Here is a 51,162-nt window from a genome sequence, read left to right as displayed (position 1 = left end):
CCTTCCCAGAAGAGTAGTATCGGTAGTCGTTAGATCGTGTGTTGTTTGCTGTGTGCAGGTGTATGGTTTACATCAGTGGTGGGGATGTGACCATAGTAGGTTGTCTGCCTAATCAACTTGAACAGTAAGAGTGTACTCACATCAGATCAGTAGCTAAGTGGGTTAAGGTCTGGCCTTTAGTTCAACCAATCTCATTTTCCTCCTCTACCTGCAACAGATGGTCAACGTCAGGGACAATGGCAGTGGATCAGGATCGTAACAGTTTCATGGAGTAATCCCAAGCAACCCCGTGGACATTTCGCCTCCACCATTCGGGGACCCAACCCTAGCACAAGTGGTGGCTAACCAGACGCAAATACTGGCTATGATAATGCAACAGATGCAACGATAGTATCAGCAACAACAGATGCAAGCTCAGATACAAGCCCAGAGTCTGAATCAGAGCCAAAGTCAGTGTGTTCCAATACAAGCACCTACGCCTCCTACCGATATACTGCTAAGATCCCACCAGACGAATGCATCTCCATCACTCTCATACCGGAAAGAAGCAAATGTTATCTGTGAGGATTGTGAGGAACAAGGTCATCGTGCGACAAATTGTCCCTGGAACGTGTATACCAGGACACCAACTGACGGTAAGGCACAATGCCCAAGAGAAGAGAAACGTCCAAGTCAACTTACCTACAGAAACTATGGTACGCCACCATCAAACTCTAAGAAGAGGAAGACATTAGTATGGAAGATGGACGATGGTAGGAACCTAACCATCACTGGTTCCGAATTTACTCCAGAAGATGCGGCAGAGATACCTAGGCGTCTGAGAGGAAACACCTCCCATGGTGCCCATCAGCTAACTCAACAACTTAGGCTGTATGGTCCGCCTAAGCCCGATAAGGATGGATTCGAAGAAGTGTCCTCTGATGATGACGATGAAGATGATGGTGAGATCCTTAAAGGTGAAAAAGAAATAAAGTTCAAAGCATGTACCAGATGCGGAGAAATTGGACATACTACTCACACATGCTCTTACACTTGCCCCTGTGGTGAAGACACCCACCCGCCAGATGAATGCCCTACGAGGAACATCACATGTTTCTTGTGCGAGGGAACAGATCATGTGCCTAAGAACTGCCAATTGAATGTGGTCCCAGCTAAGACCAAGGAAGATCAAAGGACACCCCTCCAACCTGTTCGTCAACCTATGGCAGTCGCTAGCAACATCACCGCTTCTGATCTCCAATCAGCCCCAATTCCGGTTGAGACTATCAGCAGTAGTATTGATTCCATGCGTGGCCACCCATCAAATTGAAGCATCCTAGAGAGCCGCCGAGGTCGTTTCCCCTTTGTGTTGTCTCTGTGCCGCGCTGCCTTTTTTCACCACCGCATAGCGCCGTCACGCGACCCGCTCTGGTGAGCTCTGCCACCGCCTTCGGTCGCCGTCATTCCTCTCCCAGTAAATCTGAGCCGTTGAATCAACTATCCTTGGTCTCCTCTAGCCGCACGAGCCAGTCGCTACCTTTGGTTCACTGCTGTTCGCCGGCGCTGTTGCATCGCCGTGGGCCGTTCGATCTTCGGTCCGACCCTCTCCCCTCTCGCCTCTGCCAGCATGGCTACCACGTCGGCGCCAGCTCGGCCTGGTGGGACCCGCACACAACCGGTCAACCGTCTCATTGCCCTCGTCGGCCGCTCCACTTCGCCCTCGCTCACGCGCACACGCTATCCCGCTGGGCCATGTAGCCGCGTCGGCCCATGCCTCCCTTGCCTGCGTGCATCGCCCCAACTCCCTGCTCCCAGCTCGGCTGCGCCCTCGCACTGGCCGATTGGGCCATGGCTCACTCTCTTGGACCATTGGGCCAAAGTCTACTTCCCATCCCCCTCTTAATCTGTGGCTATTTCTGTTGAGGCCCGTGAACAGAGTCCTCTTTCACTCCCTCACCCGCGCTAGTTGTCCATGGACCAAGTCCATGGTGCCCCCCGGCCTCTAGCCCATTGACATGTGGACCCCGCATGTCAGTGATTGTGAGAATATTCTTTTCTATAAATTCAATAAATCTTTCCCGTTATTCCAGAAAATTCAACTAAATCTTTCAAAATTCATATCTCTTGTTCCGTACCTCCGTTTGACCCCGTTCCAGTTCCAGTAATTCCGTAAAATTGTGATCTATCTAATGGCACTATTAATTAGTATAAATAGGAGCTTTTCTTTGGTCCTTTGTTTGGGTTTTGTTTGTTTGCGCCTAGTTGCGATTCTCGGATTTTCGTCCAAGCGTGGATTTCTGGAAGATTCATGAATCTCAAGACCTTGAGCAAGGCAAGTCACCTTTGAAAATATTGAGCCTATATTTGAACTTGATTATGTTTCTTGCAAAATATTTATGCATTGTTAGGATTGCACTGGAACTGTTTGCCTCATCTGCAAGGCAGATCGGTGGGCCTACCTAACTTGTTGCATTTGATCCTTCCTTTCTTAATTGTTATCTCATGTTCTCGTGTAACAACTTGTGTGGCACCTCGGTATTCATGCATCTTGTGCGAATATCGAAGGTCGCCTTCAAACTTAAAATCTAAGAATATTTTGGGTAAAACCTGATTTATGAAAGCTTTGGAAAACCCGACGCCTGGGTCGGTGCCTTATGAAAGAAAAATGCTTGTGTGGTCGCTTTTAAGGACCAATTCCTTGGGAATTACATCCGAGCATATAGCAAGTGCGACCACATAGGTGAATGGGACACCCCTAGCTGAGTAATTAGCTAGGCCAGGGAAATTTTGATGCTAAGAGACAAGTGGATTCGTTGGGGTGGTGTCGGGGAGGACCCCTGGGCTTCTAGGCACAGTATGATCTGGGACCTAACCTGGTGTTGGTCTGTGAGACTCCTCCCATTGGCATAAGGTGACCCTGAGTCGGCTTTTGAAATGTCTTGTCATGAAAACCTCGAAGTCACCAGACGTGGTTGCGCTGCACGGGTTGTGTGACCCGGGTTAGTAACGTCGTGTGGGTAAAGTGTACCCCCTCTGCAGAGGTTAACAAACTGTTTGAACAACTATGCCCATGGTCATGGGTGGATATGAGGTGATCTGGTTTGGAAAACCTGATGCTTGGGAAGCAAGTGGCTGTCAGGGAGACAGTGGGACACGGAGTCCCTGGAAGTAATTGGTTGTTTGGGGACCGCATTTATCTGAAAGGTTGGAAAATTGGTTTGGTTTGGGATACCAGCTTTGAGGCCAACTCTGGGAGTTGTGCAAACTTGAAAATAAAATTTGTTACTTCTCACTTCCGGACCAAGCTGAGACTTGTCTCGCTCTGATTGCGGGAAAGCACATACTTAGATTGTTCAAAATTTGAAAACAAAACCGATTGCAAAATAAACAGCCTTCCCTTGCAGCTTGCCTTAACCACCTAAATTCCCCTGGCTTGCTGAGTACGGAAGTACTTACCCTTGCTCTATATAGCCTGTCAGCTCTGAAGGTGAAGTCGAAGTGAAGTGAAGATTAGGGTTTCGTCCTGGTTCCCAGTGTTGCCTATGGTGTTGGGTGTCAGTTCGTTGGTTTTCGCTGCCTCTGCTTCTGCTGTTGCTGCTTCTACGTCGTCTGTTGCGTTCTCGAGCTTCTCTCGAGAGTTGCAACCTAAGTCAAGGTAAATAAGTCCTCTATTTAATTTTAAGGATTGCAATGAATCATAATTGTCACCGTGGGTACCAGCGCTATGTCCTGGGACTGATACCAATATCGCAGTTTCATAGGAAGCGGTTCACGTTGTTTTCCTACGACACGCTCCTATCAGGTGCCGTTATACGATGGTGCCAGATTGGGATGTAACATGAATGGTCAGTCAGTTTATGTGGAGAGCACAGTGGGCCACTTCCCTCCAACCATTACTGGCACAAGTTCAACAACGCCTTTGTGAGGCCGGTGTTTGCGGCCGAGGGTTCATCCAATTCATCCCCAGCACTCCAACTGAAAGGTGTGTGCCATTACTGTAGGGAAATGAGAAGTAGAAAATTTTAACAAAGGAGTGACATTACTCCAGGGAAATGAGAACTAGAAAACTACAACACTAGATGATGCAGCAATGATCATGTAAACACATTTGTTGTAAATCTGAGGTAGCAGAACAATCAATGAGCACAACTTCTGTAAATTAATCCAAGGTAGCAGTGTTCTTGGTAGCTAGTACATGCTTGATGTGTTATGTACTCTACTGGACAACTGATCTTTGCTCGATCGGCAAAAATAACAAATATCTCGGGTGTTTAACGAACCGGTGCTAAAGATGCTTTAGTACCGGTTCTAAAAGTCTAAGTCCCTCGAAACATTTTTAGTCCCGGTTGGTAACACCAACCGAGACTAAAGATTGAGGATTTTTAGTCCAGGTTGGTGTTACCAACCGGGACTAAAAATGTCTCCAGGGTTAATTCAAAAAGAAAACATCTTTATTCAAGTCAGATGTATGTGTGGTAGGTGGGATGGTAATGTGTGTGAGGGTTGAGGGGAGATATTTTGAGTTTGAATCCCATATCGTATACATCTTTTTTGATCTTTACGGTACTAAAGATCTACTAAAGATTGAGATCTTCAGTCCCAATTTGCTAATCACGGTTAACTAAAGATCTACTAAAGATCGAGATCTTTAGTCCTGATTTGCTAATCACGGTTCTATAACCGGTACTAAAGAGGGTTTTCAGCCGGTGTTAAAAATCGTTTCTTCGCTAGTGGCAGGGTAGTTACTGTAACGCCCGTTTTGTCGTGGCGTTAGCGGGAAAAATAATTTCTAAAAACTCTATTTGCGAAAATTTTGTTCTTCAGTTGAGTCTTGTTGTGTGCCTGGATCTCGTGTTTCCCTTCTTGTCTCAATCCCGGAGAAAATCGCGAAATCGGAATTCAAATCCGAACCCTAATCCTTCCAATCCAAATTTTCAGAGAAAGTCTGCTTTACCCCCCTCCTCCTCGGGCCGTTTCCCTCTCGGCCTACTTCCCTCCCCCTTTCTTCCTTCTCGGGCCGCCGTCTGGCCTAGTCGCCCCCTCCTTTCTCACCGGCCCCTTTTTTCTCCCGGGCCGCTCCCGGCCCAGTCCCCTCTCCCCTCTCCTTCGGCCTGCTGTCCCTTCTTCTCCTCCCTCTCGGGCCGCCGCACGGCCCAGCTGCTCGCTTGGCCTCCTTCCTCCCGCTGGGCCGCGCAGCTCGGCCCGGTCCGCGTGGCCCGAGTGCGGGGCGCGCCGTGCACGTGCTCCGCACGCCCGCTCGAGAGAGCGGGCGCTCTCTCTCTCTTCCCCGCGTCGTTCTCCGTCGCCATTTCTTCCTCTCTCTCTCTCCCTCCATCCCGTTTCGCCAGCGTCCGCCGCTCCCAGCCCCGCCGCCCTGCACGCGTGCCGCCAAGGAAGGGAGAGCGCGCGCCCTCCTTTCTCTCCCTGCGCACCCTGCCCGAATCGGCAAGAGGGCCGCGCCCCTTTCCCCTCCCCTTTTTCTCCTTTCCCCTGACCGGCCGACGTCACCGTGCTGCCGCCGCTCGGCCGCTAGCGCGCCGGCCCCCCTCCCCCGCTCTCCACCACCTCTGCCCCTCTCTGTGAACCGCCTCCGCTCGTACCGACCTCGCCTTTTCTTTTTAAACCCTCCCCCTCGGCCGCCATTGCCGTCCGCCGCCGAGCTCCATCCCCTCCAACCCGCCGCGCCGTGCCACCTCCGCTCTTGCCATCCGCCGCTGCAGCCAAGGACGCGAGGAGAGGACCCCGGCCCCGCCTCCTCCTCCTCTCCCTCGGCCCGGAGCCACGCCGATACCACTCCCCACGCCGTCGGCCTTCCCCGGCGAGCTCCCCCTCCTCCGCGGTAACCTCCTTCTCCCCCCGTCTCCCCTTTCTCCTCGGCTTAGGCACCCGGTAGCTCCGAAGAACCCGTCTCCCCGCGCTGCCGTGGACGCTGCCCTCTCCTCTGCCCCCTCCCTGCGCCGCCGTTGCCGCCGCCGCCTCGCGCTGTCGCCGGCCGCCATCACGCCCCTGCGGTCCGATCCGAGCCATTGGCTCGCTTCCCCTCCTCCTCCTCTAGCCACCGGTGCCCGCATTCCCCTCCTTCTCGCCGCCGTTCGCCAGGATAAGCCGCTCGCCGTAGCGCCGCCGAGAGCCGTCCGCTCCCGGGCGGGCTCGTCCCTCTCTCCCCTTTCTCCTCCCCACCGGCCTCCGTGGCAGCCACATAGGCCCCACGCGAGCGCCGACGGCCTCGCCTCTTTCGTGCGCCCGGTTCACGCGCACCGGGTTACTGCCGGGCGGGTCTCGCCCTAGCACCCGCTCGGTGGACCACGGTCCACCGATCCAGCCGTCCACATGGGCCGCGGCTTGCTTAGGCCCACTCGGCCGCCTTCCTCCGGCCCATCGGCCTCCCTCCCCCGATCGGCCTCGGCCTTCGGCCGCTCGGCCCATCGGCCTCCCCACCCATCGGCCGCTCGGCCCATCGGCCTCCCTCGCTCGGCCTTGGGCCATTCCTTCGCGCGCCGGCCCATTAGTTCGGTCGCCCCACGTTAATCCGTTGGGCCACGCCTAGCCGCCCAAAAAAAAGTCCAATTCACGTCCCTCCCTTCTTTTTCTTTTTCAAGGGAATTAATAATTCCTTTTCCTTTAGACAGAAAATCATTTAATCTTCGAAAATTCATATCTTCTCAACCGTTCGTCCGATTGACTTCGTTTAACTTCCAAAATTCCTCAGAAATCGAGATCTATCCAATGGCACGCTTAGTGGTCCTTAATAGGGCTTCTTTTTATCGTTGTTTTGAGTCACCTCGTTTCGCGTGTAGTTTCAGAGCCTGAAGACCCGCAGTGCGCGGATTTTGAAGAAGAAGCTCAAGATCTCGAGCAAGGCAAGTCACCTTTGATCAATTGAACCTATAATTTTGAAATTAAGTATTTTGATTCTGCAACTATGCCTTCCTAGGAGTACACTGGACACTTGGCCTCGGTTTGCAATATAGCTGGCAGGCCTTACCCAATTGCTGCATTTACCTTCTTTGATTATTGAACACGAATACCGAGGCTCCCCTCAAATTTAAAAGTGATCAACTGGGTAAAACTGGAGTTTACAAAATGGTTGGAAAACCCGACACTTGGGTCGGTGCCTTGAAAATTTAAGTGAGTTTCCAAAACTCGCGGTGCGGGAGACGTGCTGGAGGTGCGGTCTTCCCATTCTCGCTCTAAGAACCGATTCCTTGGGAATTACATCCGAGCATATGTCAAGTACGACCACATGGGTGATATGGGACACCCCTGGCTGAGTAACTAGCTAGGCCAGAGAAATCTTGATGCCAAGGGACAAGTGGATTTGCCGGGGTAGTGTCGGGGAGGACCCCTGGGCTTCCTGGCACAATTTGGTCTGGGACCTAACCTGGTGTTTGTCCGTGGGACCCCTCCCGTTGGCATAAGATGACCCTGAGTTGGCTTTCGAAATGCCTTGTCGTGAAAGCCTCAAGGTCACCAGTCGTGGCTGTTCTGCACGGGCTGGGTGACCCGGGTTAGTAACGTCTTGTGGGTAAAGTGTACCCCCTCTGCAGAGGTTATTAACTGTTCAAACAGCCGTGCCCACGGTCATGGGCGGATGTGAGGTGATTCCTTAGCGTAGTTTTACTAATTACTTGGTGAACTGCTGTTGGTGTGAGATCGCTGTTCAGTGTTTGGCGTGTGGCTGTTGGTACAGCCGGTGTTGGTGAGCGATTGGCAGGGAGCCTCTCGCGTGTGGCTGTTGGTACAGCCGGTGTTGGTGAGCGATTGGCAGGGAGCCTCTCGCGTGTGGCTGTTGGTACAGCCGGTGTTGGTGAACGATTGGCAGGGAGCCTCTCGTGCCGGCAAGAATCAATCTATGCAATTTCACTGCTCCGACCGGATGAGACGCACTCTCTCGTCCGTGTCGTTGAGAAGCACTCACTTAGTGGTTTCTGAAAGTCTCAAACTAAAATCGAACGCGAAAAATAACTGGCTCTCCTTCGAAGCTTGCATCAAACACTTAATTCCCTTGACTTGCTGAGTACTTCCGTACTCACCCTTGCTCTATATAAATAACCCCCCCAGTTCTTGAAGACGAGGAGGTGGACCCTGCTGAAGAAGAGTTCTTCCAGGAGCAAGCAGACTTCGAGCTGTAGTAGGGTTTCGGCCTTTCCCCAAGGCTTTTCTTGTGGCTTAAGGCTAGTCTCCGCTTTCCGCTTCCGCCTTTTGTAATGTTGTTGTGAACTCGGGGTCTGTCCGCAGTTCCAACCTTGATTGTAATTCTACTCTTAATAAAGAGACCGCTGTTGTCGTGATATTCTATCTTCCTGTTGTACCAGCTCTGTTTTCTGGGACTGGTACAGGCATACAGGTTAATTTGAATCGCCTTACTCTGGCCGCCGTTCGGGGCTAGTTTGGGGCATGACAGTTACCTGATGTGTACATAGCGTGGCTGTATATAGCCTCTGTAATTTAGCAAGAAATGGTGCTGAAAATTTTGCCACGATTTATACAATATATTCCATTCAAGAGTGAAACTGGATGTCTTTTGTTTTTTTTTGTTTTCGAAAGATTATTTTTGGAGGTGAACATGTGGTTTGCTGTTGATATGCTGCTCGAACCCTTCTCCCAAATAGCGCGATGAAAGGCATGGTGGCGACCTCCCCGGCGGTGGCCTCGCCGTCGTCCCCTGCTGTCCACGGCAGCGCACATGGGGGCGCATTGGCCTCCCCTCCGGTGGCGCGAGAGGGGGCATGGCCATGGTTGCCTCCTCCTCCGCCGCTGACGCCGGTCGCCGGCGCCAATCCGACCCTTTCTGGCGGCGTGAATGGTGGCGCAGCGCCTCCACATCCGCCGCGGCGGCGGCAATGCGTCCTCGCCGGTGGCGCACATGGCTGATTTCCTTGGTTAGGCTCTTTCCCCTCGAATCTGAGCGTAATTTTTTTTTGGTTCAACTTCAAATTTAGTTTGAACATTTGGTTTGAAATCTGAGATAGAAACCGGAAATTTTGTTTTTCTGTTACCCCAAAAAATCCCCCCTTTCAGATAGCTTAATCCCTGCGTGAAACACAATCAGAGCACAAATTTATTTAAAGCACAAATTAGCTAACAAATTAACGAGAGCGAAATGCTGTCGCACAATTATTACATTAAACCACACACTGATGAGAAAATTGCATATCTACCATCGCATAAAATTGGCTTCGCTAGACTACCATCGCTCAAATGGGCTTCGCTGGAATACCACTCCCAAACCATGGGTATTCGCTGCAATGCCATTTTCATGGTTTCTTGCATTTGAAAATTATTTTTCGGCGATTACACATTTTCGTAGACTGTTATGCCCCTAGTTCAACTTGTTTCGCTTCAGAAGAGGTGAAGCGGCGACGCCAGTGTCGCCGACCGGTGCCGAGCTAGCCGCCGCGCCGCCTCTCCTCGCCGACCCACGCGCCGAGCGAGTGGCCGACGAACACGAGCCTGCACCCCGCCAGCCCGACCTCTGCCACCATCCGCCGGATCGCGGTGCCCTCTCGGTCGAGCAGCCACACGGCGGCGCGGAGGAGCCCGCGGTGCTCGTGGCCGCCCGCGAGTGGCTCGGACCCACCGGCGTCGAGGAGCACGCGGTAGTCCTCGAGCCGCGCGAGTCCTAGCCTGCACACGGCGAGCACGACGTCCCCACGCGCGCAGTTGTGGGAGAGGCGGTACGGCGGGCACAGCCATCCCGCATCGTATCGGCCCAGGGGCATCGTATCGGCCGCCATCCCGCATCGCCGTTGCTCGCGTCATCTCGGCCTCGAGCTCCGCCGGCCCACCCCGACTCACCGACCGACGACGACCTCACCTCGACGCCTCGCCTCCGCCGGCGATTGGCACGCCGGTGACGACCTCTCAAGCATGGAGAGGAGGAAAAAAAGGTTGAATTGAGAGAGGAGGAAAAAAAAAGCCCGAGGGCAATTTGGGCACAATAAATCTAAAAAGAGAGCAAAATCTTTTTCATTTACTAAAAGTGATGAAAATGGCAAAGTATCAAACTACACTCAGTTGAAGATGGTATTCCAGCGAAGCCCATTTGAGTGATGGTATTCTAGCGAAGCCAATTTTATACGATGGTAGATATGCAATTTTCTCCACACTGATGGTTCGACAGAGATGCATTACATACATATATGCACAAATCCAATCCACCATGAGCATACGCACACCCATATGCTCAAATCACACACACTGATTAGTGATTACCTCAAGGCACACCTTCAGATGGTTAATTTCAGATGAAACCCACACATCCAACTCGATACACGAGCGCGGCTAGCTGCATCGGTCGGCACAGCTGCAATGCCCAAGCTATCCAGCTACATGTTTGAACTGATCAGATGGCACAGATCATGCATGCGGCTAGCTAGCAGCTGGTAGCTAGCTAGGAATTAATTGATGAATAAACAGACACACACACACACACACACACAAGTATTACAGATTTGCAGAAGGACAACACATGCTAGCATGCAAGTGATCACTAATTAGATGGAAGGATGGAGGATGCTGGCATGGAAACATTTTGTTTCGTCAGTTAACGGACCAATACTTGTTTTTCAACGACAACCAGGAGCATGCTGGAAACTTTAGATCCTCCTCTTCTCCTTGTTCACTTCCATTTTCTTGGTCTTGGTGCTGTGGCAGCTTGTGGTTAAGAACAGGATGCTTTCTATGTGTGTTAATATCTATCTTCACCTGGTCAGGGACAAGGTCACCAATGAACTCGAGCTCCTTCAGTTTGGAGAGATTGTCGATGCCTGAGAGAGAATTCATCTTGGTGAAGGACCAGATGATCTTCTCAAGCATAGGAGCTGCTCCTTCGGTGAAGCTGATGTCGGTGATGGTAGGGCACTCAACAATAAGAAGGTCGAGCTTGGGAAACTCACCTTTGTTGAAGGTAAGCAGGCTATCATCATAAGAATTGCCCAAGAGAATTAGACAGCATATGCTTGGTCTTTTAGCGAAGATTTGTAGGTCAGCATGCTGCATCAAGGTAGAGCGAAGAGTCACCTTGGAAATTTTATTGGCATTTTCAAATGATGAAAGAAGTGGCTTGTTTCCCTTCAACTCGAGCTCCTTAAATTTTGGAAGGCTACTGACCCCAGGATGAGACATTATGTTGGCGAAGGAGTACAAGATGATCTTCTCAAGCTTTGGAGTTGCTCCATCTTCAAAGGTTATGTTTGTCTCAAAGCTCTTGCTGAAGCCCTCAGCAAGTAAGTACTTGAGATGTTGGAATTCATCCTTCTTGAAGGTGAGCATGTATTTCTCAAGAGTTTCTCCCTCTTCAGATAATGAAAGAAGGAACTTGTTTCTCTTCAATTCGAGCTCTTCCAGTTTTGGTAGGTCCCCGACCCCATGAAGAGACTCTATGTTAGTGAAGGACAATACAATCTTCTCGAGCCTTGGAGCTGCTCCTTTCTGAAATTTGATGCCTCTCATGTTGTTGCCCTCGACAAGAAAGTACTTGAGATTTTTGAATTTGTGCTCATTGAAGGTGAGTTTGCCATCTGTGTATCCCTTGTGTCTCAACCTAACATAGCATAAGTTGGGCAGATCACCGAGACCCTCCAGATTTTTCTGTTTCAATGAGGTGCAACTCAAAGTTACCTTGGCAAGCTTAGTAAAACGTTCAACAAATAATATAAGAAGCTGGCCCTTTTGCGTGGTACCCTGGAGGCACAGGCTCTCAAGAAGCTTAGGACGGTATTTCAGGCAATGGGAAATATACTGTGGTAAGTCTCCATTGGATGGAGTGCCCTCTCCTTTTGTACTGGGAAAAATAGTGATAGACAGAGACCGGAGGCACTCACATAGGTCGCTGATTGCTGTAAGCAAATTTTTGAGTATGCTGTCCTTGTCGTCGATAACCACACCAAGCTTCCTCAGCTGCCATAGCTTCCCAATGTCTTTCAACTCTCTGCTAGTCCATGAAGCCTTGACATTGGAAAGTACCTCCATGCTAGACATTTTTTTTATCTTGTGAGGAATTTGGACGCTGGAGGATGATGGTGCCTGATTCCTGAATGAAATGTTGTTTTTAGCATTACTTGAACTGTTTGAATCAATACAGCCAGCCAGCAGACGCTTTAGCTTAAGGAGCAGGATATGTTTTGTTGCATACTCAGGCACCTCAGTTTGCGAAATATCCAGTACCTCCAGCTCATAGAGGTTGTTGATTTCACTAGGTAGCTGTGTAACATCTGTTCTCCTTAGGCTCAAATACTTGAGCAGTAAAATATTGTTGCAAATGTCCTTGAGGTAGTGCTGGTTCCTCTGGAAGCATTGACAACCTTCTAGATCTAACACCTTAAGCATTGACATTTGAGATGTTTCAGGGAGCTTTCTCAAGAACTTGTCTATTCTATCAGAGCCACGGAGTCGGATGTCATTGAAAATTGAGAAATGGCGAGCCAAATGACGTGACAGACGTGCCTCCACAATGTGTTGTTTCTTGGCAATTCTGGTAATAAACTCATGAACAAGATCGCCTACAATGCCGTTCTTTACCTTTCCTGCACCACCAATATCACTTGGATAGACAAGCCACATATCAATGAGTGTATCAAAACATCGTTCAGCATGATGCACTGCACTAGGCCAGTCTTCCTTAGTTATCAGCCCTTCTACAACCCAGCGCCCTACTATGGTTGACCGTCTGACAGGGTAACCTGGAGGGAAGATTGCTAGGTACAGGAAGCATGACTTGTATTCTTTACGGAGATCAGTGTAGGAGAACTTTATCATCTTCTTAGCATTGATGCTGTTAGGATTTACCCAAACGATCGGCGAGCGGGCGAGGAAGAACCAACACACGAACACACGCGAGTACTGTAATCAGACAACACGAGAGAGAGAGCAGAGTTTTGGCGCTGCGTAATCTGCCTATATCTTTTCTGTTTTCTTATCTTATTTGTAGCAAAACAACCATGCAATATGCTACGCCCTAGGAAGCGCATCACTCCCGCGAATTTCTCGCGTCCATCCCCACGATCCGCAGCAGCGCACACGTCCCGTTGCTTTGGCCACGCGCAGGCTATTCTTGCGCCATGACCAGCTAAACAGACTAACCGAAAGAAAATAACATACAAGGATTACAAGAATTATTATCTAACAAATCTCCCCTTAAGCCCTGCATGGAGCTTGTACTTCGACAAGGCCAATTCGAGAACGCAGCTCAATGAACCTGTCTCGTCCGAGAGCCTTCATCAGCATGTCCGCCAATTGCCCGTCAGTGCCGATAAACTCGACCTTCACCCTGCCCTCCTCGATGCATTTTCTGATGTAATGGTATCGGGTGTCTATATGTTTACTGCGATCGTGGAAGACAAGATTCTTACTGAGCATGATTGCGGATTGGTTGTCAATCTTCAGCATGACGGCGTCTGCCTCCTCTCCCCGGAGCTCGGCAAGAAGGCGCGCTAGCCACACACCTTGGCAGGCCGCCGTCGTGGCCGCTATGTACTCCGCCTCACAAGACGATAGTGCCACCACCTTCTGTTTTTGGGACTGCCAAGTGATCAGGTTCTCATCGAGGAAGAAGAAGACACCAGACGTGCTCTTGCGGGTGTCGAGATCGCCGGCGAGGTCGCTGTTGCTGTAGCCGACGAGATGAGCAGCTTCCTTCTTCCTCTTGTAGCAGCAGCCGTAGTTGATGGTGCCGGTGATATAACGCAGCACGCGCTTCATGGTCGCCAAGTGTTCGACAGTGGGCTTCTCCATGAATCTGCTCACGTAGCCCACTGCATATGCCAAATCCGGCCTTGAGTTCACAAGGTAACACAACGATCCCATGATTCGGCGATAATCCGTGGCATCAACCGAAGGAGCAGTACTTGATTTACTCAACTTCAGTCGCGTCTCCATGGGAGTAAAGCTTGGATTACAGCCGATCATGCCAGCCACCTTGAGTATCTTCTATGCATAGGCGCTCTGGCACACCGTGATCCCTTCTTCAGTTTGATTCACCTCCAGGCCGAGATAATACTTCAACAGCCCGAGGTCGCTCATCTGAAAAGTGTTCTTCATTTCCTCCTTGAACTGCTTGAGTTCGCCGGTGTTGCCACCCGTGATGATGAGATCGTCAACGTACACGCCGACCACCAGTCGGTCCATGCCCGTGCCCCGCATGTACACAGCATGTTCAGAACTGCTGCGGTGGAAACCGAGCGTCAGCAAGGACGCGTCGAGCTTGGAGTACCAAGCCCGCGGCGCTTGTCGAAGACCGTAGAGCGCCTTGTCGAGGCGCAACACCTTGTGCTCCTGGCCGTCGATGACGAATCCCGGCGGCTGCACGACATACACCTCCTCGAGGAGCTTACCATTCAAGAACGCGGATTTCACGTCCATGTGGTGCACGGCCCAGCCCTCGCACGCAGCATGTGCCAGCAGCAAGCGCACGGACTCCAACCGCGCCACCGGAGCAAAAACTTCGTCGAAGTCGATGCCCTAGCGCTGCACATATCCCTTGGCGACGAGGCGTGCCTTGTGCTTGGTGATGTTGCCGGCGGCGTCCTTCTTAGTCTTGAAGACCCACTTGAGGCCGATCGGACGTTGCCGGGGAGGAGGATCAACGAGCCGCCACGTCTTGTTCGCCTCGATCGACGCCATCTCCTCGTTCATCGCCTGACGCCAGCACGCCTGCTGCTCTGCGTCGGCGAACGACGCTGGCTCGTCGGCAGTGGCCACGAGCAGTTCTTCTGACATCTCGCGAGTGGTCAACCCTGGTGGTGATGACGGGCACAAGATGTCGTCGATGAGCCGAAACCGTAGTGGCGCGTCATTGTCGTGTTCAGCGTCCATGTCCTTCTCGTTGAACGGCGGTGGAGACACGAACCTGACCCGCGAAGTCGCGGACGAAGGTGAACTCGACGTGGGTGTGCGCGAGGACGGAGCTGACGCAGGCGTGTGCAGGGACGCGGGTGACACCGGCGGGTGGCTGGTGTTCACCGGCTCTTGGCGCGTGGCGTTCTCCACCTGCGGATAACGCACGACGGTGTACTCGACGGTGAAGTCGATGTCGATGTCTGCGTCAGTGACGTCCTCGCCGCTCCAGTTCCACTGCGCCTCCTCGTCCAACACCACATCGCGGGAGACATGGACGCGTCGCGTCGTCGGGTCGTAGACGCGGTAAGCTTTCGACCCAGGCTCATATCCGACGAAGATCATCGGCCGGCTGCGATCATCCAGCTTTTTCACGTTCAGGGTCATTACCTTCACGTGTGCAATGTCACGCCCGGAAATTCACTAGTAATTTCCGAACTTATTTGTGCATAAAATCCTCGTCCAGGAATCAGCCGAGGTACACAAACTGACAATTTAATATACAAATCCATCATAATAATAACGTTACACACTTACAAAAGAAAAGAAAACAGCAGCGGAAAATAAAATCTAGCGAAGCTCCGGCTCCACTCCCACAGGCAGCTCAACTGGGGTATAAGCCAAACGTCTTCTCCTTCTGGATCCTTTTTCTTCAACTGAGGTTGATTGATTATTGCAAGGTGAGCATATGACATACTCAACAAGCCACACAGCAAATATGCAAGTGCACAAGGATACCAAAGGATGGCATAATATAGGCTCATTTGCGAAAGCAGCATTTAGCAAAGAGTTAAGAGTAGTAAAACAGTAGATTAATTAATCAGAAGTTTTAATCAACACTGAACAGCACACCCATGCTGTACAGGCCCAACCATCCTGAACAACCATACCCGGCTGAACAGATCTAACTCCAAACCAGGAGCTAAGCAAATTATTACCAATTATTACATCCAAATTATTGTGAGAAATGTGAGACTAATCACGAAAAACATTGCTCAACCCGCCCATAACCGCGGGCACGGCTATTCGAATAGTTTTACTTTGGCCAGAGGTGTACCACTGTACCCACAAGACACAACCCCACATCATGTCACCATGTGCCTCAATACCACCACGGTACCTCGGAAAGGAGTTGTGACAATACCCCTTGCACAACATAATCCATTACAGCGCACCTTTCCTGGATCATAATCACCCCCTTATAAACAAGGCATGGACTCCCCAGCGACCCCCGTGGACTTCTCGCCACTTCTCAGTCTGGCGCACTATAATGAATCACGCTACACAAAAGATAAAGCCGTTGCCCACGCTGGCTTGTGGTTGGCACGATAAATGTTTCACAACAGTAGCTCGCGAACCGGTCCTTAATTGTCATGAGCACGACTCTCAAAACCATGTGCTCACAACCCACCATTATCAAGTTTTAGTTGGCAAGTAATTAATTAACCAATCACGATTGACCATCGTGAACTATCATTAAGCCATCCTTAAATAATAGTGAGTCATAAGTTATCCCAATAGTGTGCTAATGTTTCTAAGCATGGCTAAGCAATCATAACTAATATCTAGCTGAACCAATATATAAAGCCCAACTAGTCAAGTTATAATAACCCAAGGTATCAAGGAATAAAGTAATCAATGCAAATTGGCCATAACAAAGGAATAAGTTCACACCACCCGGTGACATTCGAAAATAAATGCACAGTTGAAATAAATAGAGAATTTAAATATAGGATCAACATGCTCAAAGGATTGTGTTTAGGATCTGTGTGACTTGCCTTGCAATAATCGATCTTCAATTAATCTTCTTGAATACTTCCGGCGCACTCACAAACCTTCGCAACGACGGAAACGACAAGCTAACACGCAAAACGAAGAAAAAGACTAATAAAAACCAAATAAACAGTACATATAAAGTAAACAAACATGTAGATCATGATTTTAGATGAATTTAGCAACTTGAACCACTCAAAACCGAGTTACGATGATTTAGTTATGAATTTCCGAAGATTTAATCTATTAGAAAAACAGGAAAAAGAAAAACGATGATGACGTCATGATGACCTCATCAATGGCCGGACCAAGATGGCGACCTCGCCGGAGATTGGATGGTCGGCTGCGACTTTGGAGGACATGAACACGTAGAGGACGACGAGACGAACCCAACGGTACTCACCCTCGAACCAAACGACGAACGACGACGGCCGGCGACGAGGTCTATTGGCGGCGCGGCTTCGGTCGGCGGTGGCGACGGGACTCCGGTGACCGGCGACAGCGGGGAGAGAGCGGCCGGGCTTCTCCACCCTCCCGCGCACCTTACGGCGGTGACGGCGACCGGCGGCGACGACGGAGGCGGCGGCGCGACGCGGATGGAGCTCGGCCGGCGACGACGGCGGGGCGGAGCACGTGGCGGCGGCGCTACGAGGCACGGGAGACCACGGGAGAGGGGGCAAACGAAAGAGGAGGACTAGGGGGTCCTATTTATAGCCTTGGATTGAAGAGATCGGACTCCTCCCGCAAGAAATCGATCCGGGAAATCAAAAACTCGGTTTTGGAGATAAACTCGAAAACGAGTTCGATTCGGATAAGATACTCAACGATTAGCTCCGATTTTTGGGGTAAAGATAGAGGAGGATAAGAGGAATATTTCCCCTCAACAAAATTGGAAAAAGGAGCAACGGGGAGGCGAGATTTGGAAGGAAGAGGCGGCGGCACTGTGCACGGCAGGGCTGGCTCGGGCTCTGCCTGAGTTGGAAGATGAACAGTAGCGCAGGGAGGAAAAGTAGACTTTTCCGGCTGGGCTGAGAGGAGAGGAGGCGGCTCAGGTTGGGCCGGCGGAAGAGAGAGGAAGGAAAGGAAGGAATGGGCTGAAAATGGCCCAAGCTGAGGAGGAGGATTTTATTACTTTCCCAATTAAAATAATCACTTAAATGATCTTTGAATTGTTAAAAATACTTCCAATGCTCAAATAATTTCAAGAAAAATCCTGAAAATACTTGGACACTCAAAGTACTTAACAAAATTACAATTAGACCATTTAATGATTAATTTAATATGTGGGTAATTACTGAAATGCTCTTTGTATGATTAAAATTAGGAATTGAGCTCCGAAAAATCCGAGAAAATTCCAGAGAGTATAATTAACCATGGAGAATTTAATAAAAATTAAATCCAACCATGCTTTATATTTAGGAAATTTTATTTCCCACATTTAACTTCACTTGTAAATTAATGAACATTTAATATAAATTCTATTATTAATTTATTAAATAATTTATAAATCCTGAAACGAAAATCAGGATGTGCGCAGGTGGTGGACGGCCGGCGGGACGCCATTCCAGAGCTCGTACGGGGTCTTGCCCCCGATGCTCTTCGACGAGCTACGGTTCAGCAGGTACACGGCGGTGTTCACCGCCTCCCCCCAGAACATGCCCGGGAGGCCCTTCGCCTTCAACATGCTCCGCGCCATGCCCACCACGGACTGATTCCGCCGCTCGACAACGCCATTCTGTTGCGGCGAGTACGGCGCTGTCAGCTCATGCCGCACCCCGAGTTCTTCACAATACTCGGCAAAGTGCTTGGCCGTGAACTCTCCCCCGCGATCAGTGCAGAGAGCTAGCAATTCATGGCCGCTCTTCCGTTCAGCCGCCGCCTGGACACGCTTGATGGCTGCTGGAGCACCATCCTTGGTGGCGAGGAGCACTAGCCACATGTAGCGGCTATAATCGTCGACGAGGAGGAGGAAGTAGCGGTTCCCGCTCGGTGTCGCCGGCGTGATCGGCCCACAAAGATCGCCATGGACCAGTGCGAGTGGCTCGGTGGAGCGGTGTAGCGCTTGGTGCGGGAAAGGTGCTCGACGATGTTTTCCCGCGAGACAAGCCTCGCACACTTGATGAACCTGCGACAGCACTGGCAAACCACGTACCAGTTCATCACGCCCCATCTTGCGCAATGCCGTGAAGTTGATGTGGCCGAAACGTGCGTGCCACCGCCCTGCGTCCTCTCCAGCGCGAGCCACCAAGCACACCGGACGAGCGAGGTCGATGTCCAAGACGTAGAGACGGTCGGGGCTGCGCTTGATCTGGACTAGCAGGCGTCGTTGCTCGTCCCAGATGCGCATGACGCCATCTTCAGCCAGCACCTTGAAGCCGGTCTCGTCTAATTGCCCGACGCTGATGATGTTGGCGGCGAGGCGCGGGAGATAGTACGTGTTGTGGAGCATGCGATGTTCACTGTTTTTACACGCGAACATCACTGTCCCTCGGCCGCCGATGCGCATGATCGAGCCATCCCCGAGCTGCACGTTGCCGGTGATCTTGGAGTCGATGTCGGAGAAGGCAGATCGCAACCCTGTCATGTGATTGGACGCGCCGGAGTCGAGAATCCAGCGCGTGTGGTCGTGGTCCGCTGCGTCGTCCAGCGCGGCGTACACCTTCTTCTCCTCCAGCTCGACGTGGTCGTGGCCTGGCGCGGATTGGTACGGCGGCGGCGCGTGCTCCTGCGCGACCTCATCGACACAGCCCCAGGTCATGAGCATGAGCATGGGCTCGTCGTCCTCCTGGGCCACGTGGGCCTGCTCCTCCCGCTTGGGCTTGCTCTTGCAGTCCTTGGCCCACTGGCCAAGTTTACCGCAGTTGCGGCACTTGTCGGTCCTGCGGGCCGGCCCAGTGCCAGCGTTGTCCGTGTTCCCAGTACCGCCGCTGCCGCCGCCGCCGGTCGTCCTTGTCCGCCGCGACGCTTGCCGCGGCCATTGCCACCACCACTGTTCCTGCGCTCCTGCTCCTTCTTCTTGTGGCGTTCCAGCCATTCCTCCTCAGTGAGGAATAGCTTACCACCGGCACTTGGCGAGGACGACGACGCACTCTGGCCGGAGTCCTCGGCAGCCCTAAGACGGCCGGTGACCTCTTCCAGCGACAGGGTGGAAATGTCGAGTAGTGTTTCAATGGAAAGAATGAGTTGGGAGAACCTGGGTCGCGTGACGCGAAGATACTTCTTGACGACCTTGTCATCCGGCTCGGGGTCGCCCAAGGTCACCAGCTGCGTGACGATGGTGTTCAACCGCATGGCGAAATCCTGCACCGACTCGCCGTCGCGGAACGCCAGCGCCTCGTACTCCGAACGCAGCTTCTGTGTGCTCGCCTTGCGAATGCGGTCGTTGCCGACGCGTAGAGTCCTGATGCACTTCCATGCCGTCTTGGCCGTCACCTTGGTCGCCAACATCGAGATCATCTCGGCGGGGACGGCACTGCAGATGGCGTCCAACGCCATCCTGTCTTCATGGAGCTCGATCCCGGCCCCTCCTGGATCGACGGTGCCCCACAAGAAACGAGCTTGGAGCTTAATCTTCATCAGGAGGGACCATTCGTTGTAGTTCGTCTTCGTGAGCACCGGATAGTTTGCCGAGCCTCCCGCCTCCTTGACCACGTGGTGTATAACCAGCCCGCGGACATTCCCGCCGCTGCCCGAGGCGCGGCGGCCGGAATCTCCTGGAGTGCGCTGCGTCGGTGACGACGAGCGACGGCAAGGCATGAGAACCGATTCGAGAGCACGATCATGATTCCACACCCTGAACCTCGCTCTGATACCAAATGTTAGGATTTACCCAAACGATCGGCGAGCGGGCGAGGAAGAACCAACACACGAACACACGCGAGTACTGTAATCAGATCACGAGAGAGAGAGCAGAGTTTTGGCGCTGCGTAATCTGCCTACAGCTTTTCTGTTTTCTTATCTTATTTGTAGCAAAACAACCATGCAATATGCTATGCCCTAGGAAGCGCATCACTCCCGCGAATTTCTCGCGTCCATCCCCACGATCCGCAGCAGCGCGCACGTCCCGTTGCTTTGGCCACGCGCAGGCTATTCTTGCGCCATGACCAACTAAACAGACTAACCGAAAGAAAATAACATACAAGGATTACAAGGATTATGATCTAACAGATGCCCAGTGATTTATTTGAATCCAGGGAATCAAGCAACTTGCGTAGATCTTCTTTGCTCCTGTTGGGATTGGCGTAGAGGGCATGAGCGAAGATCTTCATGCAGAATTCGCTTGGATAACACTTGTCCAAGATGTCGCGGAAAATCTGGTTTACATCTTTATTCACCCTCTTCCTTGTAAGCTTGAGCAAAGTATCATAGTACAAGCCAGCAATAGAATTGGTTATAGGCTCCTGCTGTGGACAGCAAATTTCTTTGGCCTTCTGAATGTTCGGGGTGGTCACAACCATTGCACTGCCGGAGCTTGACAGCTGATGCAAAGCATTTCTGATCTCCCTCCACTGGGATGCATAATCTTTATCATCTTCAATGATAATCATGGTCTTTTTACCACCCAAAAGTGTTTTGATCTTTGGATTGTCACCTGCTCCATAATTTTTCCTGTGAGTTGTTTGATCTTTTGCTTGGTTTCTTTGATAGCATTGGCATATTCATCCCCACCTGGTTTATGTATGCCTGGCTCCCCCTTGAACGATCTATCTGCTCTGGGAAGATGGGGAGGAGGCTGGTGATGTAGACCCTGTAGGACTTGTTGCTTAACCTTGTGGATGATTTCTTCGATCTGATCCTTGCCCAACGTTGTAGTAGTAGTACTAATAGTAGTAGGCGGCCGAGGAGTCGCAGTAGTAGCTTCATTATTAATCTTGGACTTGATTTTTCCAATGTTTTCCTTGGTTTTGTTGGCAGCAACAGCATGTTTATCCTGAGCTACTGGTGCCTTGTTTTCCTTTGTTTCATCCTTGGCTGCTGGCGGCTTGTTTTCCTTGGCTTCAATGGCAGCAGTAGCATGCTCATCCTAAACTGAGGTTTAGGTTTCGTTACTCCGTTCTCCTCAAGAGATTTGTCAGCTTCTGGTAACTGCTGCTGTAGCTCCTGCAGGATGCATTGCAGGATGTCTTGTTTAGCCTTGTCAATGATTTGTTCTATCTGAACTTTCTCCAATGTAGCAGCAGTAGTCGCTGCAGCGGCGGTGGCGGCGGCTGCAGCGGCAGCAGCAGCAACAACATGGCTACTACTATCACTACTGACAGCAGTAGTACCTTCCTGGACCTTGTGGGGTTTGCTGGTTGCAAGGGGGAACACCTCGCGCAGGATGGATTCATATTTGGCTTGATCAAGATGAATTGGGAACTCGGTTTTGCCTGATTCGATATGCCTCTTAAGCTTATTGGCCGTCTCGGGGAATATGTTTTGTTCGTCCAATGGTTGGTTAGTCCCCAATATTGCAACATTTGACACGGCATAAGGCTGCAGTGCTCTGAAGAGTATGCCCACTGGCTTGGTCTTGGAGATACTATGTAACGCCCGTTTTGTTATGGCGTTAGCGGGAAAACCTAATTCCTAAAAACTCTATTTGCAAAAATTTTGCTCTTCGGTCGTGTCTTGTCGTGTGCCTTGGTCTCGTGTTTCCCCTCTCAGCTCAATCCCGGAGAAAATCGCGAAATCGGATTTTGAATCCGAACCCTAATCCTTCCCTCTCCCTCTCTGCCAAAAGTCTGTTTTGCCTCCCCCTCTCCCGGGCCGGCTTCCCACTCGGCCTGCCCCCTTTTTCCCTCTCCTTCTCGGGCCGCCGCCCGTCCCAGTCGCGCCTCTCCCTCCTTCCCTCGGCCTCCTTCCCTTTCGGGCCACTCGCTCGGCCCACCCCCCTTCCTCCTCCCGCTGCGCCGCGCTCGCACGCCCCGCGCGGGAGAGATCCCCCCTGCTCTCTCTCTCCCTCGCCCGTTTCTTTTTCTCTCTCACTTCGTTTCGACAGCTGCGCCCAGCCACGCCCCGCCCCTCAGCGCCGCTGGTCCCACGTCCGCCGCCGCCGTCACCCGGGGTCCCCTCTGCACTGCTGCCCCCGCGCCGCGCCAAGCGCCGGCGTTACTCCCGGCCCCGCCGCTCGCACGCGCGCGTGCCGCCTCGGGGGAGAGCGCGCTCTCTGCCCCTCTCCCCGCGTGCCCCTGCCCGTTTTGGCAAGGGGGCCGCACCCCTTTCTCCCTCTCTCTTTTTCTTTTTCCCGACCGCCGCCGACGTCACCCGGCAGCTGCCGTTCGGCTGCTAGCGCGTGCCAGTCCCCTCACCGACCTCGCCCCCCAACCGCCTCTCCGCCCAACCACCTTTGCGCCCCTTTTAAACCCGTGTTCCCCTCCCTCTCGGCCGCGCCCTACCGCCGTCGAACACCCTCCGTCCGCCGTTCGCCACCGCCCCGCCGAGCCGAGCCGTTGCTCTTGCCGTTCGCCGTCGCCGCTGAGGACGCCCGAAGGAGACTCCGGGCGCCTCCTTCCCCTCTCCCTCAGCCCGGAGCCATGCCGCACCGCCCGCGCGTCGTCGTCCCCGCGATCCCCGGCGAGCCCGTCCCCTTCTGCGGTAACTCGTCCTTTTCCCCCATCTCCCTTCTTTTCTCCTCGGCTTAGGGAGCTCGGTAGCACCGTAGACCTCCCTCCGGGCGCCGCCGTGGTCGCCGCCCTCTCCTCCGCTCCCTCCCCGCGCCACCATTGCCGCCACCGCCTCACGCCGTCGCCGGCCGCCGTCGCACCCTCGCGCTCCGATCCGAGCCGTTGGCTCGCTTCCCCTCTCTCCCCTCTCCGCTCCGGTGTCACCCCCTTCGCCGGGCTCGCACCGCGCCGCCCTGAGCCTCTTCGCCGCTGCCCGCCGGCCTCCGTGGCAGCCATGTCGGCGCCACACGAGCGCCGACGGCCTCTCTCCCTCCGTGCGCCCAATCCGTGTGGACCGCGCCGCTGACGGGCGGGTCCCGCCCTAGTGCCACGCGGTGGACCTCGGTCCACTGGTCCGGCCGCCCGCGTGGGCTACACCACCTCGGCCCACTAGGCCTCCCTCCCTTCTCAGCCCTCTCCTCTCTCTGGCCCAGTCGGCCCCGAGTCACTCGGCCTTCGGCCCAATTGGCCTCCCTCTTCGCCTCACGCTCCTCCCTGGCCTTGGGCCGTCCCATCCCGCGCGCTAGCCCGCTCGCTCGGCTGCGCCCGCGCCGGCCCGTTAGGCCGTGCCACTCGGCCACCGGCCCATCGGCCTCCCTTACTCGGCCACCCGCGTGCCGTTTCGAGTAGCCCGGCCGCGTTCGATTCGGCCTTTGGCCGGATCCCTTTCAATAAAAGTCCAATTCAAGTCCCTCCTTCCTTTTTCTTTTTCAAAGGAATTAATAATTCCTTTTCCTTTAGATAGAAAATCATTTAATCTTAGGAAATTCATATCTTCTCAACCGTTCGTCCATTTGACTCCGTTCAACTTCCAGAATTCCTCAAAAATCGAGATTTATCCAATGGCATGCATAGTGGTCATTAATACGGCTTCTTTTTATCGTTGTGTTGAGTCGCCTCGTTTCACGTGTAGTTTCGGAGCCCAAAGACTCGCAGTACGCAGATTTCGAAGAAGAAGCTCAAGATCTGGAGCAAGGCAAATCACCTTTGATCAATTGAACCTATAATTTGAAATTAAGTATTTTGATTCCGCAAACTATGCATTCCTTAGGTTACACATGACACTTGGCCTCGGTTTGCAATACAATAGGCAGGACCCACCCATTTGCTGCATTCACCCTCCTTGATTATTGAATACCCTAACACCCCTTGTCACCCTTCAGGTGAGGTCTCGGTATTCGCACCCCGCGTACGAATATCGAGGCTCCCTTTAAATTTAAAATGATTAACTGGGTAAAACTTGAGTTTACAAAATGCTAGGAAAACCCAACACTTGGGTCGGTGCCTTGAAAATAAAGTGAGTTTCCAAAACTCACGGTGCGGGAGACGTACTGGAGGTGCGGTCTTCCCGTTCTCGCCTTAAGGACCGATTCCTTGGGAATTACATCCGAGCATATGTCAAGTACGACTACATGGGTGAGATGGGACACCCCTAGCTGAGTAATTAGCTAGGCCAAGGAAATCCTGATGCCAAGGGACAAGTGGATTCGCCGGGGTGGTGTCGGGGAGGACCCCTGGGCTTCCTGGCACAATATGGTCTGGGACCTAACCTGGTGTTTGTCCGTGGGACCCCTCCCGTTGGCATAAGATGACCCTGAGTCAGCTTTCGAAATGCTTTGTCGTGAAAGCCTCAAAATCACCAGACGTGGCCGTTCTGCACGGGCTGGGTGACCCGGGTTAGTGACGTCTTGTAGGTAAAGTGTACCCCCTCTGCAGAGGTGAACAACTATTCGAACAGCCGTGCCCACGGTCATTGGCGGATGTGAGGTGATTCCTTAGCGTAGTTTTGCTGATTACTTTGTGAACTGCTGTTGGGTGAGAATTCTGTTCAGTGTTTGGCTTGTGGCTGTTGGTACAGCCGGTGTTGGTGAACGATTAGCAGGGAGCCTTTCGTGCCGATGTGCTTGACGTGTGGCTGTTGATACAGCTGGAGTTGGTGAGCGATTGGCAGGGAGCCTCTCGCGTGTGGTTGTTGGTACAGCCGGTGTCGGTGAACGATTGGCAGGGAGCCTCTCGTACCGACAAGAATCAATCCTTACAATTTCACTGCTCCGACCGGATGAGACGCACTTTCTCGTCCGTGTCGTTGAGAAGCACTCACTTAGTTGTTTCTGAAAGTCTTAAACTAAGATCGAATGCGAAAAATAACTGGCTCTCCTTTGAAGCTTGCATCAAACACTTAATTCCCCTGACTTGCTGAGTACTCCCGCACGCACCCTTGCTCTATATAATTAACCCCTCCAGTTCTCGAAGACGAGGAGGTGGACCCTGCCGAAGAAGAGTTCTTCCAGGAGCAAGCAGACTACGAGCTATAGTAGGGTTTCGGCCTTTCCCCAAGGCTTTGCTTGTGGCTTAGGGCTAGTCTCCGCTTTCCGCTTCTGCCTTTTTGTATTGCTGTTGTTAACTCGGGGTCTGTCCGCAGTTCTAACCTTGGTTGTAATTCTACTCTTAATAAAGAGACCGCTGTTGTTGTGATATTCTGTCTTCCTGTAGTACCAGCATTATTTCCTGGGACTGGTACAAGTATACAGGTTAATTTGGATCGCCTTACTCTGGCCGCCGTTCGGGGCTAGTTTGGGGCGTGACATACTACCATCAGGGGTTGAGGGGATTTCGTCTTCAGTCTGGTTTCCATATGCAGCTTCTCCTTTACTTTTCTCTTCTTGTTCTTCTTCTGCAGCACTGTTCTTAGTAATATTACCCTCGATTTCTTCCATCTTAGGATTAACCTGTCGATAAAAGTCCCTATGGATATCATACAATATGTCCCATCTGTAATAATAGTAAGCCTCCCATTGATCATCCCGGTCGTCCACCTGACCATGATCTTTGCCTCGCTTCTTGAGAGATTCACATTCACGCAGGATGTAGCAGAGGATGGCCTCGGTGCTGATTTGGTGCCAAGAGCGGTGGAGATGCAAAGCCTGGAGGTTGATCCACACAGAGCGGTCGAAATGGGTGGTCTCCATGGAAGCCAAAGCATCGCGTGCATTGGCTCCTGCGGCCACCACCACCTCCGTTGCACCACCTTGAGCTACTCTGGGTGGTGGTGGTGGTACAATGGCGATGGATGGTAATGATGGCGATGAAGATGACGATGGTCCCGTAATGCCAACCGACTTTACCTAGCAGGTAAGCTCGTCAGCACAGAAGTTCTCCAGAGAGCGAGGCTCCAGAGCTCTTCGACGACGCTCAGCTGAAATAATAATGCTACTAGCCGAGTCGTATTCTTGGTCTTGCTGCTCCTCCTCCTCCTCGTCTTCATCTTCCTCGTCTGGTGCTTGTGCTCCTGTGGTGGCACTAGTGGTTGACGGAGAAGCTTCTTCAGACCGCACCGACGACGGTGCCCCTCCTGCCGCCTTGGATGATGGCTTGCCGGGGACCTCCACGCCGTACCTCAAGCGACGCTGGCCGACGTCGTGGGCACGGTCCTTGAGCTCGCGCAGCCAGATGGCCGCGTAGTGCTGGGCGAGCAACTTCTCGACCATCCAAGGAGCCCAGTAGATGTAGCGCTGGAGGATGCCGGCACCGCGGCTCCAGCTGGGGTGGCGGACCGCTAGGTCACCGTGCTGCCGGTAGGTGTCGATGCAGTTGCTGCAGTCCTGCGCAAGCTCCCGGACCTGCTTCATCCACGTCCAGACCTGCTCGTCGTGCTCACCGCCGGGAGGCTCCGTCTCGGTCAGGTGCGTCAGGAAGCTCCTCATGCTCTCCATCTCCTCCTTGATGAACTGCACGTCCTTCTTCACACGTCCTAGCAACTGCGCCTCGCCACGGCACTCGCCGCACCCTCAGCCATCGGATCGCTCCCCCGCTTGCCGGCAACAAGCTGGCTGGCCGGCTGGATCAAATACCTACCTAGCTAGAACAAGCTAAGCTAAGCTAAGGCCTTAGTGCATGCGTGCATGGGGGTGTGGGGTGCTTGCATGACCAATCAACAAATGGTTTGGTTAATTCCTCTTGCAGACCGGCACTATTGCATATGCACGCTACCCCTTGAGCTGCTGGTTCCATGCAAAATTCCATGCTTGTTGCTGAAATTTATGGAATATTTCGCTTTTCGCAGCTTGCCTTAGTCTTAAAGAAATTATGAAATATTCTCTCTTTTTTGTTCTATAATGATATTCCTTTGATTAATTCTCTTTTGGATCACTGACATTCAACACTTTACTTCTTTATTATTTATCCTTTTCTTGCTTTGATTGTCTGCAGATCCATTCTTGCTTGCGACATTGCCTTATGAAAGACAATATTATTTTTCTTTGCCACCATTGGGAGGTAACAGCCTGGAGCTAGGTACTGCTACTTCATTAATTATTGACAGCTTAATTGTGGGGCACCCCCAGGTTAAATATTATGTAAGTTATTTAAAATGATAGCGCGGAATATTTAGTTGGATGGGGTCTAATAATAATCAAGTAAAACAGTAACCATCCAACCTCATCGCTCCCCTATCAAGTCAAATGACCTACTTAATATAGAACCTGAAGCGCCGAGTAGAGAGCATAGGGGATATTGCTGGGACTTTAGCATGCTAGTCAATTTCAGCCTGAGACATGCTCGTCAAACCACACGAAGATGGCGACCAGATGTGTTACACATCTCAGGAGACTCGACAAAATTCGCTAAAGCTCTACGACATCCCAAATGCTCAAAACTCATACCGGTGCAGAACTAGATCCCAGGAAAAGCTCTAGTTCCACACTTTCATCTAAGCGATGACAATCAGAATAAATAGGGAGTAAACATAAGTAAACTTTACTCTACATTCTTATCTAAATAGTTAGGCCAAACGGCCAGATATTTACTGATCCGCGAAAGCTTGGCTACCCAAATCCACAAGCGGCCGACAAGGAGAATACTCCTTTTGGATCCGATCCTAGAAGAAGCAACGATTTCCACAAATCACTCAGAAGACTAAGCAATCAACCTGCAAAATGGATATTCCAGTCGTACAAGAGTCAGTACATTAAACAAGTTAATGTACCGGCAAGCACAAGACAATCCTAACATACTACATCATGCATGACATAAATCAAAGAAAGGCTATTTGTAGCTTATTTTAGTATAAAGCAAATTTTAGTTCACAATCATTTGTAAAGGAGTTCACAATTCAATTAATAAAACAGTAACGTAAGTAAACCATAATATTCACCATCTCAACCTCATATACATACTCTCATCTCCGATACCCAAGTCATCACCAGCACCATCATATCAGCCCACACTGGGCAACATCATCACCATCATCATCATACTTCACCACACTCCATATCCATCACCATTCCCATAGCCCATTTTCATAAACACATTGTAACATACCAAAAATTCGAATTTCGAATTTTTACTTCAGATAAATAATAAAAATTTATTTTTGAGTCCAAAATAGAAATGTAAATGAAAGTAAAGCCTAAACATAACATTTCTGGTTGATTCTAAACTAAAATATAATTTTTCTACCATTTAAATATATATTCAAAATAAGAATACTTAAGGGTAGGTGAACTCATTGAATATTTAAAAATAATTGGTGCAATATAAAATCATGAGGAAATTCATGGAGGTACTATTTAATATATATAAGTCACTGAAATTTTGGTGTAAATTAATATGTACATTTGTTACCCCAAATAATTAGGTCAAAACAGTCAACCCATAGGTTAATACTAAACCCTAATCGGCAAAAAAGACACACACCTCATAAATGTATTTTATCACATGAAAATGTACATGGAACATAATTTATTCAAATACTACCTTATTTGTCATGAATTGATATAATTTTTCCAGAATTTATTTAATAGGTTTTGACCTCCTAAAAATTCAATCTAATTTCAGCTAGGCCTACTTTCTTTATTTTCCTGGGAATAAAATATAGAGTATTTTTGCGTGCAACCAAGGAAAATGGAATCTAGGTAGTTTTATCTATCACCAGTAAAATCCACCTTAATTTATCTTGCACAGAAATTGAGTCAGAGAATTAAAAAGAAGGGAGAGGAAATATATCTGTAAATTCTTTGAAAATCAATTGTGCAGTAGTTCACCGAAGAAACTACCCATTTCTCTCTCTGCCATGTGGGCTCAGCCTTGGTAGGACCCACCTGTCAATCACTCAAGCTTGCCACCTCCTTCTCCAAGCCAGGAACGGCTGCCACGTCGCATACACGCGCTAGCACCCCAGTGCGCCACCTCGCCGTCCACCGCAATCCCGATCTCCTCTATAAATAGCGTTGCTTTGCCCACCGACGAAGCCTTTCATCCTCGCCGCGTTCCTCCCAAAACCCTAGCGAGATCGTCTCGGGAGCTCCGGGAGCGAATCCATCTTCTCCGACGCCGTCGGGATCCACCACTGTCGCCATCTTTCTCTGGTGAGCTTCACCGCGGACCAACCGTGGGAACACGATCCCCTATCCACGCCTAAACCCTCGGTAGCTTTCCCCTATCCACCATGTGCTAAACTCATCGGCGTCCTCGGTGTCCAGAGCGCAGCCACAGTTCGCATCGCCGTTCCCGTCGACCCGGTGAAACCCTAGCTGAGCCACTGCGCCAGGGCAGTCGTCTAGATCCCAGGCGCAAGACGCCCAAGTGAACTCAAGCTAAGTCACTGCCGTTGAAGAGAACCTTTTCGTCTTCTCCAAGTCCGGCCGCTGGCCATCGCCGTCGATTTCTCGTCCTCGGGTGAGTTCCGGCTCAATTCCTCTCGTGGGTAGCATCCCTAGGGCATCTCTAACCTTGCGCATGTGTCACTTTGGCAGGAGGTTGGCCGCTCTTCGCTGTCACCGTCGCCCTGCCCGATTCCGCCGCCGCCGGAGTTGTCTTCGCGTCACCACTGCTGTCCAAGCCTCGCCGAGCCCAGCGCGACCTCAAGTAAGCAACCACGATCTCCGTAGGTGCGAATGCATGCATGAAACCCCACTGAATTGAGCTAGAGACCGAGATGCCTTAGCATGCCGAAGCACTCCGCCACTCACAACGTCGCCGGCGTCGACTCCGACCACCACAGCCAACAACATGACCACCGACGGGATCGCCAGCCCCTCCTCCACCTCTTCTCTCTGGGTCGCACCTCGCGAAAACCCGCTGTTTGCCGCCGGCGTCGACGACAAGCTCGTCGGTCGCCGCCTTCAGCCGCTGCCTCCGGTCTCTCTCTCACTAAGCCACTGACCTGCGGGCCCCACTGCATATAAGTAGCCGAGGTATAATTTGTAAGGAAGACAAAACCTTCTGTACTAATGTGTAATTGTATAACCTATGACATGTGGGACCAAGGACCTACTAGCAATTAATCAGAAATTTGAGAACTCTTAATGAAAATGTATTTAGACATGTGCTGGGGACTTCGGGTTGAATCCTTGGAAACCCAGGGACTTTTCTGCAAAAGTACAGAGGCTGACTAGTGGACCCATTATCTTTAAAAATTGGAAATATTAAAGGAAATATCCAAAACAATAATTTTTCAACAGGAAAATGAGTGAAACTTGTAAAATGCATATAAAATTCATTTTAACTCCATTTGAGGTGAACTAAATTTCTATGGATTCACAAAATTGTAAACTTTAATTTGGTAAGATAAAACATGTTGCCTACAGTAGAAGAAATGTCTTTAAAAATTAATATATGGAATACTTAATATATAGCATTCACTAATTTATAAAATTCATACAAAATTCATTCTAACTCCAAATAATATAATTCCAGATGGGTTGGGTTATAAATCTCATAGACTTAGTTTTCATAAATTTAAATGTAGTACATATAGTACCAAAAACATATTTAAAAGTTGTATAATAAGTAAGACTTATAATATGTCATTTAAATTGTTAAATTCATAATAAATTCATGCTAGCTTTAAATATTGTGAACTAAATTTTGTTAAGCTTTGGAGAAATTACTCTCTGCTGCAGAAACCTAAGGCTTTGCCAATCTTGAACCCAAAATGCACTTAGAGCTAAATAGAGCCTAATTAAGTTATTTCTAGTTTTAGACTTTAAGAATTTATAACTCACAAATGCAATATGATAAAATAGAATTTCCTTCACCACAAATTATAAACCCACAGCATCTAACCACACTAGTGAATTCATGCATTTTAGAACATTTTGAATATTTGTATGTTTCGGTATTTACCCGATTATCGATATTTCTTTTAGAAGACGATTACGTTGTTGGTGAGAAGATATAACCTTTCGCTGACTCCAGTAAGGACATCAATCAAGGCAAGTGTTGCCCTCCTCCTTTGAACACTTTGATCCTATGTTTTATTGGGCAAACGTTTTCTATTGCAAAATTGCATGCGTTAGATAGTTATATTTGGAAAAATTATTTGAAAGTGATGAAATGGTAGTTATGACCTATTTGTTGCATAATCCTCCTTGACAATTGTTATTCATGATGTTTGTAACCTTAGAATGGTTTAGAGTACCCTATTTGTACTCAAATGGAAACCCCTACGCTTTTTGTAAAAATGCAAGTGCTTAGCTTTGCTTAGTAATAAATAAATCATGGTTATGGATCACTTATTATGTTATTTGAATCATTTTAGAAATTATGAACAGAGAGGAGTTCTCTGCTTATTTGTGAACTAAAATAAAAGGAATGTGAATTTCAGACTTAGGCGGCAAGTGATATGCATATGGTGGTAGTTGCATATCGATAGGGGGAGTGTCCGCCTGAGTTGTTTAAGGACTGAACTACATATCACCCACTTATGTTTACCGTACATCCACATGTGTTATGTATGGGGATAACCTTGGCCTATTAAGTTAAGCATTTGTCTGACCTTGCATTCGGGAGGCCGTTGTAGTAGAGGTAGTGGCCACGAGTGTACTGTGGGCTATCTATAGGAACTACCCATGTATGTGTTAATGATTGTGTTGTGTTTATTGCTAGCGAATATTCTAGCTGGGTGTGATTACCGTGGGGGAACGAGTGTAATGTTCTGTCTCACAGCATGGGCGTCTAAGTCTGTCCAATACAACGATAACGTGCCTCATGAGGGAACGGATGTGTTCGCCGTCACGGCGTTAGGTTTAAGGTGTGGGCCCGCTACCTAACGACTCTAGGACTTAAGCCTAGGGTGGATTCACACTTATCGTGCTCATACAAGGTTAGACAATACTTAATGTAAAAGCCTCGTTATGACCTCTAGACCGCATTCAACATGTAGAGTGTGGTAGTGCTGGGCCAGCACAAGATAAACTAGAGAGTTCATACCATGTGGGTAAAGTTGTACAAGCTCTGCAGAGTTATAAAAACTAATCGATTAGCCGTGCTCACGGTCATGAGCGGCATAGTGATGTGATGTGGGTATACTTTTATGTTTTCTTAAATGCCTTTGAAACTAAATGTTTTGGAATGATAATGAGATTGATATATGTGATGTGATTGCCCTATTTTCGGATTGGATTGTGATAAAATGCTACTATCTATTTATGTTGGTATCATGCCATGAATATTATGCTTTACATAATTGTTGAAATGTTTTGTTCAAATTGCGTTGCAAATGAATTGTGAACTAAAATTAGCTTTATGCTGAAAACCCCGACTACATATAAGCCTCTCTTTGAATCTAGCCTTCATGTATGTAGGTTTGACTGTGCGTTTGCCAGTACATTAACTCGATTAATGTACTAACACTTGTTAGACTGGAATATCCATTTTTTTTGCAGGTAATTGAGTGTTGCGGGAATAGTTGTTTCTCTCAGGATTGGTCCTATCAAGGGGTTTACCCTAGTCGGTTGCTTGTGGGGAATTTGGGTAGACATGCTTCCGAAGGACTTTATCTAATTAGTCGAATGGCTATATGTAAGTAACTGTGTTATCTGCCTCTAGTTATGTCTAAGTCACCTTACATGTATTTGAGTTAATACCATGGCTTAGATGAAAGTACGAAGCTAGCATCTTCTTGGGGCTAGCTAAGCATGAGTAAGAATTTTGAGCAATTGAGATGTTGTAGAGCTCAGCAATTTGAGTCAAGTCTCCTGAGATGTGTAACACATCTGGTCGCCATCTTCGAATGGTTTGACGGGTATGTCTCAGGCTGAAGTTGACTGGCACGCTGAGTCCCAGCAATATCTCCTTTGCTCATTATTCGGCATCGCAGAGTTCATATCGAATGGTGTTATGTTGTGGTCATGAACACATTGAGATATGAGTGGCTATTTATGCATGTATGGATCCCACTCAGCCAAGATCATGTGGTGACCACAAATATCACTGGACTATATGAATTTTTGGTGCTCGACACACATTTATAAAACATAAGTCTATACCCATGACAATTCACTATGTCGCTCATGACCGTGAGCAAGGCTAATCGATTAGTTTTAGAGAACTCTGCAGAGTTTGTACAGCTTTACCCACATGACGTGAATCCCTCTAGTTTGTTCGGTACCCGTCGATACCACCACATTCTACACATTGAATGCAGTCTAGAGGTCACAACGTAGCCTTTACATTACTTAACGCCTAACCTTGCATCAGCGATGGCAAGTGTGAATCCATCCTGGGCATGACCCAGAATCGCTAGGTAGCGGGCCCACGCTTTAAACCTAACGCCGTGGCAGCGAACACATCCGTTCCCCCACGAGGCACTATACCGTTGAATTGGATAGACTTAGACGCCCATGCTGTGAGGCGGACCATCCGTCCCCTCACAGAACACACCCAGCTAGTAATAGTGGCTAGCAATATAATCATCACACACACATGGGTAGTTCCTGTGAATCATCGCTCAGACTAATTCATTCTACTCCAGCCTACCAATATGTAAGGCTAGATTTTAAGTAACTTAATTAGCTAAGGCCACCCCATAATAGCACATGTGGATGTACGGTAAACAATAGTGAACGACACCAAGTTCGGTCCTTAATCAACCTGGGCGAACACTCCCCCTATCGGTGCACAACTACCACCATATGCACACCACTTGCCGCCCAAGTCTAAAAACAAGTTTAACTCCATTTTAGTTCACAAATACTTAACATTTCCATCATAAATCCAGCATTAACCCAGATAATCATAATCCCATTTATCAAGTTATAAAATCATTCATTTGCATAGTTCTAGGCATGGCTAAGCAATTGGCATATAAAAACTTAATTAGTCCCATTAGAGTACAACCAATGTACTCCCATTATTACTATGGTTACAAATGAAAGGGTAACAACATATCAAGGAAGATTATGCAGCAATAAGGTCATAGCTACCATTTAATAAGTTTCAAATATCATTTTAACTTAAATACATATGCAGTTTCGGAAACAAATGCTTTTCATCTCCCAAATCATAGGTTTCAAGGTGATCAAAGGAAAGAGGAGGAATAAACTTGCCTTGATCTGGAACAATGTAAATATCTCTTAAATCACTCTTTCACCATTGATGCGAAATATCTATACAAAGTACACGGTATGCACATAAATACCAAATTATGCGTAAAATACAAAATACTCTAAAATGCATGATTTGTACACAGTGGATAGGTTCTGGCCTAAGATAAATTTAGGTAAAGAATTCCTATTTTATCTCTCTTTAATTATGAGTTATGAATTTCATAAATTTGCATTGACATATAGTAGTATTTATTAACGTATTGATGTGAAACATTTTTAATATATGGTTTTCATCAAGTTAACCTTACCGGGATGAAGAGGATTGTTTTCTAAGATGAATACAATTGGTTTCATAATTTTTAGAGCTGATATGAATTTCCTATAAATTTTAGAAATCAAATAGTACAAGTGGTGGTCATTATATGGTATAAATTACTATTACTGTTTCCTGTACAGAAAGTATGAAATATTATGTTTTTAAAAATAAAGTATATACTTCTGTGAATCTACAGAAATTTGGTTCACTTCATTTGGAGTAAAGATGAATTTCCTACAAATTGTACAAGTTCTATGTAACTATTTCTTCTTTGGAATTTTAGAAATAAATATCATACTGTGGGTGTAGGATTTTATTCTACAATATTAAAGATCACAATTTTATGAACCTATAGAAATTGGTTTCACCTCAAAATGAGCTATATTTGATTTTATATGGATTTTACAAGTTTGAAGTAATTTTCAGTTGAAAAGATATTACTTTATCCATTTCCTTTATTTTTGCTCAAATTATAAACCCTTGGGTCCACTGGTCAGTGACTGGTATTATGCAGAAAAGTCCCTGGAGTTTACAGGAATCAACCCGCAGCCCTAAAGCACGTGCTAAAGCGATTTCCATTAAGAGTCCTCGGGGTTTTCTCTATTTACAAATGGGTCCTGAGTCCACATGCCATACAAAAGAGTTTTACAGATTGAACCTTGCAAGTTTTAAACTATAGCTAAGCCAAGTCCTCGGGCGCTAATTAGGTGGGGTCCATTCGTCAGTGGCTTGGCGCTGAGGAGGCAGGGCAGTGGCGCCTCGGCGAGCTTCTCGCCGGCGGCATAGGCAAATGGCGGCCGATCTCGGTGGGCGACTAAAAGAGGAAATGTAGAGGGTTCCACGGCGAAGCGATCGGTAGTCTTCTCGCAGGCTGCGGTGGTCGGAATCGACGGTGGCGACGGCGCAGGCGGCGGAGGTTCTCGGGTTGCAAGTGTATTTCGAGTTACGGCTCGAATCCGTGTGGTTGAATGCATGCATAAGCATCTACTGAGTTCCTGGAGACTCACCAAGGGGTGCGCGACGGTTGGCGGATCCCGGACAGCGATGGCGATGGAGAAGACTCCCCGGCGGCGGCAGAAAATGGTGGCTTCACGGCGACAGCCCACTCGGGTCGATGAGAAGCTAGAAGAAGATATCCGTGAGGTCACTTGGGTTCTTGGGATGGTTCACGCACAAGGAATCGAACAAGGGCTCACCGGAGAGGGAGAATTGGAGGATGGAGCCCGGTGGCCGGAGTTGGGGGAGAAACGGCCGATCTCCGAGTTCACAGCGTCGTAGTCCGATTCCTTCGGGCGGCAGCTTCCTGGGATTGAGACGAAGTCAGTGGCGCGGTGGTTCGGTCTGATTTGGTCGGAGTTGACCGGACAGCGATGATGTCCGAGCGGCGGCGCTCTGGTGCTTCTGTGGGCGCGGCGGTGTTCCGGCGTCACGGTTGTACGTTATGCGGTGGGGTTAGAAGGGAAAGCTCGGCGTCATGGGGAGGCCACAGAACGCAAGAGGAAGAGTGACGACCGTGGCTCGATGGCGGCGGCGGCGGTCGTCGTCTCCACGGCCGGCAGAGAAAGAATAGCGAGTGGAAGCAAAAGGGGGCTCTCTCCGTCGGCTGGATCGACGCAGGAGAGGAAATGGAGACAATGCGGCGCATTGGAGTGGATATGGGCGAGCTCGGCGGCTGCCACGACGTCGGACACGCGTCGAGCACGCCGGCGACGTCGTCCCGTTCTCTCTGTCTCTCTCTCTCTGATAGCTTAGGTGGTGGAGTGTGTCTGCACCGAGGTGGACCAAGGTTAGGGCAAGCTGATGAGGCTGCCATGTGGGTCCCAGGGCGATGCAACAGAGATAGAGTGAGAGGGATGGGTAGGAAACTGGGTGAACACAGTGTTAGGATAGTTTTTAATATTTTCTCTATTATTTTCTTCCTCTCTTCTTTACAATTCCATAACTTATTTTCTGTGCATGATAAACTAATGTAGATTTTTATGGAGGTAGATAAAAATACCTATATTCCATTTTCTTTGGTTTCACTCAAAAATAATTTATATTTTAATCTCAGGGAAAAAGAGAAATCTAGTTCAGACGAGATTGATTTGAATTTTTAGAAGGTCAAAACCTATGAAATAAATTCTGGAACAATTATATTAATTCATGATAAACAGAGTAGTATTTGAATAAATTATTTCCCCTATATATTTTTATGTGAGAAAATACACATCTGGAAGTTGTATTGTTTTTGCCGATTAGGGTTTTGAGTAAATCAATAGTTGACTGTTTTGACCCAATTAATTGATGCATCAAATATACTTATTAAATTATACCAAAATTCTAGTGAGATATATATATTGATTAGGACCTACATGAATTTCCTCATGATTTTATATTGCACCATTTATTTTTAAATATTCAGTGAGCTTATCAACCAATAGATGTTCCTATTAAAAGAATACATTTTAAATGATTATAAATTATATGTTGAATTGTAATTGACCAGAGATGAAGGAGTAAGGCTTTACTTTTAGTTCACCATGCTCAATTCACAAGATACATGAACATGGGTGCACTTAGGATGGTCACTAGCTAGATCAAACCTCACTTAGGTTATATGAAATGGGAGAATTTTTGGTCATCAACTCAAAAACTTATTTTTATTATTTTAACATAGTAAAAATTCGACATTTTTACTATGTTACATTAATATAAGATGTGCAGACATGCTTGCACATGGTTTCAGTTGAAACCCACACAAATCCAACTCGACACACGAGCACAGCTAGCTGCATCAGTCAGCAATGCTCACGTTATCTAGCTAGCTAGCTTGTGTGCATTGATCAGATGGCACAGCTCATGTACACAGCAAGCAGCTGATAGCACTAGGAATTATTTAATGTATACACAGACACGCACACACAGGCAGCAAGCATGAATACACACCTATTTACGTACAATTTACAGAATCACAGGGACAGACCACACATATGTACGCACCGGTCGGTTCATGTCGTGCGATGGAGCGAGCTAGCACACACAAGATAGCATGAAATTCATCCTGGGAGTAGGTGATTATGAATAGATGGAAGGATGTAGGATGCGTGCAAGGAAATCTTTGTTTTGTCTTGCGGCAGGCCAGTACTTTTTCTTCAACAACCAGGAGCATGCTGGAAACCTTGCATCGTCATCATCATCTTCTTGTGCCGTTCCATTTTCTTGGTCTTGATGCTGCGGCTGCTTGAGAGTAAGAATAGGTTGCTTTCTATGTGCTTTTATTTCATCCCTCACCTGATCAGGGACGTGGTCACCATTGAACTCGAGCTCCTTTAGCATCGGTAGGTTTTTGATGCCTGAGAGAGAATTCATCTTGGTGAAAGACCAGACGATCTTCTCGAGTTTAGGAGCTGCTCCGTCGGTGAAGCGGATATCGGTGACAGTACAGCACTCGACGATAAGAATGTTGAGCTCGAGAAACTCATTTTTGTTGAAGATAAGCTGGCTTTCGTCGTAAGAGTTGTGTGAGAGTACTAGGCAGTGGATTCTTGGTTTCTTGGCGAGAATTTGTAGGTTAGCACGATCCAGCCAGGTAGAATGCAGAGTCACCTTGGAAATGTTTTTAGCATTCTCAAGCGATGAAAGAAGCAGCGACTTGTTGCCATTCAACTCAAGATGCTTAAACTTTAGAAGGTGGTTGGCCCCCGAAATAGACATTATGTTGTCGAAGGACAAGGTGATCTTCTCAAGCTCTAGAGCTGCTCTAACTTCAAAGGTTATGTCTATCTCCATGTTGGGTCCCTGTTGATGCGAAATCACTCCCGCCCTCACGTCCAAAGCGGGTTCCATGATCACCACGACAGCCTAGGAGATCTGTTTAGCTAGTGCAGATCCAATGGCTTGCCTAAGGGGTTAGGGCGTGCCAGTTGATTTGATCTATAATCAACAAGAAAAACATACAGACCATGTTAGTAAAACGATAGCCTATCGGCCTATCGGCCGATGGTGTATTGTTTGAGCCCAGCCGATAGGGCAAAGCTATATCGGCTTGTCTGTCTATAATAAGAGTAAAGTAATTTAAACCTTATATCATGCCTCATCGGTCATTAATCTGTGGATCTTTATATATGATTGATTGTTTCAATAACATCGGCCGATAAGGTGCAAGATGAAATAAACAATGTGTAAGCTAATACCCTAACATAGACTTGTATGAACAGATTGATAGATGCAAATACGTCAACCATAAACCAATCTGAGATTGATCCATATTTGGTGTATTTGAATAAACCAATCTATCCATACAAGTGGCGAATATATGTAAAAACATGTAGCAATTACATATATTAGACAAGACCGACTGAAACCCGACACTATCCTTAATTATGGTTGAGAACAGGCTTTGCTTTAGGATTCAAAACACGACTAGGGTCTATCGCAACGCAAAGTGTGAGAAGAAAACCAAAGCAAAGAGAATCAAGTCGTCAATCACTTTTGGGGATGGTAGATGCCTTAACTAATCTACCGAAGCTCAATGGTTTAACAATTGTCAACTTGGAACCCTAAAACGAGTTCTTTGCCGCAACGTTAAATCAATCTGCTGCTTATAGATTAGTCAAGACATGATAAACGACGATCACATCGACAGGGCTAACGTGTCTAAAGCGACACGTTAGCCCTGATGATGTGAATCGTCGGGGACAAGCTCCTACCTCTACTCGAAGAAGTAAGAACTTGCCGGAGATGACCTCTTGTGAGGGTGGCGATGCACCGAAAGTAAATTGAAAAGTATTGTGTTTGTGTTTGATTGATTCGAGAGTTATTTGTTACAAGCTATCGGGATATATATACCTGAAGATTACAACCTTGTCCATATAGGACACGATTCTAACTATAACTAAACAAACAAGTCCACATGGCGGACCCTTACCATAGATTAAATCTAAACCGACTTTAACTTCCTAATTAATAGATACAATTGCCTCAAATCGGGCTCTATCCCTGTCACACCCCAAACTAGCCCAACCGACGGCCAGAGTAAGGCGATCCAAATTAACCTGTATGCCTGTACCAGTCCCAGGAAACAGTGCTGGTACCACAGGAAGATAGAATATCACAACAACAGCGGTCTCTTTATTAAGAGTAGAATTACAACCAAGGTTGGAACTGCGGACAGACCCCGAGTTCACAACAGCATTACAAAAAGGCAGAAGCGGAAAGCGCTGACTAGCCCTAAGCCACAAGCAAAGCCTTGGGGAAAGGCCGAAACCCCACTACAGCTCGAAGTCTGCTTGCTTCTGGAAGAACTCTTCTTCAGCAGGGTTGTTGATGCAAAAAACACACACTGGCCTGGGAGATCTGCTTAGCTCCAGTGCAGGTCCAAATCTTGGTGAGATGCGGGCGTGCCAGTCAGTTTGATCCTGCAACTGACAAGATATACAAATAGCAGATCAAAGAACCGATCGGCCAACATAGCCGATGTAGTAATTCCAGCCGATCCTAATAACAGCCGATAGCGATAGGGTTTTGAGCTATCGGCTATATGTTCAATGTAGATACTGACACTTGATGTAAATAATGACAAAGAGACAATCGGCTGATGATAATATGCATTAGATCGGCAATGACTTGATAAAGTGAAACGAAAGTTAGACATACTCGATCGGCTGTAGATATCAATGATACATAATCTAAATCTCAAAATATATTTAAACCAAGTGATTGGGATAGATCGGACAGGGCGCCGAGACAGTATAAATCACTTATGTCTAAAAACATCTCAAGAGAAAGATTATATATATTCATAGCATAGCCGATTAAGTGAATCTAACATAGATCCAATGCCATAAAATCCACAAGATTAGATTAAACAGTGAAACCTTTGTTGTTATCGGCTAAATTCAACTTATATGCAATCCTTATAAGCCGATGCAACGTCCAGATAACTCACCGGCTGAAACCCCGATGAAACCCTTATCGGCAATCAAAAAGCAGGCTAGAGACTCATGATTCTAAGCACGACTTAGTAGGTCAAACTCAACTGATGCAGCACTAAGTATGTAAAGAAACACAGTATCTAGATGATCAAGCCCTTGATTGATTTTCAGGGTGGTAGATGCCTAAGCTAATCTAATCTAGCAAGACGATTTAGCCGATACCGGCAGAAACCCTAAAACGAGAAGCAGCCGATAAAACTAAATCGAGATGCTAATACTAGATTAACAGAAGACATATGATAAATAGCCAGGCAAATATATTATCAAAACCAGAGCAATCCAAGAGGTCGAATGTACTGATGCAGCCTTGAACGACGCCGACGTAGATGATACAATTGCCTGAACCGACGGAACATTGGACTTACCCCTTCACCGGAGATCGACAGCTGATGCAGCCCCACATCAGGTGCCAAATTCCGCCGGTTGGTAAATAAACCGTAACAGAGTAAAAGGTGGCGATGCGCCGAATTGAATTGATCGAGAGTTGATTGATTACAATAACCCCGGGTGTACATATTTATACCCATGGGGAGATACTAGTCCTTGTAGGACAAGAAAGAAACTTTCCTAAAGATAAAAGAAAAACATAAAGTCCTTAAGGGACACTAAACACACTTTCCTAAAGATAAAAGGAAACTAACAAATATTCTAATTAATAGATACAATTGCCTTCTTCGGACTCAATCCGCACGTGGCAATCCTCATGAAGCACACCAACCGAACCCGACAATGATCCTACCATCTCCTCATCGGAATCGGCTACATCGGCTATCCTTGTCCGATTCTGTTTCAGCCGATGCACACCGTAGCCGATTTGGCTTGCAGCCGATTAATACTCTGTTTCTGTAATCGCTTATCTCCTCCAATCGGCTTCGGCTTTAACTCTGAATCCAATGCATGATTTACCAAATTTCGTCGTTAACAAGGGTCCACCTCCTCGTCTTCGAGAACTGGGGGAGTTATTTATATAGAGCAAGGGTGAGTACGGAAGTACTCAGCAAGTCAAGGGAATTAAGTGTTCGATGCAAGCTTCAAAGGAGAGCCAATTATTTTTCGCGTTCGATTTTAGTTTAAGACCTTCAGGAACAACTAAGTGCATGCTTCTCAACGACACGGACGAGAAAGTGCGTCTCATCCGGTCGGAGCAGTGAATTTGCATAGATTGATTCTTGTCGGCACGAGAGGCTCCCTGCCAATCGTTCGCCGAGACCGGCTGTACCAACAGCCACACACGAGAGGCTCCCTGCCAATCGCTCACCAGCACCGGCTGTACCCATAGCCACACGCCAAGCATTGATCAGAGATCTCACACCAACAGTAGTTCACCAAGTACTTAGTAAGACTACGCTAAGGAATCACCTCACATCCGCCCATGACCGTGGCCACAGCTGTTCGAACAGTTAATAACCTCTGCAGAGGGGGTACACTTTACCCACAAGACGTTACTAACCCGGGTCACCCAGCCCATGCAGAACAGCCACGTCTGGTGACTTTGAGGCTTTCATGACAAGGCATTTCGAAAGCCGACTCAGGGTCATCTTATGCCAACGGGAGGGGTCCCACGGACCAACACCAGGTTAGGTCCCAGACCATACTGTGCCAGGAAGCCCAGGGGTCCTCCCCGACACCACCCCGGCGAATCCACTTGTCCCTTGGCATCAAGATTTCCCTGGCCTTGCTAGTTACTCAGCCAGGGGTGTCCTATATCACCCATGTGGTCGTACTTGACATATGCTCGGATATAATTCCCAAGGAATCGGTCCTTAGAGCAAGAACGGGAAGACCGCACCTCCAGTATGCCTCCCGCACCGCGACTTTTGGAAACTCACTTAAATTTTCAAGGCACCGACCCAAGTGTCGGGTTTTTTTCCAAGCATTTTGTAAACTCCAGTTTTACCCAGTTGCTCACTTTTTAAATTTGAGGGGAGCCTCGGTATTCGTACGCGGGGTTCGAATACCGAGACCTCACCGGAGGGTGACAAGGGGGTATTAGGGTGTTCAATAATCAAGGAAGGTGAATGCAGCAATTGGGTGGGGCCTGCCGGCTATATTGCAAACCGAGGCCAAGTGTCCAGTGTAATCCTAGGAATGCATAGTTTGCGGAAACAAAATACTTAAATCCAAAATTCTAGGTTCAATTGATCAAAGGTGACTTGCCTTGCTCGAGATCTTGAGCTTCTTCTTCGAAATCCGCACACTGCGGGTCTTCTGGCTCCGAAACTACACGTGAAACGAGGCGACTTAAAACAACGATAAAAAGAAGCCCTATTAAAGACCACTAAGCATGCCATTGGATAGATCTCGATTTTTGAGGAATTTTGAAAATTGAACGGAGTCAATCGGACGAACGGTTGAGAAGATATGAATTTCCTAAGATTAAATGATTTTCTGTCTAAAGGAAAAGGAATTATTAATTCCCTTGAAAAATAAAAGGAAAAAGAAAGGAGGGACGTGAATTGGACTTTTATTTTGGGTGGCTAGGTGCGGCCCAAAGGATTTGGCGCGGGCATGGCCGAACGGATGGGCCGACGCCCGAGTGAAACGGCCCATGGCCGAGTGGCGCGGCCTGGTCCGGCCTCCCGAGTGACTCGGGGCCGACTAGGCCGGACCAAGGAGGAACGGAGGCCGAGTGGGCCGAGCGGCCGAAGGCCGAGGCCGATCGGGGGAGGAGGCCGATGGACCAGAGGAAGGCGGCCGAGTGGGCCGATGCAAGCCGCGGCCCACGTGGACGGCTGGATCGGTGGACCGTGGTCCACCGAGCGGGTGCTAGGGTGGGACCCGCCCGGCAGCGACCCGGTGCGCGTGAACCGGGCGCACGGAGGAGGCGAGGCCGTCGGCGCTCGTGTGGCGCCTACGTGGCTGCCACGGAGGCCGGCGGGTAGAAGAAAAGGGGGAAGAGGGATGAGCCCGCCCGGGAGTGGACGGCTCTCGGCGGCGCTACGGTGAGGGGCTTGCTCCGGCGAATGGCGGCGAGACAGAGGGAAAAGCGAGCACCGGTGGCTAGAGGAGGAGAAGGGGAAGCGAGCCAATGGCTCGGATCGAACCACGGGGCGCGACGGCGGCTGACGACGGTGCGGGGCGGCGGCGGCAACGGTGGCGCGGGGAGGGGCCGGAGGAGAGGGCGACGGCCACGGCGGCGCGGGGAGGCGGGTTCTACGGATATACCGGGTGCCTAAGCCGAGGAGAAAGGGAGAGACGGGGGAGGGGGAAGGAGGTTACCGCGGAGGAGGGGAGCTCGCCGGGGAAGAGGCCGACGGCGCGAGGCGGTGCGGCACGGCACCGGCCGAGGAAGAGAGGGGAAGGAGACGGGGCCGGGGTCTTCTTGTTAACGACGAAATTTGGTAAATCATGCATTGGATTCAGAGTTAAAGCCGAAGCCGATTGGAGGAGATAAGCGATTACAGAAAACAGAGTATGAATCGGCTGCAAGCCAAATCGGCTACAGTGTGCGTCGGCTGAAACAGAATCGGACAAGGATAGCCGATGTAGCCGATTCCGATAAGGGGATGGCAGGATCATTGTCGGGTTCGGTTGGTGTGCTTCATGAGGATTGCCACGTGCGGATTGAGTCCGAAGAAGGCAATTGTATCTATTAATTAGAATATTTGTTAGTTTCCTTTTATCTTTAGGAGAGTATGTTTAGTGTCCCTTAAGGACTTTATGTTTTTTCTTTTATCTTTAGGAAAGTTTCTTTCTTGTCCTACAAGGACTAGTATCTCCCCATGGGTATAAATATGTACACCCGGGGTTATTGTAATCGATCAACTCTCGATCAATACAATTCGGCGCATCGCCACCTTTTACTCTGTTACGGTTTATTTATCAACCGGTGGAATTTGGCACCTGACGCGGGGCTGCATCGGCTGTCGATCTCCGGCGAAGGGGTAAGTCCAATGTTCCGTCGGTTCAGGCAATCGTATCATCTACATCGGCGTCGTTCAAGGCTGCATCAGTACATTCGACCTCTTGGATTGCTCTGGTTTGGATAATATATTTGCCTGGCTATTTATCATATGTCTTCTGTTAATCTAGTTTTAGCATCTCGATTTAGCTTTGTCGGCTGCTTCTCGTTTTAGGGTTTCTGCCGGTATCGACTAAATCGTCTTGCTAGATTAGATTAGCTTAGGCATCTACCACCCTGAAAATCAGTCAAGGGCTTGATCATCTAGATACCGTGTTTCTTTACATACTTAGTGCTGCATCAGTTGAGTTTGACCTACTAAGTCGTGCTTAGAATCATGAATCTCTAGCCTGCTTTTTGATTGCCGATAAGGGTTTCATCGGGGTTTCAGCCGATGAGTTATCTGGACGTTGCATCGGCTTATAAGGATTGCATATAAGTTGAATTTAGCCGATGACAATAAAGGTTTCACTGTTTAATCTAATCTTGTGGATTTTATGGCATTGGATCTATGTTAGATTCACTTCATCGGCTATGCTATGAATATATATAATCTCTCTCTTGAGATGTTTTTAGACATAAGTGATTTATACTGTCTCGGTGCCCTGTTCGATCTATCCCAATCACTTGGTTTAAATATATTTTGAGATTTAGATTATGTATCATTGATATCTACAGCCGATCAAGTATGTCTAACTTTCGTTTCACTTTATCAAGTCATTGCCGATCTAATGCATATTATCATCAGCCGATTGTCTCTTTGTCAAGTGTCAGAATCTACATTGAACACATAGCCGATGGCTCAAAACCCTATCGCTATCGGCTGTTATCAGGATCGGCTGGAATTACTACATCGGCTATGTTGGCCGATCGGTTCTTTGATCTGTCGTTTGTATATCTTGTCAGTTGCAGGACCAAACTGACTGGCACACCCGCATCTCACCAAGATTTGGACCTGCACTGGAGCTAAGCAGATCTCCCAGGCCAGTGTGTGTTTCTTGCATCAACACCTCTTCCCGCATCCTTGGCTGCAGCGGCGGACAGCAAGGGCGGCGCGGCGCGGCGGGTTGGAGGGGAGAGGAGCTCGGTGGGGAAGGCGGCAATGGCAGCCGGGCGGAGGGATTTAAAGGGGACGGCGAGAGCAAGTCGGTTTGGGGGCGGAGGTCGGTGCGGCCAAGAGGCGGTTCGTGCGGAGAGGGGACCGGCGCGCTAGCGGCCAAGACGGCGGCAGCACGGTGACGTCGGCCGGTCGGGGAAAGGGGCGAAAAAGGGGGAGGAAAGGAGGGTGGCCTCCTTGCCGCTTCGGGCAGGGGCGCGCGGGGGAGAAAAGAGAGGGCACGTGCTCCCTTGGCGGCACGCGCGCAGGACGGCGGGGCCGGGTGGAGGCGGTCGCCGGCGACGAAACGGAGAGGGAGAGAGAAAGAGGGAGAAACGGCGCGGGGAGGAGAGAGAGAGCGTCCGCTCTCTCGCGCGGGCGTGCGGCGCACGTGCGCGACGCGCCTCACGCTCGGGCCACGCGGACCGGGCCGAGCGGCGCGGCCTAGCGGGAGGAAGGAGGCCGCACGAGCGGCTGGGCCGTGCGGCGGCCCGAGAGGGAGGAGAAGAAGGGAGAGCAGGCCGAAGGAGAGGGGAGAGGGGACTGGGCCGGGAGCGGCCCGGGATAAAAAAAAGGGGAAGGAAAGCTGGCCGAGAGGGAAACGGCCCGAGAAGGAAGGAGGTAAAGCAGACTTCCTCTGAGAATTGGATTGGAAGGATTAGTGTTCGGATTTGAATTCCGATTTCGCGGTTTTCTCCGGGATTGAGACGGGAAGGGAAATACGAGACCAAGGCACACGACAAGACACGACTGAAGAGCAAAACTTTTACAAGTAGAGTTTTTAAGAAATAGGTTTTCCCGTTAACGCCACGACAAAACGGGCGTTACAATCCCTATACGGCAATCTCTAATGAATCCTGATCTAGGCCCAAACCGAGCCCAACTTTACCTTTATCAGCCCTTTGCCCGTATCGGCCGATACAGTCTCCAACCGATACGCAGTGTAACGTCCCGCCTCCACGAGGCCGGGCCCGCTTACATCTAGCGGCTTAAATAGGACATAGACTGCCCTCACAAACCAACACCAGTCTTTTCTGCGCACTTTGTCCTCACTCGTGCGCACCCGGGAAAGACTTCCCAGTCGGTCACCCATCCCTAGATTTCTCTAGGTCAAGCACGCTTAACTTTAGTGTTCTTTGGAGATGAGCTTCCGAAAAAGAAGTTGCAACTTGTTAGCATGAGTATCCTATCAATCCTATTATGCCTTGGGCTGGGGTGTTACACGCAGCCTGGCCGACACGACGCCAGCCGATACACAGTCAACAGCATCAATCCGACTCAAATCTTGTCATCAACTCCGCGTCAGTTTCTTCTTCTTCTTCGAGTAGATTACCAAAATCTGGTGTCAACACATGCCCCCAATTCTACTGCATTATATAATGTGGCGGAATTAGCTCCGAGAACTCATCGGCAATCTCCAATGAATCCTGATCTAGGCCCAAATCAAGCCCAACTTTACCTTCATCGGCCCTCTGCCTGTATCGGCCGATCGCTATCAAAACCATATCGGTCGATACCGTCTCTAGCCGATACGCAGCCTGGCTGATACGACGCCAGCCGATACGCAGTCAACAGCATCAATCCGACTCGAATTTTGTCATCAACTCCGCATCGGTTTTCTCCTTCTTCTCCAAGTAGATTACCAAAATCTGGTGTCAACAGTCCCTCAACAAGGAGGTACTTGAGCTGTTGGAATTCATTCTTCTTGAAGGTGAGCTTGCTAGAGAACATTTCTTATGAGTTTCTCCCTCTTCAGAGAATGAAACAAGGAACCTGTTGCTCTTCAACTCAGGCTCTTTCAATTTTGGAAGGCCTCCAAGCCTATGAAGAGACTTTATGTTGGTGGAGGAGAATACAATCTTCTCGAGCTCTGCAGCTGCTCCCTTCTGAAATTCGATGCTGATCATGCTGGGGTCCTCAACAAGAAAAGACTTGAGATTTTTGAATTCATCCTTCTTGAAGGTGAGTTTTTCACCTGTGTATCCATTGTGTCTGAGCCTGAAATAGCATAAGCTAGACAACTCACCGAGAACCTTCAAATTGTCTTGGTTCAATGAGGTGCTACTCAAAGTAACCTTGGCAAGTTTATTAAGACCTTCGGCCAACAATGCAAGAAGCTGACCCTTATGTGTGTAACCATGGATACTTAGGCTCTCAAGAAGCTTGGGACTCTAACTATCCTGTACTCTAACAGTATATATATATGAAACAAAGTAGGTTCAGGCTGTAACACCTCATCTTTAGTCTGAAGAAAAAAATGTTTTAAAGATTAGCTACCTATAAAACCATAGAACATGTATACTCAGCCTAGTATCACACAACTTATTTAACAGGTATCATTAATCACATCACCTGAATTACATTTGCAGTAGCCAATCAAATCATATCACACACAGCAGAATAACAAAAAAACACCAAGTAATCACACTCTGAACAAAGAACAAATAACCACACAAATGCGAAAGCCAGGAATTAAGAGAAGCGCACGCAAAAACATCTACTTGTTTGTTGCCGAAGTGCTGGTTGCAGCTGCAGTGTCCTCACCGGGTTGGATTGTTGGAGAGTTGAGAGTTGGAGTGTGTGTAAGGTTAGGATGGCATGGATTCGCTTTGACGGATAGCCTGATGCGATTCAGGTCACAGTCGCCTTTGAGCACAATCTCTTTCAGTCCTTGAAGGTTGTCGATCCCAAGATTTTCCATCTTGCAGGTGGAGCTCCAGACAATCTTCTCAAGCTTAGGTGCCACTCTCGGATCAAAATGGACATCAGAGATGGTGCCTGATCCCTCAATGATGAGAATCTCAAGGTTTCTGAATCCCTTTTCAAAACTGAGCTTGTTCTGGTTGTACGACTCACGCAAGAGCCTGATGAAGCGCAGGTTGATACTAGCACACAAGATCTTTATATCAGAGTCTTTCAAGGAGGTGTCGCACAGAGTTATGTCAGAGAGTTGTTCCAGATTTTGGATCCAAGTAGGCAGGCCACCTATCCTGCCACTGATGCTAAGGCTTGCAAGAGATCTTGGAGGTGAGAATATTGGTGGTGTGTTGTTCAGATCAGGATCCTCTCCACCATCTTGGAGACGGATTGACAAAGACCTCAGGCATTCATTTAGCATCCCAACCACTTTGAGCACAAGGTAAGCTTGCTTGGCATGGATAACAACACCAAGCTTCCATAGCAGCTGCAGCCGGGCTAAATCTTCCAGTGCTGCAGCCTCGTCGTGATGGTCAGAAACTTGGACATGGGATAGTATCTGCATGCTTGTCATGTTCTTGATTCCACGGGGAATATGGATTGCAGTAAATGATTCATGAGAAGATCCTCTACTTGTAAGATTATCATCCTTACTTGGAGTTGGAGCGTCGGTGTGAGCAACACCAGAAAGCAGTCGCGCCAGCTTTGGGAGAACAATGGATTTTGCAGGGAAGGATTCTATGTTGGTTCCCCTCATGTCAAATGTCTCCAGGTCTTGGAGCTTGTTAATTTCCTTGGGCAGCTCAGCAATGTCTGTGTTCCTTAAGCTCAGATACTTGAGCTGGAATACCCTGTTGCAGATGTTCTTGAGGTGCTTCTTCTTCAGTCCACGGCAGCCTTCAAGGTCTAGCACTTTGATCCATCCTGATTCAGTTGTAGGAAACAAGTCAAGAAGCTTTACCACGTCTTCCACTGCAGAGTCTTGCGATCTTGGCTCTGGGACTAGTGGCTCCCCATTGCTGTCCATCTTCTTCTTCAACCCCTCACTGGCTTGTCGTCGTCGTGTCTTGTTGGAAAGTTGAATTCCACAGACCATGCCTTGTGCGACAGAGTCTTGTGGCTCGCCACCGCCGTCCATCTGCTTCTTCAAACCCTCGCTGACTCGTTGTCGTGTCTTGTTGGAGAGTTGAATTCTTCTGGCAATGGAGATGCGATGAGCCAGGGCGGGCGGCAGGTCGATGCTATCAGCAGCTGGAGCACGGCCATCGTCTTTGTGCAACCTGGCAATGAAGGAGAAAACATGTGGATCGACCGTGCACATCTTCACTTTGCCTGAAGGGTTGTCGGTGTTGTCGGCAGGAAGGAGAAGGCCTCGATCAATCATGGCATCGAAGCAGCGCTCAGCTTCATCCGTTGCAGCTAGCCCGTCTCTTCCCACGATAAGGCCTTCTGCAGCCCATCGCCTGACCAAGCTTGTCCTCCTGATCTTGAATCCCAAGGGGAAAATGGACAGGTACTGGAAGCAAACCTTGTAACTGTGCAGGTCATCGTAGCAAAATTTGATCATGTTTCTGGCATTGCTCACCGTGCTGAATTCATTCAGAGAAAGCAACAAGTTCTCCAGCTCTGGCTTGCTCCTTTGATGATTAGCATAAAGAGCATGAAGAAACATCTTGCTGGAAAATGAATCCCAGCGACAACGTTCCAATATATGATTGACGAGGTCATGCAAATCTTCTCCTTTGTGTTGATCGGCGCCAACCCGCAGCAACTCTTTGGCCTTGTTCCGTGTTGCAACAAGATGAGAGTAGAAGTAGACTCTATAGCGGGAGTGCTTTAGCAAGAAGAAAAGGCTGAGCACGTACCACCCAACGTACTGGTATGCTTGCTGCACCAGAGGACTCAATATGACTGCACTTTCATTGGTGCTATCAGTCGGCAGAGCAGGTAGTATCTGTGTCCATGGTGTTTCGTCCTGGTGGTCAGCAAGAAAAATCAAGAACTTCTTCCCTGTCAGGTGCTTTAGGATCTCCTGTTGCAATCTTGTCGTCTCGTCACCACCGTCTTTTTTATCGCGAGAAGAAGATGATGGATGCTGCCGCTGCTCCTGAGGCTGCACCTGCGCCTGCTTCTCCACCTGCTGGAGTATGCTCCGAAGCCTGGCGGTGCTATGTGAGTGTTCCTCGGCGTTGACCCACACGGCAAAGTCGAAGCGGCCGCCTTGGCGGGAATAATAATTATTGAACACCCTACGTGCGATCTCTGTTGCAGGCCTGAGCCCATGTGGTTCTTCGTCTTCGAGGTCGTGGGCCTCGCGACGAACCGGTGATGTAACAATGGCGAGGAGCCTTGGGCCGTGGGTATCTTTCGTGTGAAATATGTTGATGCCGTCGCTCGTAAGTGCTCCATGTACCCAACTGATGATCTGGTGCTTCTTCTCCTCTTTGGCCCTCTCTGACGGATCAGCAGCTGCTACTGGCTTCTTTTTGTCAGCATCGTGGTGGTCTTGAGAAGGGGATGATGCCGCTGCCGTCGTGGCCTTCTTATCATGCCCATCATCTTTATGTGGCCACAACAAATGCCCTTTCAAATAGTGGAGCGGCCCTCCGAACAACTCTT

At 49.0% G+C, this 51,162-nt stretch overlaps 1 protein-coding gene and 2 long non-coding RNA genes across 5 annotated transcripts; 1 reads left to right on the top strand and 2 right to left on the bottom strand.

Annotated features, from left to right (window-relative positions):
* Nucleotides 1–9,926: 9,926 nt before the first annotated feature.
* LOC112936047 (disease resistance protein PIK6-NP-like) lies at nt 9,927–27,672 on the bottom strand. The gene is made up of 8 exons (XM_026021713.2): nt 27,660–27,672; nt 26,450–27,018; nt 26,048–26,356; nt 25,783–25,960; nt 21,637–21,923; nt 20,753–21,095; nt 13,726–13,733; nt 9,927–12,741 (listed from the first exon to the last, which is right to left on the bottom strand). The coding sequence occupies exons 1-8, from the start codon at nt 27,670–27,672 to the stop codon at nt 10,522–10,524; spliced, it is 3,927 nt and encodes a 1,308-aa protein (XP_025877498.2). The 3' UTR covers nt 9,927–10,521.
* A 304-nt stretch (nt 27,673–27,976) lies between these two features.
* Nucleotides 27,977–36,498, bottom strand: LOC107279311 (uncharacterized). 3 transcript variants are annotated; one of them, XR_001541208.3, is made up of 3 exons: nt 36,071–36,498; nt 35,882–35,996; nt 27,977–28,158 (listed from the first exon to the last, which is right to left on the bottom strand). It is a non-coding gene; the product is annotated as an uncharacterized lncRNA (long non-coding RNA). The 3 variants fall into 3 exon arrangements; XR_010737300.1 differs by lacking the exon at nt 27,977–28,158 and adding an exon at nt 29,900–30,405; XR_010737299.1 differs by lacking the exon at nt 27,977–28,158 and adding an exon at nt 33,223–34,618.
* LOC107279310 (uncharacterized) lies at nt 29,756–31,439 on the top strand. The gene is made up of 3 exons (XR_001541205.3): nt 29,756–29,906; nt 29,984–30,095; nt 31,379–31,439. It is a non-coding gene; the product is annotated as an uncharacterized lncRNA (long non-coding RNA).
* Nucleotides 36,499–51,162: the final 14,664 nt, after the last annotated feature.

The sequence above is a fragment of the Oryza sativa genome, chromosome 11, assembly GCF_034140825.1.
Source record: "Oryza sativa Japonica Group chromosome 11, ASM3414082v1".
Classification (NCBI taxonomy): domain Eukaryota; kingdom Viridiplantae; phylum Streptophyta; class Magnoliopsida; order Poales; family Poaceae; genus Oryza; species Oryza sativa.
The sequence above is the reverse complement of the archived record's forward strand: the minus strand, read 5'-3'. Positions and strand labels throughout refer to the sequence as shown.

Excerpts from the sequence above, each read along its gene's own strand:
- LOC112936047 (XM_026021713.2), bottom strand. Across the intron at positions 21,924-25,782 it reads AGCCCCGAACGGCGGCCAGA|CCAAATATGAATCCATCCTG; the intron begins GTAAGGCGATCC and ends ATCTTGATCAAG. Across the intron at positions 21,096-21,636 it reads AATCTCTTGAGGAGAACGGA|TGGAGGGAGATCAGAAATGC; the intron begins GTAACGAAACCT and ends TATGCATCCCAG.